This window comes from Prinia subflava, chromosome 2 (genome assembly GCF_021018805.1).
Source record: "Prinia subflava isolate CZ2003 ecotype Zambia chromosome 2, Cam_Psub_1.2, whole genome shotgun sequence".
Lineage (NCBI taxonomy): Eukaryota > Metazoa > Chordata > Aves > Passeriformes > Cisticolidae > Prinia > Prinia subflava.
This window is the reverse complement of record NC_086248.1, coordinates 1,042,017-1,112,306: the sequence shown is the minus strand read 5'-3', so window position 1 is coordinate 1,112,306 and position 70,290 is coordinate 1,042,017. Positions and strand designations below refer to the sequence as shown.

Below are 70,290 nucleotides of genomic sequence, written 5' to 3'. Positions count from 1 at the left end.
AGCTCTTCATCTGGCGGTCTATGAGAGGACAGCTAAAGACATTGCTGAGGACATGCAGGGCAAATTCCCAGATTTCCAGGGCAACAGAGCCAATCTGGAAGTTTACATACTGAGACACCTGGCAGAACAAGAAAATTTTGAGGATTTCAAGCAGTACCTTAAGTTTCCAAAAGAGTTTTTTCAGAGTTACATTGAGACCCGAGTGAAGAGTTACTGTTTAGATGAGAGCAAGAGGCTGCAGAAATTTTTAGATTCTTCCCTTAATCTTCTCTATCGAAACATCCTGTCAGCAGTTTCTTTATCAACCCAAATTGTCAAAGACAGACAAGACAGAGAGGACAAAGTCTCTCTTTGGCTGGATGAGTTTTGCAGGAAACTGACAGAGGTGATCAGCTTGCCCAGAAGTGACCTGAAGGGCCTTGAGCACCAGGAGGTCACAGACATTGAGTTCCTGAGCAGTGTCATGGCAAAAGCTCTGAATGACCTGAGGGACAGGCTCAAGAAAGAATTTCCTAACGCTGACCTGAGCTCGTTTTCAAGGCAGCCTCACACCATCCTGGCAGAGCATTTTTCAGGGTGCTGGGCAAAGTGTCCATTTTGTGGTTCAGTCTGCACAAACACCATGCAGGAACATGATGGAGACCATCAGGTGATTTTCCATCGCCCACAAGGTGTGACGGGATGGAAGTGGCGTGGGACAGACCACCTGATCATTGATATTTGTTCCAGCCTTGTTGCAAGTGACTGCATTTTCTCTTTTGATGATAGCAAATGGTTCCCCTACAAGACGTACCGTAATGCTGGACCTCCTCTTTCCACTTGGAAAATTCTTCCTGATTCCTCCATGCAGGCGTACTGGAAATGGTTTGTGTCTCATTTCAGGACACAGCTGGAAGCTTTGTACAACAAGAAATTTCAGGGAAGAGGAGAAATCCCTGAGGCGTGGCAGAGAATCACCAAGCAGGAAGCACTGTCCGAGCTGGACAAGCATTAGGCCACATCCATGGGAAGGAAGAACCACAAAAGCTTTGCAGTTTAGAAGAACTTTTTTTAAGACTCTCCACAAAATGCAGTTCCAATGATGATGCTCTCAAGCCCAGTGAAGACAATGGTATCCAATTGCTCCCAAATTTGGTGAAATCAGGCACATTACTGCAGCCATTGCTCAGCAACTCCCTCGCTTCATGACAAAGCCAGAATCCTCTTGCCTTCTTGCTATAAACATTTCCCTCTGCTTTGTCCTAGAGCCAAACCAAACCCCCTCCTTGGGGTGATCGGCTTTGTGGCCAAGCCTGAGCCCAAGAGCCAGGGCAAGGGCAAAGACAGCACTCCAAGCACCCCTTGCATCAGCTGCTGTGAGACAAGAAGGGACAGTGCCCCAAAGGCAGTTTATCCTGCAGCAAGGAGGTGTCCTGCTCAGAGAAAGGGCTGTGGGACCTGAGGCCAGCTCCATGCTGGCTGCAAGCTGTTCTGCTTGGCTTTTGGGTGTCATCCTTCCCTCCCTGACTGCAGCCTCCTGGATCAACAGAGGCCGTTCTCCCAGCAGGAGCTGTTGTGCCTCTGGGGTCAGGAAAGCAGTGACACAACCACCCCAGGGCTCAGGCACTGCTTTCACTCCCTGTCTCTGAGGTGCTGTGTCTCTGTCCAGGGCAGCTGCCCCTGCTCAGGTGCCTGGGGCTGCTGCCCTTCCCTCCAGCCCTCAGCCCCTGCAGGAGTTGCTCCTGCCCTTGGCCTTGCTGCTGAGCAAAAGCCTTTGGAATGCCCCATGTGGAGAATCCTGTCTGCCAGCACCTTCTGCAGCAGCCCTGGGGCAGTGCTGGTGCTGTCCAGGCAGGCTGGTGGCACCGGAGCCGTGCTCTGGAGAAGGTGGCACCAGCTCACTCTGCCCCAGGGAGCTGTGGGGGCTTTTGCTGTGCAGGTGCTGCAACCCCGCTGGCGATGCGAGGGCCAAGCCCTCCTGGAGAGCTGGCTGAAGGGCTGCTCCAGCCTCATCCCCTGCAGGCTCTGCTAATAAAGGAGTTGATTTGGACAGTGCTGCTCTGTGTCTCCTTTGTGTTCAGGGGAGCCACAGCTGGGGGTGACTCGAGCTCTGTGTGCTGCAGACAGGCAGGGGACAGAGGGGTGCCACTGGTGAATTCCTTAGGCCTCAAAAACAGGCCCTGCCTGAGGCCTGAACATTAGGCCCTGAGCCAGAGTTGACCTGCAGATGAACCTTCCAACCAAATGTTATATGTATCTGCTAATTATGGAAGTACTGTTAGTCATATTATAAATGCATCAGCTCATTATTGAAGCATCATTAGCCATATGATCTATGAATGTACTCATTAGTGAAACATGCATTTACCTCTCCCTCTTTAGAAATCAGACAAGACCATGAAATCTGACATCTGGCCTTGTTTGAGACTGTAGGATCGAAGACAACTCTCTTAGTTCCTTTTTTGGGATCTTTGGGAGGAACCCAAGAGGAGCCAGAGCTTGTCTGTGGTAGTGTGTGCTGCAAATGCTGAGTACCAGGGACTGGGTTCAGCTGGGCTGAGAGGGGATTTGGGTGGGGAATGTCCCAGTGCAGCTCCTGGCGTGAGTGGGGGAGACCCAGTGCCTCAAATGGGTGCAGTGGAGAGGACCCAGTGCAGCAAGGGTGGGTGGCCTCAGGCCTGGGCTGGGGTATCAGGAGGGTGCAGGGTCCCTCACCTGCTACCCTCACCTGTGCCAGCTGTCCCAGCTCCCTCTCCAGTACAGCCAGACTGTTCCCTGCACCTTTCCCTGTCTCTGCCAGGACCCTTGGCCAAAGTCTCCCTCAGTGCGATCGTCTGGCACCACCTTCCTTGCCGGCCCTGATGTGGGGAGGAGCACAAGCAGCTTAAAGGTCTTTTCCAACCCCAACAATTCTTGGATGTGGTTCCTTTTAGTGTCACTGGGATGCAGCAGCTCTCCCAGGCTGCAGCAACTGGGACTAAGGGTGAAGTGACCCTCTGAAACACCCCAGAACATTTACATGTAAGGGGTTAAACTGAGCTTCCTTTACTCTGCGTTGGCACACACGAGAAATACTGAGCAGATATTCTCAAGAGGTCAAAATGACACAGCACTTTGGTGGCTAAAGACAGAAAATCAAGGAAGTTGGTCAACAATTTCCAGTCTCTGACACCCTGCAGGGTCCCAAGGAGAGCTGCCCCCATGGAGCTCAGGACTGCCATGCTCCTGCCCCATGGGTGCTCTATGTCATTCCCATCTCCTCGTACCAAGCTGTGTCTTGTCCAAAGTGTTGGGAAATTTGGAACGAACTGCTGGTAGTGCCAACGGGCCCTCATCTGGCATTTAAATCCCCAGGGGCTGATTTTGGGCCAAAGTAGGTGACATCCTAAGCACGGTGGAACACTGGATTCTCTGTTTATGTGGACAGCAGAGTGTTTCCATATTTGTATCATTTCCCACACCAACAGTGAAGTAGAAAGCCTTCACCTACCCTACTTTTATTTGTACTTGTTGTGAGACCCCTCAGGTGGGCCCACGTTCCAGTTGTCCTACCAGGCTGGCTCATGGGGTGTCACTTAAGAGTGTGGGACCATCAGGACAAGTCTGAGGCCTTCAGGGAGCAAAGCTCCTCCTGGATTTCTTCGTTGGGGCCAGGGTGGCCAGGGCTTGCTCAGTCTCCTCTTGCATCCTGGTGACATGGAGCGAAATGGACTTGGGAGGGTGACTTGGAATGATGTGTCAGAGTACACAATATTCCCTGTGGAAGGCTGGCTGTGTGGGGTTTCATCAGGAAAAATTCTGCCTGTTTAGAAAGCCCGCGAATGGCTGTGGGTTTGTGTGGGTGCTGGATGTTATAAACAAGTGTTCTCTGAATAATTCCAGTTCTGTCTACTTAGTTGTTAAGATCCCATTGGAACTGTTAGTATCCGTTCCAGCCTGCTAAGTTTGAAAAGTTCACCTGGTTTAGTACCTTTGTCTATGGTCACTCACCCCATCCAATTGTTCGTGTCCATCCCTGTTTGTAAGTTGTTAGCTCATCCTGTCAGTCATTTCTACCCATTTACCCCTTTACCTGTATATCCCTGTCCCACTTGTCCGGTATAGTCCCTGCTGCTTCCTGAATAGTGGCCGATATGCAACTAGAAGAGACACTGGAATTCTGGGTACTACTCAAAGAGCAAAAGACTCTAAAAACAAGAAGCCAGAGCAGAGCCCAGACCTGAGAGTGGGGTTCTTGAACTGGCGCAACAGCAAGGACACCACCAAAGGCAACTTCGTCTGGTCAATGTACCTTAGACCGTTCTCTGTCGGCAAGACAGCCCTCAACAACGAGCCCAAATTGACTTCCTGGGTACACCCATGAAGGCTGAAGCCCCAGCCTTGCTGTGAAGGGAAACTGATTGCACCTCCTCCTCAGCATTGCTGAAGGGAGCAGCAGTGGCACGTGTGGCCCCTCGAGCTCCCACCCAGAGCTGATTTCTCTAACAAAGGCATAAAAAGGATTTGATGTCCTGCCCTGTTTTTCTCACTAGTGAAAGGCAATCAAAACACTCATCTGTGAGCCAGGCTCTTAAAAGGACTGTCTTAGTCTGAAAGATAGGTATCTTCTAGGAAGGGGGAAGGACCATCCTAGAGATGGAGAATTCAAATCCCCTCCCTCCAAATTATTCTCATTTAGATAATTATAGGGGCTTTCATGCAGAGGTACGGGGATAGGAATAACAGTTCTTTACTATGACAAAACAACAAACAAACAACAACTACAGCATTAATAATAAACAGAACCAGGAACCTTGAGGGCTTTCTTTCACAAAAGCCCGGGGGCAGTTTGATCTCGGTGCCCATGCAGGACTCCAAGAGGCCAAGCTGGAAGGGTGGAAAGTCCCCTGCTAGTGGATGAGATGAGGAGCTGTGCGCTGGTTGCTGGAGCGGCAGGGGTGTCCCAGCAGAGCTGAGCAGTGCAGGGCTACAGAGCAGCAGGAAAACCTCAAAGCTCTGAAGAATCAGCAGTGGTGGGGGGAGTGCCGTAGAAAGCAAGCTCAGGATTCCTGGGTACATGAGCAGATGATGGTAGATTTCCCAGGATGAGGCAGAGTGATGGCCGTGAACTCTTCCTGCAGCGAGGGGCAGCTTGACTGCCCTTCTCAATGCTGAGAGCAAGAGTGAGCAACTGCCCCCCCAGCTCTGTCTTTTACCTTTCCCAAAGCTCGTGTTATCTCCCCTCTGAGGGAAACTCCCAGAGACTCAAAAACAATAGGTGTAGCCTTGTGCTGCATGTCCTTCAACTACTCCCTTTGTTCTGACTAAGTACTCTCTTAAGGTTTCTTAGCAACTTATGGGAAAAAACTCTGTAAGTGAAAAAGAGGCAAATCTGACCCCCAACAGGGAATGGTTTGGTGCCCACAAAGACAATTCTTTTGCTCCAAGACGCAGACTGTTGGATGTTCAGCCTGATTTATGTCATGCTGGAGGGATTGGTGGGGTTGCCATCCTTATCAGCACCTATGCAGGGACAAGGGGGGCTCCAGCTTCAATGCCCTTCTGGATTGTGTGGCAGGGACCACACAAAAGTGTTGCCAGGTTATATCCTGAAGACACCTCTGACAGAAATGCTGCTGCAGTTAAATCTGGGAGCAGCACACTGAAAGGCACCAGGGTCGAGGAGGAAGGCCCCACACAGCACAAAAAGCAACAGTGGCTCACCGTCCCCAGTTAGGCACTGGGGGGGTGTTCCTGGCTGTGGTTTGGGGCCACAGGGCTGGAATGTGAGAGCAGAGCTGTGATGAAGCTGTGTCCCGAGGACAGGAGGAGCTTTGCCCCAGAGCCTGTGATTTTATTGTCTCACTAGAGGCTTTCACAGGAATGGGTGGGTTCACTTAGTGATCCAGGAGCACCATCCGTGCCCCACTCGTGTCTCTGCCCTGTTGCCTTCCTTGCTTTCTCCGTGTCTTCTTTCCTTGGGGAGCTTTGTTCCTGGCTATTTTAGTTTTGGGAAAGTGGCTGATCCAGCACAAATCTCGGTACTGGGTCACGTATTCCAACCTTGATTTAGGCATTGAGGCTTGGTGTGCTCTGCCCTTTGCAGCTTCCAAAGCTGGGTTAGCTTGTCACATTCACAAATGGGGCTGGAAGGGACCTTAAAGCTCATCCAGGGCCACCCCCTGCCATGGGTTGGGACACCTTCCACTATCCCAGGTTGCTCCAAGCCCAGTCCAACCTGGCCTGGAACACTTCTGGGGATCCAGGGGCAGCCACAGCTTCTCTGGGCACCCTGTGCCAGGGCCTGGCTGTGCCTCAGCCTTTGATCTGTGCCTGGCAGAAAGTCTCTGGCCGCACACCATGGATTTGGAGAAGAGCAAGTGGATTTGGAGGGATGTGGAGGAGGCAATGAAACCAGGGTCCCTTTATGGAAGCTGGAACAGAGCAACTCACGATACGACCAATATGGTTATAACACATGTTCTCCTCTTTATTCCCAAAATGGCTGGTTTTATACAGTGCAGAATAATTTACAGTTGCAGGTGCATTCTTATTGGCATTCAGCATGAACACGTATGTAAACTATTTCAGTCTAAGGCAGCTACTGAGTCTTCACTCTAATTCTCCTATACAGTCTATGCACAAAACTTAACCTAATTTCTAACTGTGCCACAAAACTTATCTACTTCTACACAGGCCTAAATCTGAGGCCTAGCAGGCCCAAATCTGAGGTCTAGTTTGGGATAGCTCAAATCTCATTCCACAGCACATCATGCCAACAATGTCTAAGAAATTCGGTTACAGTTCCCTCTTTTTCTTTTTGAGCTACCCAAACCGATTCTAAGGCATGCCTGGCTAATTTTTGCATACATCATATCAAGAAAGGCACGATAGTTAAGATGACTATAATAACAATGTGTATCACTATACTAAAATGGATCAAATCCTTGATCCACCCAGTAAAACCCCATGATCCAAGCCATTTGTCAAACGGAGTGTCTACAACTACAAGTTTTTTCATGTTATCTTTTAACTGTGACAGCTGCTTGTAAATTGATTGCAAATGGTCTGATAAATTCATGCAGCACATGCCCTCAAATTCTCCACATCCATGCCCTTGTGCTAAAAGGAGGAAATCCACTGTGGCTCTGTTTTGAAGAACATCATGACAAATATCATTAACATCTTTGGCAAGCTCACTTAGTAGATTGGATATTATATTAATTTGTTTTCCTGTCCAGCAGGCTAAATTTTCTATTGCCTGAGGGCTTGTGCTGAAGCAACTCCTGGGGCTCAAAATGGTGCTGAATTTACAGCTGCAGGTTGCCATAATTCAACTCGATCTTTACACCTGGGGCTTAGTTGAGACACACTGCGTTTGACTCAGCGGGTCTTTTGAGACAACCCTAAAACTTGATGAATGCTGGGAGCAAACAATGTCACATTGCCAAAATAACATGGACCTCCTACAGCTTCTTGAGGCATGGCAGACCAGGCTCTATCTCCACAAATGGGAAAGATCCCTGGTGGTAATTTTCTTGCAGAACCTGTTAATGGTGTCACAGACTTAGTCCAGTTGTTACAGTACTCAGTATAGTTATAATACAATGGGGACTGGGGAGATAAACAAGTGTTGCCGTTTTTCAGTTGCTGTTTGTCTACAGTTAGCAAGTTTGAATTCATGATAACATGTCCAAAGATCAAACAGTAATTCCCCCACACAGAACCCAAAAGATAAAGTTCTTGGGGCTCAGTACTAGCAACTTTAAGATTTGCGCAATGGCAACAGCTTGGGTTCCTAAAACACTCTTTGGATTATTTTTGATTTGAGATCAGGTTCTGAACTCTGTCATGGAGTCCACTGGGACTCCAATCAAACAAGTCCGAAAAGGATTTGATGGTGTGGCTAAAGACAAGGAAAAAGAATCTTGTTTACTCCAATCGGCCCAAGTGACCCACATATTTTGTCTTGGCTCAATTTCAAGCATTCCTGATCCTTTTTCTATTAAGACATTAACTAAAATAAACATTCCAACACCTAGCATTCTATTCATCATTTTGGTTGTCTCTCTTAGAAAAGCAAAACAAACAACACTTGCTTATTACCTATTCTTAAATCTTAACAATGACTTATCGCTAAACTTAATCTTATAACTGTAACCGTATGACTATTTTTTCTAATTTAACAATTAATTTTCAGCAGTCTCAGCGTCTTCACAAGGTGCTTCAGGTAAATCACTGCTATCACTGTGGTTATCACTGTTAGTTGGTATCTCTGACTGCGGACATGCATGGGTAAATCGGCTCAGCACCCAAACAGGTCCTGCTTCTCCTGTGGAAACACACGTATAACCACGACCATTAAATAATACAGGACTCGGTCACTGCCATTCTCCCCTTCAAATGTTTTTGTGATATACATAAAGCCCTGGAATTGCTTGTGGTCTTCCTTCTTTCACTGCATGGTGATGGATGACAACCGCAGGCTCTTCTCTTCCTTCTGTTAGGCACAAATAGTTTAAAGTGAACAGTACCTTGGATAATCGACTAGTTATGTCAGTCTCATCACTCTGTTTTTTGCTTTGCTAGATATTCTTTCAGCGTCCGATTAGCCCTTTCTACGATGGCTTGACCAGTGGGGGAGTGAGGAATTTCGGTGGTATGCTTGACTCCCCACTTTTGCATGAATCTAGCAACTCGCTGACCAGCATAGGCTGGACCATTGTCAGTCTTAATTTCTACAGGCACTCCCATCACTACAAAACAAACAGTCAGGCGTCTTTCAACATGCACAGCTCTCTCGCCTGACTGCGCTGTGGCCCAGATAAATTTAGAATAGGTATCAACAGTGACATGGACATATTTCAATCTTCCAAGTTCTGGAATGTGAGTTACATCCATCTGCCACAATTCTAAAGCTTTCATTCCCCTTGGGTTCATGCCCAGGCCAAGGCCAGGCCCATGATGACTACACTGAGGGCAGGCACGCACAATCCCCTATGCATCATTCAGGGAAATTTGGAATTGTCAACGCAGGGCCCTAGCATTTTGATGAAAATTCTCATGGCTGTCGCGAGCCCTCACAAATTTGTTTTCAGGAGGGACATGGGCAACGCAACTGACTGCAGTGTCTGCTCATGCGTTGCCTTCTCCTAAACCGCTGTTGCACTGATGGCTGCGAATGTTCATGGCACAAAAGGCATGCTGACGCTGTTTCAGTACGCTTCTTAATTGCAAAAACAGTTCTCCAAAGCGCTGATTTTGGGTGGTCCTGATGAGTGCATCCTCAATTCTTTGCACAACTCCAACCACATATAAAGAGTCTGAAACAACATTGAGTGGTTCGTTGTTCCAGGTTTGCAAAGCCCAACACACTGCTCTCAGTTCAAGGGTTTGCAGATTGTCTCCCACTTCACTCTTACGTAAATGTTGCATCCATTCTCCTTGCTGTTGCCCTACACCCACAGCCCTTCTTGTTTTTCGACTGGCATCAGTAAAAACTGTTCTGCCTTTAACTGGTGTCAAGCAGCACAAAGGTCTCTCTAGCCACTGATAGTGCGTGATTAGAGTCCACATCGGGCCTTTTGGCTGCTGGTTGTGAACCCCACCTGTAAAACCCAGCAATGCTTCTTGCATTGCAACAGAATGTCTCAGCTTCCACTCTAATCTTCACTTCTCACAGGAACACTGATGTCTGCTGGTTCCTTTCCATCTATCTCTACAATTCTGTCTCTGCCCTTTTTAATCAATGCAGCAAGAGCATCTGTTTTGGTCATAACACGACTCTTTGGTTGCACAGTAAAAACACCCATTCCACCACAGTTGCTGTTGACCTAAACTTAGACAGGTGTTCCCCCTTTTTCTTTTGCCATTGAAAAACAATGGCAAATGGACAGGCATCAGCGTTGGAAAGGAAAAGTGACAGTGGAAGATGCTCTATCCAGCTAGCACTCCAAACACGTTGTAACTTTTCTGATACCTGAATTAAAGATCTTTGTTGTTCAGGGGTAAACTTTTGGGGACTGCTGGCATCACTACCATGAAAAAAATGGTTGTAAATCATCATGGGTGATTCCTACAATGGTATGAACCCACTGTAAATCTCCAAAAAGTCTCTGGGCATCATGCAAGGTGAAAATGCTGGTGTGTAAAGTGATCTTCTGTGGGCAAATTTGTGCTCTTGTGATCAGCCAGCCTAAGTATCTCCAAGGAGCTGATAGATGTATTTTTCTGGGGCTACAGTCAGTCCATGATGTTTCAATTGTGCAATCAACCAGTTTAAATCTGTTTCTGCCAATGGTTGTTTGGGGGCAAAAAAAATGTCATCAACATAATGATGAATCGTTGCACTAGAAAAATGTTGGTGAATGGGTTGCAAGGCCTAATTAACAAATAGCTGACACATTGTCGGTGAGTTCCGGCTCCCCTGGGGTAATACAGTCCATTCATATAGCTGTGCTGGAGCTGCTCTGTTGATGGATGGCACAGTGAAGGCAAAGCGTTGAGTGTCCTGTGGATGACACGGGATGGTGAAGAAGCAGCGATCTTTTAAATCGATGATTACAATGATCCACTTTTGAGGTATCACAGTTGGTGCAGGCAGGCCTGGCTGTAAAGCACCCGTTGCTTGCATTTGTTCATTGACTTTGCGGAGATCATGTAATAATCTCCATTTTCCCGATTTTTTAGGAATAACAAAAATTGGTGTGTTCCATGGACTCACTGAGAGTCGAATGTGACCAGCTTCAAGTTGCTCTTGTATGAATTGCTTAGTAATTTGCAGCCTTTCTTCTGTCATTGGCCGCTGCTCGACCCATACAGGAGTCTCAGTCAACCAGGTGATTTTTAAAATGGGTGGCTGCTCTGCAGTGCCCATCAAGGAAAATGCTGGTCAGTGGTTAGAACCATTCCCAGTTGAGAAAGCACATCTCTGCCTAGCAATCCTGCAAGTTCGTCAGGCAAAGGCATAACGTAGGGCTGAGCCACAATGACCTGATTGTCTTGAAAGATAATACTGAAATGGTCTGTGCTCATTGAGGGCATACTCATGGCTCCCATCCCTACAACGTGGGTGTAGGGAGATTGCAGAAGCCAATCAGGTGGCCAGTGCATTTGATTTATAATGGAAATATCTGCGCCTGTGTCGAGAAGTGGGGATCGGGTGACGATCTGGTTACCATGTTGTAATTTCGCTGTGATGCATGGGCAATCCTTCTGGCTTACTGTAAGAAAGACATTGTGGTTGGTTGATCCAAAGATCCCATCTTCTCTTTTTTGTTCAGTTGGCTCTTTTGGCCGCTGACGATGTGATAAAATATTTGAAAATGAGATAATTTGAGCAATTTCACTCCCTTTTCGAATGGTTACAGGTGGCTGCAAAGCATAAGCCATTATTTTCACTTGTCCAGTGTAATCTGCATCGATGACTCCTGGAACCACGATTACACCTTGTTTGCCTGTGGAGGATCTTCCTAGCAACAAACCTCCAGCTAGAGAGATTGTGCTATACATTGGTCCATATACATTGGTGGGAATCAGGTTTATTTCTTTGTCTTGTAATGTAACTTCTTCTGCTGTTGTTATGTCTACACCAAGGCTTCCCCATGTGGCAGACCTGTTCTTACCTATGAAACTGTTTTTGAGGTCTTGTGGGTCAAGGCATTGATTTGTGTCTTGGCGTGCTGCCTTAGCGCGCTGGCTTTGAAGTTTCCCTGCTTCCTGCAAGCTTCAGTGGCATAGGTGTCTGCATTACATTTGTGACACCACACCGTCTTTTGACAGGCTCGTTTGAAACGGCCTGTATCACAACAGCAGAAGCAAACATTGCCAGATGCTGGTCTTCTGTTGTTGCTGGAATGGCTGATGCTTTTTCCTGTCAATGCAGCTGCGATAATATGTCCCTGTTGTTGCATTGCATTTTGCATAGCTGCTGTGAATGCTGCCGTTTGGTTGTTCTGCTCTGCTCTGGTTGCTCTTACTAACATTTCATCGACCCCACAGCCTTGGGGAAGGGAAGCTAACGCTGTCGTTGTGCGCATGTTGGCATTTTCAAAAGCAAGAGAAGGAAACAGATGTTCTTGCACATCTGTGGGTAAATCTGGGACATCTTTCAAGGCTGCAGATAAGTGATCAATAAACTAGCCATAAGGTTCAGTGGCTCTCTGCTTAATATTTGCATATGATGCAGGCTTTTTCTTATCTGGCACCAATAGTAAAGCTTTGTGGGCCAATGCCTGAGACAGCTGATGGATTTCAATTGGAAATGTCAATTGTACATTAGTAGCCGCGTAAGGACCCTGCCCTGTTAACATATCTGGCTGGATTCCATTAAATGGGTCTCCTACTGTTTGGTGCTTATTATCCTCTTTGGTGGCTAAGCGTCTCCATTCCCTTTCAAAAATAAGAAATTGCGAGGGTGTCAATAGCAGAGATGCATTGCTGGAACAATCTGCTGGACAAAGGAGATCAGCCATAAAAATATATTGTATTATATTTTGGCTGCCTCAGACCTAATACCATGATTTCTGACAGTTTGTTTGGCCGACTGTAAGACCTTGCATTCTTGTGGTTCTCATTTAGCGTTGTTTTGCTCTATGACAACTAGGCAGACAATGGAATTGGCAGCTTTAAAATCACCATCTAAGCATCCTTTAAAACACCAGCCCAGCGTTTTTGAATTGGGTCTGTTTGGGTGGCAGGCAGTGCCATCTGCTGGGCAGCAGGCGGCAATGCCTACTTAGATTGCAGAGAAGGGAAAGCTGGCAGATTATGTATTTTTTGTGGAGAAATCCTGGATGCTGCAATTGTTCGTTGATCTAATTGGCTCTGACAATTAGAAAGCTCAGCGAGTTTAGCTGTTATTTGTTGTAATTCATCCGACCGCTGCATTTTTTCTGGTGGTTGGGGTGTGCAACGAATGTCTGGCTCAGAAACCTCTCCCTCGGAGTCAGATTCTGGCAGAGAGCACTGGGATGCCTGTGGGTGGGTGACGGGCTGCACTGGTGACGGCTGCGGGGGCGCAGGGGCTTGGGATCAGACCGGGTCTGAGTTTCCGGAAGTTGGGATGGGGCCTGCCATGTTTGTTTTGGTCACACGTGCTGGTGATGTCAGGCCCCCTTCCGGTGAAGACAGAGCTGGCACCGCCCCACTCTCGGCACCCCCGAACTCCGTCTCCTTGCTGCATCACTTGCGCACACCCCACTCCACCTTTGGCCCTGCCTTTGGCCCCCCCTGCCTCCTCATCTTTCACCACGACCCTGAGCTCAGCAACTGGGGCATTTCCTGTTTGCTCTCATTCTCTCCGGGAGCTGATGTGAGCACTTCCTGCGATTGGCCCATGTGGCTGTTTGCTGTATCCATAACCTCACGCAGGGAGGAGCACACTGGAGCTGCATTCCCTCTTACGGGATGCGTGGAATTTATACCAAAAAATCTTGCCACTTTAGATGTTTTTTTCATCTTTTTTGGCTCGGAAAGAGACAACCCCAGATCGGAGGGGTGGGAAGGTTGCCCTCTCTAGGGCTAAAACAGCAGCCTGGGCTGCTCTACGTTCCACAGCAAATGTTTGCAAGGTATTTATCACTTTTTTCTGAATCACGCCTAACTCTGAAGCAATCTTTTCTTCTTTTCCTTGTGAAATATCAGAATCTCATAATAATTCAGCTATTTCCTTCCATTCTGTATGGCTAAAAAGAAGCGATGGCTGGTTTAGCTTTCCTTTTTTCTGAGCCCATATGGTTAACTGTTCTCTATCAGTTTCTTTTATCTTTTCACTCTTTTTAGAGGCAATTGTTGCTAAGAGTTGCACTGCTGCATGAAGATCTTTCTCCATCCTTTCAATTTCTTTCTTTCACTCACGCCAGCTGCTTACCTCTTCCTTCTACTGCGTGTCTCTGTTCCCATCCCGGCGAAGCAGAGGAAAACACGCCTTCCAACCCCAGCTCTGTAAGCTCAGAGCTGCTCGTGGCCCGTTTGAATATTCAGTCTGAATTTTGCACACGGAGCAAACCCAAAAGGCAGAGAGTTTCACTTTATCCAAGTGAGATTCATATTCATATGAAAAATTTAAAAATCAGAATAAAATCCGCATTCAAGCGTAATAAAATCAAATAAAATCTGCATTGAAGCAAAAATAAAAAGAGGAAGAGGGGTCCCTGTTTGGGCGCCAGAACGAAACCAGGGTATCTATATGGGGCTGGAAACAAAAGCAACGCACGGTCGAATCAATGTGATTATAACATACATTCTCCTCTTCATTCCCGAAATGGCTGGTTTTATACAGTGTCAGATAGTTTACAGTGGCAGGTGCATTTCTATTGGCATTCAGCGTGAGAAAGAACGCAAACAATCTTAGCTTAAGGCAGCAACTGTGTTTCTACCCTAAGTGTCTTAGCTAAAGCATGCACACACCTTAACTTAATTTCTAACTGCGCCACAGGTTTATCTACTTCTACACGGGCCCAAATCTGAGGCCTTGCAGGCCTAAACTGAGGCCCAGTTTGGGATAGCTCAACCTTCATCCCATAACACATCCTGCTCTTGCTACACTGGTGGGCCGCAGGCATGAGCCCTGGGTGTCTCTCTGGTTTTTCATTCCAGGACAGGTTTAAACAGTTCCAAGAGAAAGGGGGAAAAAAACCAATCTGGGGAACTTCTCTGCCTCAGCTAGCTAAAACATAACTAAAAGCAGAGGAGATCTCTGTCCTGCTGTCTGTCCGTGCTGCAGATAACACAGTCCAGGAGCAGAATGTGGAGGAGTGAGTGCAGTTTCTGCAAACAAACTGCGTTTCTTATTTCCCCTGGGCTGCTGCATGGCTGGTGTTTCCTGCTGGAAAACTGGAAGAAAGAGAAATTTTCCCAGGCTTCTTCTGATTTTTAAGCCTATGTGTTCCCAGAGGAGTGTCATCTTTCTAATTGGTCGATCAAGCTGTCAGTTTCAAAGCCAGTAACTAATTGGTTTTTGCTACTGGTGCTAAACCAGCACAGAAACATCATAAAGTCACCCTAGGGTGGGTAGGGAACTGGGATGGAGCAGCTGGAGACATGCCAGCCCCACCAGATTGAGGCCACAGAACATCCCCAGTGCCTGTCCCCACTGCCAGCACCGTCCCTGCTCCACTCAGAGCTCTGGAGGTCACATTCCCTGGCACAGGGATCTGTCCCATCTCAGCAATGCTGGACACGGTGCCCCAGTAGGCCCTGCAGAGAGCCCTGGGACAGACCCTGCCCTTTCCTCCCACGGCTCCAGCAGGGACTGGGACATGGCCCCTTGTTACGAGTACAGAGAGTGAAACCTTTTCTTTTTACTAATAGTATAAGCATATTAAGTGTATAAGTATGTATCCTATAAGTTTCATTCCAATATGTAATTAAGTATGTTTTCAAGAAGTTCTTGTATCTGTGTGCGGTTACAAATTGTTACTGTTATAATGTTGTGAAAGTGTTTGTTTAATAGTTAGAGTTGATATGTACAGTTGTGAGTAGATATGGAAACGTATGTGAGGTTGTGGTTATGCGGTGTTTCAATAGCAAAGGGCTTGCCAAGAAATTATACCTACGAGAGAGAAGATTGTTTCCTCAAGGAAACTCAGGGATTGAAACTTAGAGCTCTCATTGGTAAATACAACCAACCAATCAAGCTCTAATGGGAAAAAAAGATTGGTATAGAGCGCACGCCAGCAAAGACCAATGAGAGCTGAAGAAAGGGACCAATCACGTGGAGGATCCAAAATAAACCATTCCCTGAGGAGACTGAAACTATAAAAGAGACTGACCACCCTCAGAAAGGAGCTTCTCCCTCATGAACAGACAGCTCGGAGGGGTGGCCCGTATACATGTCAGTGTTTGCTCTGGCTTGCTGTGGGAGGCTGGGACTAGCTCAGCCTCCAGCTCCTGTAGCTGTTTGTATCAATAAATGATTGGCCTTTTTCGTTTTAACACCTTCCGATTTTCAGCCTCATTTCTGATACATTTGCAACACCCTAGTTCAAATGTCTTCCCAAGATCACCCACCCAGAGGTGGCTGTGGCTGGACATCCCCAGGGCTCCCAGGTCCTCTGACACAGTGTGAGCTCCCGGTGTCCTTCTGGATTCTCCATGTATTTTGTTTAGCTTGGTAATTCTTGTGGCTGCAGTCCTTCTGGCCGTGTGTCCTTGGGAAGGGCCCTTTCCTCGGCTCTCCATGATATCCAGCTGCTGCAGAGCCGCCTTTCTCAGCTCCCGGTGTGCAAGACCCCCACTGAAGAACTGACGACATCTCAGAGACGTTTTAATGAGGATATTACTGTTCCAATCAGTCAATAAAATCCAGCTTTCACATCCAGGTTCTCATGGTAGTTAGTGTCATGGTTTAACACTGGCTAAACACCAGGTACCTATGAAAGCTGTTCCTTAAAAAAAAAAATAATAAAAATCAACAAAGGGTTAATGAGCTGAGATGAGGATTGGGAGAAAAACGCTCTAAGGGCAAAACAGGTTCAATTTAAAGGCAGAATGTAAATTTGTTATAAACAGGGTTGTCAAACTGTTAATGGGTTTAGGATCTTAAAAGGCCAAGAGCATTCTCTGGTTATTACAAAGTTGTTCATTATATAAATGCATCAGTCTTGAAGGCAAGAGTTCTAAGTATGTGGTCTTGCTAAAAGTTATAAAGCTTAAAGTCCCAGAGGGGTGTAACAGCAAAATGACAGAGTCCCTACCACAGGGAAGAACAAACTGACAAGGGGTCCCAGCCACAGGGGAAAGACAGATGGACAAGGGGTCCTAGCCACAGGCAGAGGCAGATGGACAAGGGGTCCCAGCTGCAAGGAAAGACAGGTTCGCAGTCCAGAGTTTCGTCGAGCCCAGGGTCCCATTCCCAAGCAGCGCTGCCTGCAGCTGCAGCCAAAACAGCAAAGCCACTGCTGTAGCAGCAGCAGCAGCCACAGCTGCACCCCCCAAGCAGCAGCAACGGAAATGGCAGAAGCACTCCCCAAGCAATACAAGACCTGACAAAGTCCTGGCAACAGCTCCCTCGCCAAAGCTCCCTGGCAAAGCCCCATTCTCTCTTGTTGCAGATGGCAGAAGGAAGGATTGATCGTCAAACAATCAATGAATCAATACCATTGTCCCAAAACCAGGGGATTTTTCTCCATAAACCATAAATGCATATTCATGGCCCTGTCTGTAGGTTGGCCAATCAACTAAGAACACAGTTCTAAAACATTCTCTCTACATGTGATGGTTTGTTGTGTTTAATCTCTTTGCATTCTGTAAGATAGACTTTGGGAGGAAAAGGGTAAAACAGGCCCAGCTTAAAGGTTACAAAAATAGTTTTATTAACACACACTAAAAGAAGAAACAAAAAGGAAAAAAAACAAACCTGAATCCTTCAAAACTTTTCTCGCTTCCCCACAAACTGTTCACTTTCTCACAAACAACACAGAGAGACAAAACAATGATTTTCAGTCAGTTTCACCATTTAAACACAATCTTCCATCACTTTGGGAGAAGACTCTGTCTTGATATCCCATGAATTTTCCCCACTGTTTTCTTGTGGGTCCCAACTCTCACAAAGACAGCCACCCAGGAACCCGCCTTTGTGCAGTCCCTCCCATTAGCAGCTTTCCCAATGCTGCATATGGGCTATGCCTGCTTATTTAGGGTACCATTTCAGGATGCTTCTTCTACCAAAGATTCTCTTCTTCTATTTGCAAAATCATCTTCATCTCAAAACCTAGAGATCTCCTTTTTCCCTAGTGTGAGAGTCTGGGCCAGAAGGTCCCTGGTTTTGCTTCACGACCCTTGGGCAAGGACCCCCATTGAGGAAGGGACTGTGTGCAAGGGGCTGGCGGCCTAAGCCACGGTGCGTGTTTGCCAAGTGCTGAACTGCAGGTGTGTCCACTGGACCAGAGCTGGCTCCCATGGGAACTTGTATGAAGACAACAGACAGCTGGACAGCCTGTGCTACCAGCGACCGGGTCCAGACCTGCTTGTCCCAAACCTGCCTGATCTGAACGGTTGGACCAGGTTCCCAGAGCAACGGGCCTCATCACAATGACTCTCGGGTGCTCCCCCGACGTTGGCCGGGTGCCCCCCACTTCTGAAATTACTACAAGAGCTGCCCTTCTGCGACTCACACTGTGAGATCTCCCCACGGACAGAAGACAGATCCATTGGCCAGATGCCACACCATGAGGACATTGCTCTGTCATTGGTAGCTTTATCCCCCTTGCCCCCCCTTTCCTCCCTCTGTATCCTACTTTTCTCATTCCCTCTATCACAAGTGTTGTTGGCACTCAATAAAGGTGCATTTGTTGTATGTTTAAACTACTGTCCCCTCAAGTAGTTTTTGCACTCTGAGATCATATGACCCTATCACAATTCCTGCTTGGATCGTGACACCTAGGAGTAAAGGGCTTTGTTGGGGGTTAGATTTGCCTCTTTTTCACTTACAGAATTTTTCCCTTAAGTTGCTAAGAAACTTTAATGACAGTGCTTATCCACAACAAAGGGAGTAGCTGAAGTACATGGCAGCACAAGGCTACACCTATTGTTTTTGAGTCTCTGGGAGTTTCCCTCAGAGGGGACAGGTAACGCCAGCTTTGGGAAAGGTAAAAGACAGAGCTAGGGGGCAGTTGCTCACTCTTGCTCTCGGCATCGAGGAGGACGGTCATGCTGCCCCTTGCTGCAGGAAGAGTTCACAGCCATCACTCTGTTTCATCCTGGGAAATCTACCATCATCTGCTCATGTACCCAGGAATCCTGAGCTTGCTTTCTACGGCCCTGCTCCCACCGCCGCTGCACCTTCAGAGCTTTGAGGTTTTTCCTGCTAGTCTGTAGCCCTGCACTGCCCAGCTCTGCCAGGACACCCCGCCTCTCCAGCTACCAGTACAGAGATCCTCATCTCATTCACCAGCCTGGGACTTTCAACCCTTCCAGCTTGGCCTCTTGGAGTCCTTCAGGGGCACCGAGATCAAAGTGCTCCGGTCTTTTGTGAAAGAAAGCCCTGGAGGTCTCTGGTTCTGTTTATTGTTAATGCTGTAGTAGTTGTTTGTTTGTTTGTTTTGTCATATATACTAGTAAAGAACTGTTATTCCTATCCCCATACCTCAGTCTGAAAGCCCCTTTAATTTTCTAAATTAGAATAATTTGGAGGGAGGGGATTTGAATTCTCCATCTCTAGGGAGGTCCTGCCCCTTTCCCAGCAGATATCTGTTTTTCAAACCAAGACAATAAGTATTGGTCCATTTGCATATTGGGGTTAATTGTCCAATTACAGCTTCAGGTTATGAAGTCTCATGCTTCTTGTTTTCTTTCTTCATGAAGACTACCATTGTTTATGCTTTTGGGCCTGAAAACTTGTAACAGTTGTCCCACTGGCACTGACAAGTGTGATGGAGCCATCACTTATCTCCCCTTGCTGGGTATTTAATACTGAATAACAGCTCCTGGATCTACCAGAAAGTCTCAGTTTTCATTTCCCAGTGTGGCTGTTAGCAGAGGCTCTGCTGAGGAGGAAGCCTCTGGTCCCCTTCACAAATCCTCTGCAATTGCCAGGAGAGGGATCAGAGAACTCCTGGGTTTTAGCTGAGGACACTCCCACTTTTAATGTCCATCCTTTTTGCAATACGCACCTTTTACCTTCCTCCTGAAGTTTCTCTTAACATTTATTGCTCTCTTATCTGTGGCTGCAGCTGCCCTTCTTAGTTCTACATGCACTGGACTTGCAGCTAAATTGAAACCTTTCTCTTGACAATCTAAATGCTTAGAGCAGACATGTCCCATGCTACACATTGAACAACAACATTTAATCCCTTTCTTCTCATTTTCCTTCTCTATAGCCAAAACCAAAGGGTCCAAAGGTGCAGAATTATCTCTACAACGCCTTGGCTATTCAGGGTGATTTGTCAAAAGGGAAAAACATTTCAGCAAACATCACTTCATCCCATTTTTTGCTCTCAATGCTAGAAAAACATCAGTTTTAATAGAGTCTTACACTTTTTTGTGGCCACTTTTCACACTGGAGAAAATAAGTTTCTCACTCAAGAAAAAAAGTTTCTTTTCAAAGGACTGTTTCACCACTTGAGGGCTGAGGAGCTTAATATCTCAACAAACTGGGAGGAGCACAGAAGATACAGAAGAGAGTCCTGGTTTGGGATAAGAGAGAGATAAAAGAAGGAAGAATGAAAACCTAAGTACCATGGAAGGCAAATGGATCAATGACCAACAGGAAACCAAATACTAAAAACTCTGTAACTTGGGACTGATGAACATTGAACCCATGAATTTCTCTGAGTTTGGACTGTATAAGCATGGGAAAAATCCAGTAAAGAGCTTATGTGGTGGAATGATTTTCTCTGCACAAGCCAGGCAATGTGTGGCTGACAAGATTCCTGTTGCACATCCTGGCCAGAACGGCATCCTGGCCATAATGAAGTCATGCCTTGATTCTCTAACACCAACAAAAAGATGTTGTTGGAGAGGTTTTGTTCCTCCTGCAGTTTTGCTGACAACAGGACACAGGGAAAAGAACCTTTCCTGTTTCTGTGCAGTAGCGTGTGAGCATGATGTGCACCTCAGTGTCTGTGTGTGATTTCACATGTGCACGTGTGTGTGAGTGTGCAAGGGGGAGGGTGTGCCCTGCCCCACTGCTGGCTCCGTGCTCAGAGTGCTGCAATACCTGGGAATATCACCGACACTGAGGGAAAAACAAAAGCTCTCCAACAACATTCTCAGTTTCAGAGCATCAAGCCATGACTTCATTATGGCCAGGATGCTCTTCTGGCCAGGATTTGCAACAGAAATGTTTTCATCCAGACATAGCTTGGCTTGTGCATAAAAAATCATTCCATCACACACGATCTTTAGTAGATTTCTCCCCCCTCCCAACTTTATACAGTCAAAACCCATAGAAATTCATGGGTTCAGTGTTCGTTGGTCCCAAGCTATGCTGGGGCTAATATTTGGATTCCTGTTGCTTACAGATTTCTTTGCCTCCAGTGCTAATTTGGTCCTCATTCCTTGGTTCTCTTGTCACTCTTTTCTGGACCAGGTGTATCTGACCATGGCAGGGGTGATGTGTGGAGTTGATGTTCCCTGCTGGTCCTTATCTTTTGTGTGTCTTCTGTGCTACTGCCAGTTTGTCATCAGGCCTCCAGTGCTAAAACAGTCCTTTGAAAAGCAATTTCATCTCTTTTTCCTGTGGGGCAAAGGTGAACAAAACCCCTGACTGAAGTTACATAATAAGATTTTGTATCATTTCCAACAGGAACACCCCATTCCTGGTGTTCCTTTAATGCCCCCCAACCCCAAACCCTGGGCATTTCCCTCCTGCCCTGTGGCTTCCTGCTCCAGGGGGTCCCACAGCCTTGTGCCAGTGCTGAGGAATAAAACCCCCCCAGAGCATCAGCGTTTCTTCTGTGCCAAAAGGAGAGGGAGATTTTGGGAGCAGCCTGGCCCCATGGCCTGGCACCTCAGATCCTGGGTGCTGGCACCATCTGTGCCCTCTCCTGTGCTGGAAAATGTGATGGGAGCTGCTGGTGGCAACCTCTGAGCCAAGGGACTGGACCTTATTGTCCCCCGGGTGTTATTAATGGATGCTCTGTGGGTTTGGCAGGATGGCTCTGGCTGCAGGAGCTGTGCTGGGGCTCCCTGTTTCCCATCTTCCTTCTTTTGGCCTTGCTCCAGCCCAGGGAATCTCCCCAGCCTGCACGAGCTCAGGGACTGATGGCTTTGCAGGTTGTCTCTGCTGTCCCTGGCTTGTTCAGAGCACAGAGCTGATGTGATGGCACCAAGAAGCATCTTCCCCCATCCCTCCTCTCCTCAGAGCTGGGGGTGCTCACCTGGAGAGGAGAAGGCTCCAGGGAGAGCTCAGAGCCCCTGCCAGGACCTAAAGGGGCTCCAGGAGAGCTGGAGAGGGACTGGGGACAAGGGCTGGAGGGACAGGACACAGGGAATGGCTTCCACTGCCACAGGGCAGAGATGGATGGGATATTGGGAAGAAGTTCCTCCCTGTAGGGGAGGATTCAATTCAGTTCTGGGATTCCATGATCCAGGCTAAGGGGAGCAGGGTGGGTGGTCTTCAGCCAGGAGCCCCAGGCTCTGCCCAGCTCCTGCTGCCTTTCATGGAGTCATAGAATCCTTAAGGTTGGAAAAGACCTCCAACATCCTTGACTTCACCTCTCACCAAAAAAAAATTTCACCCCAAACCAGGCAGCAGCAGTTTCATTTCCACACTGCTGTGGGAAAACACATGATTTACAGGAAAGCAGTGGGTGGTCCCCCACTGCCCCATGAAAGATAAAACAGCTCCTCCCAAAGAGCCAGTGCTGGGTGATCTCGGCTGGACTTCGCCCATCCCAGGAGCTGTGGAGCACGGAGAGATAAGGTCGGGCCCTGGGGATGAGCTGTGGGGCTGGGAAAGGGCTGGTGGCAGCCCACTGTGGTCCCAGGACAGCTCAAAAGGGTCTCCTTCTGGACTGCTGTTTATTGTGATGCCTTGGGAAGGCTGACCTGGAACAGAGACTGGACAGAGCTGGAGAATAAAGTAGATATTTATTGAAAAACCTTTAAGGGTACACTGTGGGCAGTAAAAGAGCCCGACCAGGCACACGAGGTGGACCCAAAATGGTCACAAAATGGACCCCCAGACCATGAGGTGTCATACTTTTTAAGTTTTGATCCATTTGCATATTGGGGTTTAATTGTCCAATTACAGCTTCAGATTATGAAGTCCTATCTTTCTTGTTTCCTCTCTTCAGTCCACTGTTGCTTGTGCTTTTGGGCCTGAAAACTTGTAACTCTTGTCTTTGGTCTCCAGCAAGAAAAGGATTTTTTGTCTCTCTGCCCTGTGAAGAGAGCTGAGTGACACTTGATAGGAAGCTCAGAAGCACACACCTAGGCAGCACAGAATCTGAAAAAAATGAAAACTAAAACTTAAGCATCAATAGTATCTCAAGAGAGCAGGCTTCAGTCATAACAATGTTTCATCCTGGCCAGAGTTTGGCTTGGCACTTTCTCTAAAAGTGTGAGAACAGGGATGCTTTGCCATTCAGGCCAGAGCAATATTTCCCAAGCCTGGTCATAAGAAAAGCAGGAGCTTGTTAGCAGTTCCTGGGAACAGACAGTGTTTCTGAAAATCTCAGGAAGAGCTGAGCCCAGGTGCTGCTCTCAAGGCCTAACAAGCATTTCCTCAGCTCACACTGCAGCCTGGAAAGGAGGGAGGTGGGGGAATGCACCACCACAATCACACTACCATTTTATCACTGCTGAAGCAAACTTGTACATGATGGAGCAGTAAAGAAACTTGTGGAAGATGAGTTTCTGCATAAATATACCAATAACAATGTTGCAGTGCTCCCTGTTCTCCTTTTCCTGATGGAGCAGCAGCCCCAGGAAGGGCTGAGAGCCTCACCTGCCCTCCAGGTACCAGCACAGCAGTTTAAAAGGTCAAAGGTCTGTGCAAAGAGCTGAGAGTTGTCTGTGAGTGAACTCAGACCACGGCTGGGGAGGAAATTTGGGCTCTAGTTCAGATAAACTGGCCCCGAAAGTCTGGTTTCACTTTCACACAGTGCTGCATTAAAAAGCCTGATTTACGGGAATTACTTCGCTGCCCCTATTAAAGGGGAAACCGCACCCACCAGAGAGTCAGGGCTACATAAAGAGGGGCTGTGCTGGGCTTCTCCCATCCCAGGAGCTGCGGGACACCAAGGAAGAAGGTAGGGCCCTGGGGATGAGCTGCGGGGCCGGCAGCAGCAGCGAGCGGGATCTTGTCGCTCTCCTGCCTCCTGTTGCCGCTGTTTTGGCACGGCTGGGGAGATGGCAGGGCAGGAGAAGAGGGGTCTGAGGGCAGGGGAGGGCAGTGTCTGCTCCTCCGTGGGCTGCAGGAAGCCGCCTTTGCTGGCAGCCGCTTTGGGGGAGCTCGGGGGAGCCGTGTGCGCTGCGGGGGCTGAGCTGGGAGAGGGGGCCGGGGTCAGAGGGGTGGGAGCGGAGCGGCGAGGGAAGGAGGAGGGATGCGGGGGCATGGAGGGGCAGAGCGAAGTCTGCAGAGGCGCAGAGCCTGTCCCGAGAGCTGGCGGCGGGGCTGGCCGGGCACAGATCCCTTGCGGAGCCCCTTCCCTGCCGCCAGCCCGTGCCCGGCCGGGAAACGCTCCCGCAGGCGGGCCCTGCCCTGCCCGGCCCGGGCACCCCCAGCCCCGCGGCGGGGCCGGATGGCTGCGCTCCCCGGAAGGCAGGAGCGATGGGGGATCATTGCTTTTCCTCCCCATTCAGGGAGGGTGAAATTCAACTCTCTTACAGTCTCAACGTCAGCACTCAGAGCGCTCTGGTTCCTGGGACAGTCTCTCAAAGGCACCAGCGCCCTCAGAGCCCCATTCTCTGGGGCAGGGCTGGGGAAAACATTCTCGGCGGGCTGTTCCCATGAAATGGGGTGCAGGCATTCCCATGGCAGGTCCTGCTACCCGCCTTGTTGCTTCCCTCGTTTGATTGCCAGGAGGAACTCGATCCCGAGTTATGCCCTGAATGTGCTTAGTGCCTCTCTGCGGGCACTGACACAGTCACATGGGGCTTTTTCCCTATTCCTGAGGAAAATGGGAAGCCGTGCAGGGACTGCCAAGGGTGCCTGGGGTCAGGTTCAGGGTGTGGCTGGGCTGGAGTTCATGTTGTCCAGGGCAGCCCCTGACTCCTGAGACTGAATCAGTGCTGGCAGTGCTCCAGTGGGAGAGAATTTGGGAGGGGACAGGGCTGGGACAAGTGGCTCAGGTGGACAAGCTGCAGCAGTGACCCTGAGCCAGCAGTTCCCTTCCTGAGCAGCCATCCTGCACTGGGGCTCTGCTGGTCTGGGAGCAGCTGGACATGTGCCCAAAGAAAACAATTGGTGTCTGAAGTCCCTCCTGTGCTCTGCCAGCACGCCCAGCTTTCCTTTGCTGCTGACCTGCCCTTATCTCAAACCAGTGGCTTTTCCTGCTTTTGTCTTCCCTAGTGGAGGAGGAGAGTTGGCCTCCAGTGCATCCTGGAATGAATCCTTGCTGCTCATGTGTTGCCTTCTCCTGACTGTCTTCTCTTCTCTTCTCCTTTAGCATTTTGGGCCTTTCCTTCCTGGTGCTCTTCCTCCTGAGTTCTTGAGGTGTTTCCCATCTTCTTCTCCACATCCTGCTGTGTGCCCCAGGCCTGCCACTGCCGCTGTGCTGTGTCCCCTGAGCTGGGGCCCTCGGCTGCCGGTGTCTGCTGGAAATCCAAGGCTGGGAGCAACAGGAGCATCTGCTGTCAGGTGGGTGAGGGGAATCAGAGCCCTTGCTCAGATTGCCCAAATCTGCAGGGATTCCCGAGGGAAAGCTGCCCCTGAAGGCTCTGGAAGGGTGCAGGAGCCCTCGCATCTATACCTGAGTCCAAGTCCCTGTGCTGGTAAGAGTGTTGTGGCCTTGATGGGGTGGAAGCTGAATGCTCAGAAGGATTTTTTGCAAGGAATAAATCTCTGCAGCATCCAAGTGAACTGAGACTGGGACAACTTTCAGGGTTGTGTGACAGTGTCAAAAATCTCAAAGGTTTCAAGGCAGTATCCAGTGAAAGCACCAGGTCCATTAGAATGGGAATCATGGAACGATGGAATGGCCTGAGTTGGAAAGGATATACCCATGTCCTGGGAGAGTCAGGATCAAAAGCTTTCCTGAAATCCAAAAAGCTCACATTAACTGGTTGTCCTTGATCAGCTCCATGGTTTAATGTGTTGTGGAAGGAAATTTTGGGTGACAAGCAGGACTTTCCCTCTTGAGTCTGTAGTGGCTGTGACCCATGACTGCCTTGTCCTTCTGGGGTTCTTCAGTTAAACGTGACCATCAGTGATGGCTCTGTACAGATTTAAAAGACAGGTGTCCACCAGGGAGGTGGGAAGCTTCCTGGAATGGAGCATATGACCCCCTTCTCTCCATATTATTATGACTTTGAAACTATGGGTCTTTCAGGCAATGATACAGGAAAAGGAATAACTGGCATTAACTAGAAAATATATATTTACTAGAAGAAACAAACAACAGCAGCAATAGTAACAAACAAAGCCAGAAACCCAATCCCAGCCTTGTCTCACCTGTCAGGCACCGCCCTTTGGTGCACTTCTGGGCACAGCCAGCAGGGGCGCCGGTGGCTCTCAGCCAGATAGGGTGGGTGCAATGTTATAAAAGTTAACATTATAATACACAGGACATATCCTCTATGTTAATATTTTGCAAAAGCTTAAACTAGAATATATATTTATCACACTATTATATAGAATCTACACAGGGATTAGGGTATTAACTATAAAAAAATGAAAAATTATATCATATCAAAAGCAGTTAAAGAGAGATTACCAACTGTATTATATCAAAATAATTTACAGAAGTCAATAATAGCGAAAGAAAATAACTACAAAGTTATTTATAACAACAGCTCACTGGCAATGGCTGGGCCTGAGGTGGGGGCTGGTGGGGGTGGGGGTGCTCCCAGGTCTCAGCACAGCACGCACCAGCTCTGGGCTCCCAAGCAGCAGAAGAGCAGAGAAGCAAGTTGGCAAGCCCTGGTCTCAGTGCTGAAGCAGGAAAAAAGTGGAAGGGTAAAAAGGAAAAAAACCATAGAGCAGCAGGATCTCAGGTTAGACCCACTGTGCTGCATGGCCCCTGTGTTGCTCACCCCTGCTGGAAGAAAGAGCAGCTCCTGGCCCCCAACCCCACACAGAATCCTGGGCCACCCTTCACCCATCGTGATATTCCTGAGTCAGGGTGGGAGGGAACTGTGGCAACTCCAGACACAAACCAAACCCAAACCAAAACTGGCTCTGGGATAAGAGCCATCCCCAAGACAGGACCCCAGCACCTTCCAGAGGTATTTCCCAGGGGCTCTCTGTAACTTGTCCTGAGCAGCTTGAAATCTGCTTCCCTCAAGGCCAGGGCTGAAGGTTTGCTGACACTTTTCCTCCTGTCACCAGAGATTTTAATCTCAGTGGCTCTGTGGTAGCAGTGCCTGAGATGGCCACCAATGGGCACTTGGCTGATGAGACCCTCTGTGCTAACGAGGAGCAGGTCACAGAGGACACTGCTCTGACTGGGCTCCCAAAGTCTGCAGTCACTCCTGATGGGCTCCCAGGATGCCCCAGGCACAGCTATGGGGAGGGACAAGGTGGGACAAGTGAGGGGCTGTGCTGGCAGCTGGAGCAGGAGCACAGCTCAGAGCCCGTGTGGCCGTGCTGGGCATGGGGGGAGTGTGTCTGAAAAGTGTGGGGTGCCCATGGGGAGAGTGTGAGCGCTGCCTCCGGGTGCTGGGAGCAGCAGGCTGGGTCAGGCAGCGACCAGGGCAGGCGTGGGGCTGTGCAGGGGGTGCAGGATGCAGGCAGGGCTGTTGGATGGGCACCGGGGCTGTGTCAGTGCTCCAGGGAGCCAGGAATGCCCCTGGCTGTCTGCACTTGTGAATTGAGGAGTTCTGCTGGGAGGATGTGGGTGGTGGTGAAGGCAGGACCATGTCCAGGGCAGGCTGTGTCACTGAGTGAGTCTGTGTGTGTCTGTCTGTGTTAGTGTGTGTTCATGTTTGTGTGTCCACATGTATCTCTGTGTGATACACAGAAAAACTCTACAACTCGTGAAAGTTTTAAAGTAGGTGTGTTTTTATTCAGTGCTGAGATGCATGGGGGATAGCTCCTCCTAAGTCTGCGTGCTTCTAGCAATACTTACCTTCTATTTATTCTCTAAAGTATTACACATACATTAAGTTTTACAATTTGCCTACACATATTCATTACCTAGCTCTGCCTAGCTTTGCTTCATACTATAATGAGCTTTAAAGTCCTTCTGCGCTTGTGCAGGGCTCTCTGGTGGTTGTCTGGTGGTTGTGTGGTGGATGAAATAAGAAGTCTTCTTCAGGTCTGAGCTCTTCACCTTGCCTCTTCACGCACGGTCTCTGGTCTCATGGCCTCAGTCCAAGACTCAAGGCTGGTCTTGGCTGGTTTAAGGGTCCTAGCAGTCTTCCTTATCACAGCCTTGCATTCTCTCATCCTGCTTCTGCAAGAAGTTTCTTTCTTATCAGTGACAGCCATGCATTTTTTTCGTTCTGCTTTAGCAGGCACAGTAAAAGTTAAGCAAGATACGTTGTCTAGACTGCTACTCCTAATCAACCACCCCTTAATTCATAACCCTCTTGCCGCATGTGTGTGTCTGTGTGTGCCACTTCGTCTGTGTGCATGTGTCTGCGTGTGTCTGTGTTTGTGTCTCTGTGTCTATCTGTGTGTCTGTGTTTGTGTCTCTGTGTGTCTGTGCTGTCTCTGGGATACACCCTCAGCTTCAGGGTTGATCCTCCAAACAGGAAAGCAACAGGAAAATCCAGAGTGCTGGAAGGAGACCCTGGCTCTTGTGCCATCCCAGGCTGGGCTCCACCAGTGGGGTAGGAGCAACCCCCGGGGTTGCAGCTGCTGCAGAGCCTCTGCCAGGAGGCTGGGGCCTCTGACAGCACCTCAGGGAAAGTCTCTTCTCTTCCTCCACAGACATGGCTTTGCAGCAGGACACACAAGAGGGGGATACAAAGGCACAGCTCCTGGCAGAGGAATTAGAGAAGGAAGGACTGGATGCTGCATACTGGCTGCCCAAGGTGATGCAGATCGTGGGAATCAAGTGCAGAGAAGCCCTGCAACATCTGGAATATAAAGACTACATCAGGCTGGAGTGTGAGGTACAGCACCCCTGGGAGAAAAAGGCACTCCAGAAACTCATGAAAATAACAAATGACAAAATGTGTGAGGAGCTGCAAAAGAAAAACTCGGAGAAGACAAAGCAAAGACAAGAAGTGGCCAAACAAGCCCTGAATGATCTGACAGAAATGCTCAACAGCCACAGTCACAGCCAGGATGCTGTGAGGGAGAAAGCAGAGACTCTGTGGCAAGCCATGGAGATTCCCAAAGAGTTCTGGCCACCACCAAAGAAACCCTTGGCAGATATGCTGGAGAGCATCCAGAAGCAGCTGGAGCAGCAGGAGTTGTCAGCAGTCACGATGGAGAGCATCCCTGACACAGAGCTGCTGCAGCGGGCATCGGGGGGACTGGCCCTGCAGGGCATCTACAGAAGCAGCAGACCTGAAGATGTGCTGGCAAAGCGAGAGCAGCTCCTCAGGGTTCCTGAGGGATTCCAGCTCACCGGTCTGGAGCAGGGATCGCTGCTTGAGAGGAAGGAGTTCTCCTCCTCTGCAGCAGAATCCACTTTCACCAAGTCCATGGAGCAGCTGGGCTTCAGTGTGAGTGTTTCTGCCAAAGCCTCATTCTGGTGTGTTCATCTGGGAGCAGGTGTAGACTACAGCAGCTCCTCACAATCACAGGACACCCACCAATCCTGCTCTGAGCAGAGCTATTTTTGCACCAGCATGTACCAGTACATCCCTCTGGCCTCCTGCTACTTCCAAAGGCATCAGCTTCGCCTCTCGGATGCGGCTCTGCAGGAGCTGCAAGACATGGAGCAGCTTTTGAGCGTCACTCAGGAAGACAAGGCCCCTCTGCTGAATAGGTGTGAGAGGTTCTTCAGCAGGTTTGGGTCCCACATAAACGAGGGTCCGCTCCACTTTGGGGGAATATTCTGGTGGAAGGCGTCGACAGAAGGATTCCGAGCCGAGCACAGGGAAGAGATGAAGCAACAAACGTCTGAAGCACTGAACGTTTTTGTAGGGGCCAGCTGGGGTGGCTTTGGGGTCAGTGCTGGGGCTGACCTGGATGTTTCTAAATCCAGCTCACAGGCTTCTGTCCTGGGGAGAGCTGGAGAGAGTTCCCATACAGCAATTCGGCTCAACGTGGTAAACACAGGGGGCCCACCAGACTCAGCTTCTTTTCATCAGTGGAAAATGGGGCTCATGTCAGATAACAGAACGTGGTGCCTTATTGACCGTGGCTTTGAGCTGATCCCAGTGTGGGATGTCATCCTGTACAATCACAGTGGGGATTTTAAGTCTGTCGGTCAGATGAGCAGAGCACTCAGGGCTGCATACAAAGAGCTGACCTGTCAGTGCATTGGCACCATTTTTGGGAAGGAAATAGAAAGTGCAGTGCAAGAGGCCAGAGATTTCCTGGGGATTGTGAAGACCTGGGAGGTGACGGTGGATGAAAGGAAGCTGCTCATGCTGATGGAGGTAAAAGATGATCTGAATGCAAAAACCAGGAACCCCAGTGTGTGGATCAACGTGTGCCTGTCAGACAAAGCCCTGCAGGACTTCCTGGTGAACACCGTGCGGAGCTGCCAGGAGTCACCTCCAGAAAACAACAGCTGTATCAAGGTCATGTTGAGAAGCCTCCTGGATCCTCATATCTACTCTGTCAAGGACTTCCCCGAGGCTTCCTTCATTATGCAATGGATCTTCCAGACTGGGCACCCACTTCCCAGATCTCCCAAAGTCTCAGAGCTTGGAGAGCTCATCAAAACCCTGCAGCAAATGAAGGAGCACATCCATGCTGTCACCTACGCACCAGGAAGCTCTGCTTCTGCCATTCATGAAGCAAAGATAGAAGCCACCATGACCAGCAGCCTCACCATTTATTCCTTACTCCAGTCTCTCCAGGAACAGGGTCAGAAGGAGATGGAACTGTTGGTGCTCTTGATTGCAACCAGCACAGGGTACCAGGTGGAAAGCAGCACTTTCCAGCACCTCCTTGGACACCCAGAAATTCAGTACATGGCCAAGGAAATGGAAGCGGCACATGAGGAGTACGTGAACCTGAAGGAGCAAGATGCCAACAGAGCTGAGGCCTCCCTTCTGCTGACGGGTCTGACTGTGACACCAGAAAGTCAAGAGCTGTCCCCTGAGCAGAAGAGGGAGCGTTTAGTTTTCATGGAAGATCACATGAAGTGTTCGTGGTCCACACGGATAAAGAATCTGCTTCAAAAGCACAGAGGAGACGAAGACTGGGAGAAGCTGGAACATAACTTGCATTCCTTGATCAGTGGGTGTTTGAATGACAAATGGGATGAAGAGAGGATGCAGAACATACTCAGAGACATGGAAGACACTTTTCCAACACCTGAGCTGCCCAGTCAGTCCCAATCAAAGTTAGATAGTAGCCAGTCAAATGCAAATGAAACCACTGAAAAGAAGGAGTTCCTCCAGTTGCTCAAGCGCCTGGGACTAGAAAGTCGCTATCCAAGAAAAATGGGGATGGGAGATTTCCACACCATCTGCAAGACATCTCTGCAGGACAGCCAGCCCATCCAGGACACAGAACTGCCGTTATACTTCTTGCAAAAGTTGTTAACCCTCGATTATGGGTTGAGGTACCTGACTTGCTGGGATGAGAACAGCCCAGGCCTTGCACCCATGTCAGAAACTGCAGAGCAAAAGGATGAGCCATCAGACTTCTTTGAAAACTTTCTTGATAATCTGAAGGAAGCAGCCACTGAACTTGGAGGCACGGATGGCCATGTGCACCCCATGGACCTGCAGATGGCCATTTTCCATTGTGCTGATGACTTCCTGAGACAGACCCTTGCAACCAAGTTGGCGTTCTGCCAACTGGCCCTGCCTCTGCTGGTGCCCAACCCGTGCACTTCACACATTGAGTTCCCGCTCTACGCCCTCAGCCAAATCCAAAGGAGCTGGAAAGAGGTGCAGAAGTCAGGAAAGCAGGCCGGAGGAAAAACTTATAACAACATACTCATCGTTCAGGCACAGACACCCATCGTGTCCTTCTTCCGCATTGGCAGCTCGGCCTCCTCTTCCAAGTCTCAGCTCCTGAACGCTCTGCTGAGCAGACGCAAACACGACACTTTCTTCCACCGCCACTGCAGAGGCAGCACCAGGGAGCGTTTGCTGATGGAAGGGGTGGTGGAGATCGCCTGGTACTGCCCCCGTGGAAGCCCTGATGACACCTTTGAGTGCTGCGTGGCTTTCTGTAACCTGCATGGAGACGCCAGGGATCACGGAGCACAGCTGCAGTTCCTGCAGGAGATATCTTCTGTCAATGTGGCTCTTGTGTCCAATTTAGAACACATTGACAGTAGGGGGAAAAAGCTTCTGCAAGACCTGTGGCAATCACAAAGGCCTTTGGTTTGTCTTCTCACAGAAAAAGAGAACATTGCAGCTGGACAAGCCAGTAAAAATACAACAATAGGGATCAAGAATAGAAATGAAGCAGAATTGATGGAACAGCTGACCAAGACAATTGGGAATCTCCTGAAAGGGTCTAATACACGTTTCAGCCTGGATGCCTGCATGGACAAAGCTCGCCAGCATGGATTCGTAGTGGATGCAGATCAACCGGCGTGTGTGACAGCCAAAGCAAAGGCAAAGGAGCTGGTGGACCTTCTGAAGAAAGAGAAGCTGTCTGAGATCAAATCCCAGCTGCTGCCGCTTCAAGGAAAACTGTGGTACCAGTGGTGCAAAAAGGACAAAGAACTCACTCGCTTGCAGGAGAAGAGGAACAAGAGCATTGAGCACCATCGCAGCCAAATTGAAAACGAGAAGGCAGAACTAAGAAGAAAGCAACTTGAGCAAGCTTTCCCCCTCAACTCACTGATGAAATCATTCCTTGTTTTTCTCCAAACCCAGCCAGCAGATACCAAGAAATATTTCCTGCAGTGGATGAAGGTCTTTATGAGTGACCTGTCCTGCGGTCGAGTTGAAGAACTGAGGAGAGACTATCACAGCTTGTGGTCTGAAATCCTGGCAAGAAAGAAAAGCCAGGAAAAAACCAGTAAAAATGCTCAGCTGCTGAGTCGCTTGGATGCCCTCTCTGATGAAATCAATGATTCATCCATCAGCCTGGAGCACCTTCTGAGAGAGGTAGGGCAGATTTATGAAGCTCTGGAATTAATGAAGACAAAGAATTACAGTTTTGTCAAACTGCCAGAAATTGCAGCAGAGCTCATGGTTATGGGATATCCTGTGGAGCTGATGGATGGGGATGCTTCTTACCTGCCCTTGCGCTGGGTGGGAGCAATCTTTGACAGCTTAATTGAGAGGCTGGGGGACAAACGAGTGTTTGTGCTCTCTGTGCTCGGCATCCAGAGCACGGGCAAGTCCACCCTGCTGAATGCCATGTTTGGTCTGCAGTTCAACGTCAGCGCGGGGAGATGCACCCGTGGAGCCTTTATGCAGCTCATCCCAGTGGGCGAGGAGCTGCAGCAAGACCTGGGCTTTGATTTTGTGCTGGTGGTTGACACAGAGGGACTTCGTGCAATTGAGGTGGCCAATAAACAGTCCCTGAACCATGACAACGAGCTGGCCACCTTTGTCATTGGTGTTGGCAACTTGACTGTGATCAATATCTTTGGAGAAAATCCATCTGAAATGCAAGATGTTCTCCAGATCTCTGTGCAGGCTTTCCTGAGGATGAAGAAAGTCAATCTTTCCCCAAGCTGTCTCTTTGTCCACCAAAACGTGGGAGAAATTACTGCCAAGGAGAAGAACATGGAAGGACGAAGGCGTTTGCAGGAAAAGCTGGATGAAATGACCGTGGTAGCTGCTCAGCAGGAATTCTGTGACGTCTCCTCCTTCAGCGATGTCATTGGCTTTGACGTGAACACCCACATTCACTACTTTGCTCACTTGTGGGAAGGAAACCCCCCTATGGCACCACCCAACCCCACCTACAGCCAGAATGTCCAGCAACTCAAGAGCAAAATCTTCCAGGCTACCCAAAAGGAGTCAAAGCGCAGCATTTTGAGGCTGTCGAGCCTGAAAGATCGTGTTGGCGACCTCTGGAATGCTTTGCTGAATGAAAACTTTGTTTTCAGCTTCAAGAATTCCCTGGAGATTGCTGCCTACAGGAAACTGGAAAGTGCCTTTAGTCAGTGGACCTGGAGGCTGAGGAGTCACATCTTAGACATTCAGAGGAGACTTGACAACAAAATTCGGAATGGGGACTTGCAGACCGTCCCCCGAGAAGAGCTTGAAGGGCTGGTGCAAGAGACAAGTGATGCCATTGAGAAAGAAGTGGAAAAGTATTTCAGGGAAGACAAAGACTGTGAGACATTGGTGCAGTGGAAATTAAGCACAGAGCTGAAGCTGAAAGAACTAAAAGAGACTCTTCTTCTTGAAACAAAAAAGAAATGTGAGAATCTGATTGAGCTACAGAAGGAGCAGAGGAAACTGGATGCAAGGAAGTTGGAATATGAAGATGAGCTCCTGAGAAGGAGTAGGGAGGTGGCTGTGACTCTGAAAGGGAAGAGCCTCAGTGAGGGAGAACTGGAGGACAACTTTACTCTTGTCTGGAACCAGTGGATTGCCGAAGTCTCCCGTGATGCTCGTCCACCAGAACAGGTGGATATCGATACAGAAATTGAAGATGTCCTTCTAGAGCACTTTAAGGAGCCAGGTTTCCATGAACGGATCAGGTCATTTCCCAAAGAGAGAGGATTTTCTTTTGACAAAGAGAAACACATCACAAAGAAAAAGTATTTTGGCTTAATCTCAGATCCCAGGAGCATTGCCAATGATGGTGTGAGCAAGTTGCAGGACATCACAGAAAACATCATAGCGACTGTGAGGGCAAACATTGATAAAAAAGAACAGGAGAAACGCGATTACAGTCGAAGTTTTATTCATGAAATACTCAATGAAGTAAGAAAAGGTGTGAACTCTGTCCCCAGCAATGCAAAATGTACTTTTAACAGGGAGTACAGCACAGATTTGTCTCTGTATCTGTGCAAAATGGCAGCAGAAAGGTTTAAAGCCATGCATGAAGCATTCCAAAAGGCAAATGACCCAGTTGTGTACCTGAGGAGCAAGAGAGAAGATTTCTTCCAATGTTTCCAGATTTCTTGCCAAGGAGCCACTTCAATCACATCTTTTGCTGGTTTCCTTTGTAACAAGATTGAACTGGCTCTTCGCCGGGCGATCTATGAGAGGACATCTAAAGACATTGCTGAGGATATGCAGGGCAAATTCCCAGATTTCAGAGGCAACAGAGCCAATCTGGAAGTTTCCATACTGAGACACCTGGCAGAACAAGAAAATTTTGAATATTTCAAGCAGTATCTTAAGTTTCCAAAAGATTTTTTTCAGAAATACATTGAGACAAGAGTGAAGAGTTACTGTTTAGATGACAGCAGGAGGTTGCAGAAATTTTTAGAGTCCTCCCTTAATCTTCTCTATCGAAACATCCTGTCAGCAGTTTCTTTATCAACCCAAATTGTCAAAGACAGAAAAGACAGAGAAGACAAAGTCTCTCTTTGGTTGGATGAGTTTTGCAGGAAACTGACAGAGGTGATCAGCTTGCCCAGAAGTGACCTGAAGGGCCTTGAGCACCAGGAGGTCACAGACATTGAGTTCCTGAGCAGCGTCATAGCAAAAGCTCTGGATGAGCTGAGGGACAGGCTCAAGAAAGAATTTGCTGATGCTGACCTGAGCTCATTTTCAAGGCAGCCTCACACCATCCTGGCAGAGCATTTTTCAGGGTGCTGGGAACAGTGTCCCTTTTGTGGGGCTGTCTGCACAAACACCATGCAGGGACATGATGGGGACCATCAGGTGATTTTCCATCGCCCACAAGGTGTGACAGGATGGAAGTGGTATGGGACAGACCAGCTGAGCACTGGTATTTGTTCCAGCCGTGTTGCAAGTGACTGCACTTTCACTTTTGATGGTAGCCAATGGTTCCCCTACAAGACGTACCGTAATGCTGGACCTCCTCTTTCCACTTGGAAAATTCTTCCTGATTCCTCCACGCAGGCGTACTGGAAATGGTTTGTGTCTCATTTCAGGACACAGCTGGAAGCTTTGTACAACAAGAAATTTCAGGGAAGAGGAGAAATCCCTGAGGCGTGGCAGAGAATTACCAAGCAGGAAGCACTGTCCGAGCTGGACAAGCGTTAGGCCGCATCCATGGGAAGGAAGAACCACAAAAGCTTTGCAGTTTAGAAGAACTTTTTTTAAGACTCTCCACAAAATGCAGTTCCAATGATGATACTCTCAAGCCCAATGATGACAATGGTATCCAATTGCTCCCAAATTTGGTGAAATCAGGCACATTACTTCAGCCATCCCTCAGCAACTTCCTCACTTCATGACAAAGCCAGAATCCTCTTGCCTTCTTGCTATAAACATTTCACTCTGCTTTGTCCTAGACCCAAACCAAACCCCCTCCTTGGAGTGATCAGCCTTGTGGCCAAGCCTGAGCCCAAGGGCCAGGGAAAGAGCAAAGACAGCACTCCAAGCACCCCTTGCATCAGCTGCTGTGAGACAAGAAGGGACAGTGCCCCAAAGACAGTTTATCCTGCAGCAAGGAGGTGTCCTGCTCAGAGAAAGGGCTGTGGGACCTGAGGCCAGCTCCATGCTGGCTGCAAGCTGTTCTGCTTGGCTTTTGGGTGTCATCGTTCCCTCCCTGATTGCAGCCTCCTGGATCAGGTGGGGCTGTTCTCCCAGCAGGAGCTGTTGTGCCTCTGGGCTCAGGAAAGCAGTGACACAACCACCCCAGGGCTCAGGCACTGCTTTCACTCCCTGTCTCTCAGGTGCTGTGTCTCTGTCCAGGGCAGCTGCTCCTGCTCAGGTGCCTGGGGCTGCTGCCCTTCCCTCCAGCCCTCAGCCCCAGCAGAAGCTGCTCCTGCCTTGGCCTCACTGCTGAGTAAAAGCCTTTGGAATGCCCCATGTGGAGAATCCTGTCTGCCAGCACCTTCTGCAGCAGCTAATAAAATTGATTTGGACCTCACTGCTCTGTGTCTCCTTTGTGTTCAGGGGAGCCACAGCTGGGGGTGACTCAAGCTCTGTGTGCTGCAGACAGGCAGGGGACAGGGGGTGGCTCTGGGGCAGGGGCTGTGGCAGCAGAGGCTCTGCTGCATTCAGGGTCTCTGCTCCAGGAGCAGCTTCACTGTCTGCAGGGACAGCAGAGAGGGCAGGAAGCCCCAAACCACAACATCCAGGGAAACCAATGTCAGTGCCAGGTGCCAAAGGAGGCAGCACTGGGAACCAAGGCTGGCCTGTCACACACACAGAGGGCTGAGAAGGTTGATCTCAGGGAGGTTCTGTGCTCTGCTCAGCTGGGAACGTGTGGGAGAAAAGGGGATTGGGCCCAAACTCTGCCCAGCCCAGCCCTGGCCAAGCAGACCCAGAGCCAGTGACAGGAGCCAGAGCTGGGCTGTGTGAGCGTGTGCTGCAAGGGGTGAGTGCCAGGGACTGGGGACAGCTGGGCTGGGAGGGCATTTGTGCTGGCTCCTGGAGACAGACTGGGAGTGGAGGTGCCCCTGGCCATGGTGTCACTTCCTGGGCTGCATGGGGAATGTCCCAGTGGAGCTCCTGGAGTGAGTGGGGGAGATCCAGTGCCACAAATGGGTGCAGTGGAGAGGACCCAGTGCAGCAAGGGTGGGTGGTCTCAGGCCTGGGCTGGGGTATCAGGAGGGTGCAGGGTCCCTCACCTGCTACACTCACCTGTGCCACCTGTCCCAGCTCCCTCTGCAGTATGGCCAGACTGTTCCCTGCACCTTTCCCTGTCTCTGCCAGGACCCCTTGGCCAAAGTCTCCCTCAGTGGGATTGTCTGGAACCTCCTTCCTTGCAGGCCCTGCTGTAGGGAGAAGCACAAACAGCTTGAAGGTCTTTCCCAACCTCAACAGTTCGTGGATGCGGTGCCTTCCAGTGTCACTGGGATGCAGCAGCTCTCCCAGGCTGCAGCAATCGGGACTAAGGGTGGAGTGACCCTGTGTAACACCCCAGAACATTTACATATAAGGGGCTAAACTGAGCTTTCTTTACTCGGGGTTGGCATGAGAAATACTGAGCAGGCATTCTCAAGATTTCAAAATTACACAGCACTTTGGTGGCTAAAGATAGAAAACGAAGGACTTTGATCAACTTGTTCCAGTCTCTGACACTCTGCAGGGGTCCCGAGGAGCGCTGCTGGTGTTGGGGTGTGACTGTAAAGCACAGCACAAACTGTCCAGTGGGGTCGGTCTGCTGCACACTCTGGGGCTGGTGAAGGAGGGGGACAGGTCTGAGGTGCCTGGCTGGGAGTAGCTGGGGTGGGGATGGAAGGGCAGGTGGGGAGGTCTGAGAAGACCAATTTTTCTCTTAGTTTCCCTTCCTCCATTTGCTCTCTTCTTCCTCCCCTTCTTCTTCATCCCTCTGCTCTAGACACAGGCTGGGAGAGCTTGTCATGTTCACCTGGAGAAGGATCCAGGGAGACCTCAGAGTTTCTTCCAGTGCCTCTCCCATGTCCCCAGCTCCGTGCATGGTGCTGTTGCATTAGGGGTGGCTGAATGAGCGACAGACTAAAATCATCTTAGAAGGCATATAGCACGGTTTATTAGAAAGCACAGTTTTATAGAATGTTTTGATACAGCTGGACATCATTGGTCCTTTAATTAACATCCTTCACCATCATTGGCTAATTATAAATGGCACCCCTTTGTCAACCTTTTGCAAATCAACACCAGGTGCAAAGACTGTTTTGAATTCTTTCACTGAGCTTTCTCACAGCTCCCCAGACCAGTGCCTGGGAAAGTTGATTTGACTTTCTATCTCACAGGCCTTGCTGTTGTCTGATACTTGAAAATTTCTCTCTAACCACCTGCACAACCTTCCCAGCTCCATGTTCTTCTCCTCCCCATGACCTCTGGACAGCCCTGGGGGCATCTCCTCCCTACTCCTGATGCTGCTTCTTGGTCTCCTCTTTGCATTCCTTTCTTTGGGCCCCATTCAGCCTTTAGTCCCAGGGAACTGGGAACAGGAGCACAGCACAGATCCCCACACTCTGCATCCCACACCGGCGCTGGGACAGGTGCCCAGCTGCCTCCTGGGGGAGTCTCCGAGGCCTCTGCCTGTTTGGGTCATGGCTGATGCCTTCCTGGGAATCAGGGGAAGGAGACGGGGGCTGTGGCTGCATCACTGGAGCTGTGGCAGTGCTGCAGAAAGGCTCCTTAGAGGAATGTTCCGATTCCAGGATGGAGCAGTGTCCTGGTTTAGGGCAAATTTGGGAAGAAAGCTCCAAATGCAGTCCCTCTGGGAAGCAAACCCAAACTGCCAGAAGCCCCACTTGGTCCAGGAAAAAGTATCCTTAGAAAAAAGTGGAAAAACCCTATTTATTTAACAAACAAAATGCCACAAGCATAAAAAATGAATAATATGGAACAATAAAACCTCTTGCTGTTCTGAAGGGAGATGGCAAAATTGAGACAGTCCTTGCTGTGGGTGTAGCTCAGCTCGCTCCATCTCTTATCAGTCCCTCTGGCACTGGAAAATGCCTGGGTCCAGGCCCCGGTGTGAAACCAGGGTCTCTATATGGGGCTGGAAACAAAAGCAACGTACGGTCGAATCAATGTGATTATAACATACGTTCTCCTCTTCATTCCCGAAATGGCTGGTTTTATACAGTGTCAGATAGTTTACAGTGGCAGGTATATTTCTATTGGCATTCAGCGTGAGAAAGAACGCAAACAATCTTAGCTTAAGGCAGCAACCGTGTTTCTACCCTAAGTGTCTTAGCTAAAGCACGCACACACCTTAATTTAATTTCTAACTGCGCCACCGGTTTATCTACTTCTACACAGGCCCAAATCTGAGGCCTTGCAGGCCCAAATCTGAGGCCCAGTTTGGGATAGCTCAACCTTCACTCCATAACACATCCTGCTCTTGCTACAAATTGCCCTTTTATTTTTCTTTTGAGCTATCCAAACTGGGTCTGTGGCACGGCTGGCTACTTTTTGCATACACTGTTACAAGCAAAGCACAATTTGATTCCCTCAGAAAAACCCCAAGATTCCAGCTATTAAAAGCAAAAAGATAAAAGCACAGGATTCGGTCCCTGCCATTCACCATACACAGGTTCTGAATATAAAGTCCCAAAATCGTCTGCGGTCTCTTCTTCTTCTTCACTGCCTGGTGATGTATCATGACTGCTGGCTTCTCTGTTGCTGCTGGGATGGCTGACGTTGCCTCCTGTCAATGCAGCTGCAATGATGTGTCCCCGTTGCTCCATCGCATCTTGCATGGCTGCTGTGAATGCTGCTGTCTCATTGTCTTGTTCAGCTCTGGCAGCTTTTACTAGCATCTCATCGACTCCACAGCCTTGGGGAAGGGAAGCTAAAACAGTCCTGGTATGTGAGTTGGCATTCTCAAAGGCAAGGGAGCAAAATAGATGTTCTTGCAATTCTGCAGGTAAATCTGGGGCATCTTTCAAAGCTGCAGATAAGCGATCAATGAAGTGGCCGTATGGTTCAATGGCCCCTTGTTTAATATTAGCACGACGCGGTCTTGTTCTTGTCTGGCATCAGTAGCAGAGCTTTGTGGGCCAATGCCTGAGACAGCTGATGGATTTCAATCGGAAATGTGAGTTGCACATTGGTCGTTGCGTAAGGACCCCGCCTTATCAGCATAACTGCTTGCATACCATAAAATGGGTCTCCTAGTGTTTGGTGCTTATTTGTGTAATGAATGAGCATGGTTCGTGCTAAATTGTAACAATATACACTTAATATTACTAAGTATCAATAGGTTAGTTAAAATTGTAACTGTACACTTAATCAATATTAGAAACATTAGTGAAACTAACTATAGATAAAGCCCTAGTGTTAGAAACTTTTTTTTTCCTTGGCAAAATACTATGAGAACAGGACATGAGACCAAGGACAGTTAGGGAGTAGTGTCCTTGAAGATTCTAAAAAGGGATTGAGAAGAGTCCAGGAACATTGAGATAAGCCCAAATGTCCAGATGTTCATTTCGCTTTTTGTTATAATGGTACTTAACTATTTAGGTACACATATATAACTAGCAAGGTCATACAAAGGACATACAAGGAAGAGGAGTAGCCTTCATCACCTGCGACCACCACAAGGAGTCAAAGACCCTCAAAAACAACTGGAGCATGCACGATGAAGAAAGTGACGCAAACTTCAAGAATGGAAACTGGGAGGAGACAATCAAAGATGGGAAGAGATGGGGTGTTGGCTACAGTATAAAAGTAGAGATGAAATAGGCTTTGATTCGTACATGGGGTAGGGTCCTGAATCCTGCACAGGTACCCGGGCCTGGCCAGCCAGCCTTTTGCTCATGCTTTATTGATACCAGGTCCATTCACTGTTAAATTACTTTTATAAAGAATGTAATACATTTTTATTTGAATGTAATTTTTTATTTAATTATATTCATCTTAATTAAAATTGGTGCTAAATTTTAATTTGGATTTTTTGGGACCTCTTCATTTATAACATTTGCCTCTTCAGTAGTGAGACGTCTCCATTCTCTTTCGAAAATAAGAAATTGCAAAGGCGTTAATAGCAGAATTGCAATGCTAGAACAGTCTGCTGGGCAAAGGAGATCAGCTGTAAAAATGTATTGTATGATGTTTTTAGATGCCTCGGATCTAATTCCATGATTTATTACAGTTTGTGTGGCAGACTGTAAAACTTTCCATTTGTGTGGTTGCCATTTGGCTTGATTTTGCTCAGTTAAAACTGGGCAAGCAATAGAATTTGCAGCTGTAAAATCCCCATCCAAACTTGAGTCTCATAGAACGCCAGCCCAGCGTTTCTGAATTGGGTCTGTTTGGCTGGCAGGCAGCGCCATCTGCTGGGCAGCAGGCGGCACTGCCTGCTTAGATTGCAGAGAAGGGAAAGCTGGCAGATTATGTATTTTTTGTGGAGAAATCCTGGATGCTGCAATTGTTCGTTGCTCTAATTGGCTCTGACGATTAGAAAGCTCAGCGAGTTTAGCTGTTATTTGTTGTAATTAATCTGACCGTTGCATTTTTCCTGGTGGTCGGGGTGTGCAACGAGCATTGGGCTCAGAAACCTCTCCCTCGGAGTCAGATTCTGGCAGAGAGCACTGGGATGCCTGTGGGTGGGTGACGGGCTGTGCTGGTGACGGCTGCGGGGGCGCAGGGGCGTGGGATCAGAGCGGGTCCGAGTTTCCGGAAGTTGGGATGGGGCCTGCCATGTTTGTTTTGGTCACACGTGCTGGTGACGTCAGGCCCCCTTCCGGTGAAGACAGAGCTGGCACCGCCCCACTCTCTGCACCCCCCTTAACTCCGTCTCCTTGCTGCATCACTTGCGCACACCCCACTCCACCTTTGGCCCTGCCTTTGGCCCCCCCTGCCTCCTCATCTTTCACCACGACCATGAGCTCGGCAACTGGGGCGTTTCCTGTTTGCTCTCATTCTCTCCAGGAGCCGATGGGAGCACTTCCTGAGATCGGCCCATGTGGCTGTTTGCTGTATCCATAACCTCACGCAGGGAGGAGCACACTGGAGCTGCATTCCCTCTTACGGGATGCGTGGAATTTATACCAAAAAATCTTGCCACTTTAGATGTTTTTTTCATCTTTTTTGGCTCGGAAAGAGACACCCCCAGATCAGAGGGGTGGGAAGGTTGCCCTCTCTAGGGCTAAAACAGCAGCCTGGGCTGCTCTACGTTCCACAGCAAATGTTTGCAAGGTATTTATCACTTTTTTCCGAATCACGCCTAACTCTGAAGCAATCTTTGCTTCTTTTCCTTGTGAAATATCAGAATCTCATAATAATTCAGCTATTTCCTTCCATTCTGTATGGCTAAAAAGAAGCGATGGCTGGTTTAGCTTTCCTTTTTTCTGAGCCCATATGGTTAACTGTTCTCTATCAGTTTCTTTTATCTTTTCACTCTTTTTAGAGGCAATTGTTGCTAAGAGTTGCACTGCTGCATGAAGATCTTTCTCCATCCTTTCAATTCCTTTCTTTCACTCATGCCAGCTGCTTACCTCTTCCTTCTACTGCGTGTCTCTGTTCCCATCCCGGCGAAGCAGAGGAAAACACGCCTTCCAACCCCAGCTCTGTAAGCTCAGAGCTGCTCGTGGCCCGTTTGAATATTCAGTCTGAATTTTGCACACGGAGCAAACCCAAAAGGCAGAGAGTTTCACTTTATCCAAGTGAGATTCATATTCATATGAAAAATTTAAAAATCAGAATAAAATCCGCATTCAAGTGTAATAAAATCAAATAAAATCTGCATTAAAGCAAAAATAAAAAGAGGAAGAGGGGTCCCTGTTTGGGGGCCAGAACGAAACCAGGGTATCTATATGGGGCTGGAAACAAAAGCAACGTACGGTCGAATCAATGTGATTGTAACACACGTTCTCCTCTTTATTCCCGAAATGGCTGGTTTTATACCGTGTCAGATAGTTTACAGTGGCAGGTGCATTTCTATTGGCATTCAGCATGAGAAAGAATGCAAACACTCTTAGCTTAAGGCAGCAACCGTGTTTCTACCCTAAGTGTCCTAGCTAAAGCATGCACACACCTTAATTTCTAACTGCGCCACCGGTTTATCTACTTCTACACGGGCCTAAATCTGAGGCCTTGCAGGCCCAAATCTGAGGCCCAGTTTGGGATAGATCAACCTTCATTCCATAACACATCCTGCTCTTGCTACACCTGTGGGCCACAGGCATGAGCCCTGGGTGTCTCTCTGGTTTTTCATTCCAGGACAGGTTTAAACAGTTCCAAGAAAAAGGGAAAAAAAAACCAATCTGGGGAGCTTATCTTCCTCGGCTAGCTAAAACATAACTAAAAGCAGAGGACATCTCAGTCCTGCTGTCTGTCCGTGCTGCAGATAACACAGTCCAGGAGCAGAATGTGGAGGAGTGAGTGCAGTTTCTGCAAAGAAACTGCGTTTCTTATTTCCCCTGGGCTGCTGCATGGCTGGTGTTTCCTGCTGGAAAACTGGAAGGAAGAGAAATTTTCCCAGGCTTCTTCTGATTTTTAAGCCTGTGTGTTCCCAGAGGAGTGTCATCTTTCTAATTGGTCAATCAAGCTGTCAGTTTCAAAGCCAGTAACTAATTGGTTTTTGCTACTGGTGCTAAACCAGCACAGAAACATCATAAAGTCACCCTAGGGTGGGTAGGGAACTGGGATGGAGCAGCTGGAGACATGCCAGCCCCACCAGATGGAGGGCACAGAACATCCCCAGTGCCTGTCCCCACTGCCAGCACTGTCCCTGCTCCACTCAGAGCTCTGGAGGTCACATTCCCTGGCACAGGGATCTGTCCCATCTCAGGAATGCTGGACACGGTGCACCAGTAGGCCCTGCAGAGAGCCCTGGGACAGACCCTGCCCTTTCCTCCCACGGCTCCAGCAGGGACTGGGACATGGCCCCTTCTTACGAGTACAGAGAGTAAAACCTTTTTGTTTTACTAAGAGTATAAGTATATTAAGTGTATAAGTATGTATCCTATAAGTTTCATTCCAATATGTAATTAAGTATGTTTTCAAGAAGTTCTTGTATCTGTGTGCGGTTACAAATTGTTACTGTTATAATGTTGTGAAAGTGTTTGTTTAATAGTTAGAGTTGATATGTATAGTTGTGAGTAGATATGGAAACGTATGTGAGGTTGTGGTTATGTGGTGTTTCAATAGCAAAGGGCTTGCCAAGAAATTATACCTACGAGAGAGAAGATTGTTTCCTCAAGGAAACTCAGGGATTGAAATTTATAGCTCTCATTGGTAAATACAACCAACCAATCAAGCTTTAGTGGGAAAAAAATGATTGGTATAGACCACACGCCAGCAAAGACCAATGAGAGCTGAAGAAAGGGACCAATCACGTGGAGGATCCAAAATGAACCAATCTCTGGGGAGACTGAAACTATAAAAGAGACTGACCACCCTCAGAAAGGCGCTTCTCCCTTATGAACAGACAGCTCGGAGGGGTGGCCAGTATCCATGTCAGTATTTGCTCTGGCTTGCTGTGGGAGGCTGGGACTAGCTCAGCCTCCAGATCCTGTAGCCGTTTGTATCAATAAATGATTTGCCTTTTTCATTTTAAAACCCTTTTGATATTTGGCCTGCTTTTTGATACATTTGTAACACCATTGTTCAAGGCCAAGAGCATTCTCTGGTTATTACAAAGTTGTTTATTATATAAATGCATCAGTCTTGAAGGCAAGAGTTCTAAACATGCGGTCTTACTAAATGTTACAAAGCCTAAAGTCCCAGTGGGGTGTAACAGCAAATTGATAGAAAGTCCTGACCATGGGGGAAGAACAAACTGACAAAGGGTCCCAGCCATAGGGGAAAGACAGATGGACAAGGGGTACCGGCCACAGGGAGAGGCAGATGGACAAGGGGTCCCAGCTGCAAGGAAAGACAGGTTCGCAGTCCACAGTTTCGTCGAGCCCAGAGTCCCATTCCCGAGCAGCGCTCCCTGCAGCTGCAGCCAAAACAGCAAAGCCACTGCTGTAGCAGCAGCAGCAGCCACAGCTGCACCCCCCAAGCAGCAGCAACAGAAATGGCAGAAGCACCCCCCAAGCAATACAAGACCTGACAAAGTCCTGGCAACAGCTCCCTCGCCAAAGCTCCCTGGCAAAGCCCCATTCTCTCTTGTTGTAGATGGCAGAAGGAAGGATCGATCGTCAAACAATCAATGAATCAATACCATTGTCCCAAAACCAGGGGATTTTTCTCCATAAACCATAAATGCATATTCATGGCCCTGTCTGTAGGTTGGCCAATCAACTAAGAACACAGTTCTAAAACATTCTCTCTACATGTGATGGTTTGTTGTGTTTAATCTCTTTGCTTTCTGTAAGATAGACTTTGGGAGGAAAAGGGTAAAACAGGCCCAGCTTAAAGGTTACAAAGATAGTTTTATTAACACACACTAAAAGAAGAAACAAAAAGGAAAAAAAACAAACCTGAATCCTTCAAAACTTTTCTCGCTTGCCCACAAACTGTTCACTTTCTCACAAACAACACAGAGAGACAAAACAATGATTTTCAGTCAGTTTCACCATTTAAACACAATCTTCCATCACTTTGGGAGAAGACTCTGTCTTGATATCCCATGAATTTTCCCCACTGTTTTCTTGTGGGTGCCAACTCTCACAAAGACAGCCACCCAGGAACACACCTTTGTGCAGTCCCTTCCATTAGCAGCTTTCCCAACGCTGCATATGGGCTATGCCTGTTTATTTAGGGTACCATTTCAGGATGCTTCTTCTACCAAAGATTCTCTTCTTCTATCTGCAAAATCATCTTCATCTCAAAAACTAGAGATCTCCTTTTTCCCTAGTGTGAGAGTCTGGGCCAGAAGGTCCCTGGTTTTGCTTCACGACCCTTGGGCAAGGACCCCCATTGAGGAAGGGACTGTATGCAAGGGGCTGGGGGCTAAGCCACGGTGTGTGTTTGCCAAGTGCTGAACTGCAGGTGTGTCCACCGGACCGGAGCTGGCTCCCATGGGAACTTGTACAAAGACAACAGACAGCTGGACAGCCTGTGCTACCAGCGACCGGGCCCAGACCTGCTTGTCCCAAACCTGCCTGATGTGAACGGTTGCACCAGGTTCCCAGAGCAACGGGCCTCATCACAATGACTCTTGGGTGTTCCCCCCACCCCCAGGTGCCCCCCACTTCTGAAATGACTACAAAAGCTACACTTCCCCAACTCACACTTTGAGATCTCCCCATGGACAGAAGACAGATCCATTGGCCAGACGCCACACCATGAGGACGTTGCTCTGTCATTGGTAGCTTTATCCCCTTGCCCCCTCCTTTCCTCGCTCTGTATCCTATTTTTCCTTTCTCATTCCCTCTATCGTAAGTGTTGTTGGCACTCAATAAAGGTGCATTTGTTGTATGATTAAACTATTGTACCCTCAAATAGTTTTTGCACTCTGAGATCACACGAACCTATCATGATTCCTGCTTTGATCGTGACAGCAATCAATAAAGGCGCATTTGTTGTGTGATGAAACTATTGTCCCCTCAAGTAGTTTTTGCACTATAAGATCACACGAGCCTATCACAATTCCCGCTTGGATCGTGACACCTAGGAGGAAAGGGCTTTGTTGGGGGTTAGATTTGCCTCTTTTTCACATACAGAAATTTTTCCCATAAAGTGCTAAGAAACTTTAGTGACAGTGCTTAACCAGAACAAAGGGAGTAGCTGAAGGACATGGCAGCACAAGGCTACACCTAGTGTTTTGAGTCTCTGGGAGTTTCCACCAGAGGAGAGATAACATGAACTTTGGGAAAGGTAAAAGACAGAGCTGAAGAGGCAGTTGTTCTCTCTTGCTTTTGGCGTCGAGGAGGACAGTCAAACTGCCGCTCGCTGCAGGAAGAGTTCACGGCCATCACTCTGCCTCATCCTGGGAAATCTACCATCATCTGCTTGTGTACCCAGGAATCCTGAGTTTACTTTCTCTGGCCCTGCTCCCACCACCACTGCTTCTTCAGAGCTTTGATGTTTTTCCTGCTACTCTGTAGCCCTGCACTGCCCAGCCCTGCCGGGACACCCCTGCCACTCCAGCTACCAGCACAGAGCTCCTCATCTCATCCACCAGCCCAGGACTTTCCACCCTTCCAGCTTGGCCTCTTGGAGTCCTGCAGGGGCACTGAGATCAAACTGCCCTGGGCTTTTGTGAAAGAAAGCCCTGGAGGTTCCTGGTTCTGTTTATTATTAAAGCTGTAGTTGCTGTTTGTTTGTTGGTTTTGTCATATATACTAGTAAAGAACTGTTATTCCTATCCCCATACCTCAGTCTGAAAGCCCCTTTTATTTTCTAAATGAGAATAATTTGGAGGGAGGGGATTTGAATTCTCCATCTCTAGGGAGGTCCTGCCCCTTTCCCAGCAGATATCTGTTTTTCAAACCAAGACGATAAGTATTGGTCCATTTGCATATTGGGGTTAATTGTCCAATTACAGCTTCAGGTTATGAAGTCTCATGCTTCTTGTTTTCTCTCTTCAGTCCACCGTTGTTTATGTTTGTGGGCCTGAAAACTTGTAACAGTTGTCCCATTACCACTGACAAGTGTGATGGAGTCAGCCCTTATCTTCCCTTGCTGAGTATTTAGTACTGAATAACAGCTCCTGTGTCTACCAAGAAGTCTCATTGTTCATTTCCCAGTGTGGCTGTTAGCAGAGGCTCTGCTGAGGAGGAAGCCTCTGGTCCCCTTCACAAGTCCTCTGCAATTGCCAGGAGAGGGATCAGAGAACTCCTGGGTTTTAGCTGAGGACACCCACTTTTAATGTCCATCCTTTTTGCAATATGCACCTTTTATCTATCTCCTGAAGTTTCTCTTAACATTTATTGCTCTCTTATCTGTGTCTGCAGCTGCCCTTCTTAGTTTTCCATGCACTGGACTTTCTCTTGACAATCTAAATGCTTAGAGCAGACATGTCCCATGCTACACATTGAACAACAACATTTAATCCCTTTCTTCTCATTTTCCTTCTCTAAAGCCAAAACCAAAGGGTCCAAAGGTGCAGAATTATCTCTACAACGCCTTGGCTATTCAGGGTGATTTGTCAAAAGGGAAAAACATTTCAGCAAACGTCACTTCATCCCATTTTTTGCTCTCAATGTTAGAAAAACATCAGTTTTAATAGAGTCTTACACTTTTTTGTGGCCACTTTTCACACTGGAGAAAATAAGTTTCTCACCGACGAAAAAAAGTTTCTTTTCAAAGGACTGTTTCACCACTTGAGGCCTGAGGAGCTTAATATCTCAACACACTGGGAGGAGCACAGAAGATACAGAAGAGAATCCTGATCTGGGAAAAGAGAGACAAAAGAAGTTAGAATGAGAACCTAAATACCATGGAAGTTGAAGGGATCAATAACCAATAGGAAACTAAATACTAAAAACTCTAACTTGGGACCCAGGAACATTGAACCCATGAATTTCTCTGACTTGACTGAATAAGCATGGGAAAAATCCAGTAAAGACCAAATGTGGTGGAATGATTTTCTCTGCACAAGCCAGGCAAATACGTGGCTGACAAGATTCCTGTTGCACATCCTGGCCAGAACGGCATCTTGGCCATAATGAAGTCATGCCTTGATTCTCTAACACAAACAAAAAGATGTTGTTGGAGAGTTTTTGTTCCTCCTGCAGTTTTGCTGAAAACAGGACACTGGGAAAAGAGCCTTTCCTGTTTCTGTGCAGTAGCGTGTGAGCATGATGTGCACCTCTGTGTCTGTGTGTGATTTCACGTCTGCATGTGTGTGAGTGTGCAAGGGGGAGGGTGTGCCCTGCCCCACTGCTGGCTCCATGCTCAGAGTGCTGCAATACCTGGGAATATCACCGACACTGAGGGAAAAACAAAAGGTCTCCAACAACATTCTCAGTTTCAGAGCATCAAGCCATGACTTTATTATAGCCAGGATGCTCTTCTGGCCAGGATTTGCAACAGAAATATTTTCATCCACACATAGCTTGGCTTGTGCATAAAAAATCATTCCATCACACACGATCTTTAGTAGATTTCTCTCCCTCCCCCCCACAACTTTATACAGTCAAAACCCATAGAAATTCATGGGTTCAGTGTTCGTTGGTCCCAAGTTATGCTGTTGCTAATATTTGGATTCCTGTTGCTTACAGATTTCTTTGCCTCCAATGCTAATTTGGTCCTCATTCCTTGGTTCTCTTATCAATCTTTTCTGGACCAGGTGTATCTGACCATGCCAGGGGTGATGTGTGGAGTTGATGTTCCCTGCTGGTCCTTATCTTTTGTGTGTCTTCTGTGCTACTGCCAGTTTGTCATCAGGCCTCCAGTGCTAAAACAGTCCTTTGAAAAGAAATTTCAGCTCTTTTTCCTGCGGGGCAAAGGTGAACAAAACCCCTGACTGAAGTTACATAATAAGATTTTGTATCATTTCCAACAGGAACACCCCATTCCTGGTGTTCCTTTATTCCCCCCAACACCAAACCCAGGGCATTTCCCTCCTGCCCTGTGGCTTCCTGCTCCAGGGGGTCCCACAGCCTTGTGCCAGTGCTGAGGAAGAAAATCCCCCCAGAGCATCAGCGTTTCTTCTGTGCCAAAAGGAGAGGGAGATTTTGGGAGCAGCCTGGCCCCATGGCCTGGCACCTCAGATCCTGTGTGGTGGCAACATCTGTGCCCTCTTCTGTGCTGGAAAATGTGATGGGAGCTGCTGGTGGCAACCCCTGAGCCAAGGGACTGGACCTTATTGTCCCCCGGGTGTTATTAATGGATGCTCTGTGGGTTTGGCAGGATGGCTCTGGCTGCAGGAGCTGTGCTGGGGCTCCCTGTTTCCCATCTTCCTTCTTTGGGCCCTGCTCCAGCCCAGGGAATCTCCCCAGCCTACACGAGCTCAGGGGCTGATGGCTTTGCAGGTTGTCTCTGCTGTCCCTGGCTTATTCAGAGCACAGAGCTGATGTGATGGCACCAAGAAGCGTCTTCCCCCATCCCTCCTCTCCTCAGAGCTGGGGGTGCTCACCTGGAAGGCTCCAAGGAGAGCTCAGAGCCCCTGCCAGGGCCTAAAGGGGCTCCAGGAGAGCTGGAGAGGGACTGGGGACAAGGGCTGGAGGGACAGGACACAGGGAATGGCTTCCCATTGCCAGAGGGCAGAGATGGATGAGATTTTGGGAAGGAGTTCCTCCCTGTAGAGGAGGATTCAATTCAGTTCTGGGATTCCATGATCCAGGCTAAGGGGAGCAGGGTGGGTGGTCTCCAGCCAGGAGCCCCAGGCTCTGCCCAGCTCCTGCTGCCTTTCATGGAGTCATAGAATCCTTAAGGTTGGAAAAGACCTTCAACATCCTTGACTTCACCTCTCACCAAAAAAAAATTCACCCCAAACCAGGCAGCAGTAGTTTCATTTCCACACTGCTGTGGGAAAACACATGATTTACAGGAAAGCAGTGGGTGGTCCCCCACTGCCCCATGAAAGATAAAACAGCTCCTCCCAAAGAGCCAGGGCTGGGTGAGCTCGGCTGGACTTTGCCCATCCCAGGAGCTGTGGGGCACGGAGGGAGAAGGTCGGACCCTGGGGATGAGCTGTGGGGCTGGGAGCGGGCTGGTGGCAGCCCACTGTGGTTCCAGGACAGCTCAAAAGGGTCTCATTTTGGACTGCTGTTTATTGTGATGCCTTGGGAAGGCTGACCTGGAACAGAGACTGGACAGAGCTGGAGAATAAAGTAGATACTTATTGAAAAGCCTTTAAGGGTACACTGTGGGCAGTAAAAGAGCCTGACCAGGCACCCAAGGTGGACCCAAAATGGTCACAAAATGGACCCCCAGACCATGAGGTCTCACACTTTTTTAGTTTTGATCCATTTGCATATTGAGGTTTAATTGTCCAATTACAGCTTCAGATTATGAAGTCCCACCCTTCTTGTTTTCTCTCTTCAGTCCACCGCTGTTTGTGCTTTTGGGCCTGAAAACTTGTAACTCTTGTCCTTGGTCTCCAGCAAAAAAAGGATTTGTCTCTCTGCTCTGTGAAGAGAGCTGAGTGACACTTGATAGGAAGCTCAGAAGCACACACCTAGGCAGCACAGAATGTGAAAATCATGAAAGCTAAAATTTAAGGCATTAACAGCACCGTGAGAGAGCAGGCTTCAGTCATAACAATGTTTCATCCTGGCCAGAGTTTGGCTTGGCACTTTCTCTAAAAGTGTGAGAACAGGGATGCTTTGCCATTCAGGCCAGAGCAATATTTCCCAAGGCTGGTCATAAGAAAAGCAGGATCTTGTTAGCAGTTCCTGGGAACAGACAGTGTTTCTGAAAAGCTCAGGAAGAGCTGAGCCCAGGTGCTGTTCTCAGTGCCTAGCAAGCATTTCCTCAGCTCACACTGCAGCCTGGAAAGGAGGGAGGTGGGGGAATGCACCACCACAATCACTACCATTTTATCAATGCTGAAGCAAACTTGTACATGATAGAACAGTAAAGAAACTTGTGGAAGATGAATTTCTGCATAAATGTATCAATAACAATGCTGCAGTGCTCCCTGTGCTCCTTTTCCTGATGGAGCAGCAGCCCCAGGAAGGGCTGAGAGCCTCAGCTGCCCTCCAGGTACCAGCACAGCAGTTTAAAAGGTCAAAGGTCTGTGCAAAGAGCTGAGAGTTGTCTGTGAGTGAACTGAGACCATGGCTGCAGAGGAAATTTGGGCTCTAGTTCAGATAAACTGACCCCAAAAGACTGGTTTCATTTCACACTGTGCTGCAGTAAAAAGGCTGATTTACGGGAATTACTTCGCTGCCCCTATCAAAAGGGTAAGCCGCACCCACCGGGGGCATAAAGTGGGGCTGTGCTGGGCTTCTCCCATCCCAGGAGCTGCGGGACACCGAGGGAGAAGGTAGGGCCCTGGGGATGAGCTGCGGGGCCGGCAGCAGCAGTAGCGAGCGGGATCTTGTCGCTCTCCTGCCTCCTGTTGCCGCTGTTTTGCCACGGCTGGGGAGATGGCAGGGCAGGAGAAGAGGGGTCTGAGGGCAGCGGAGGCGGTGTCTGCTCCTCCGTGGGCTGCAGGAAGCCGCCTTTGCTGGCAGCCGCTTTGGGGGAGCTCGGGGGAGCCGTGTGCGCTGCGGGGCTGAGCTGGGAGAGGGGGCCGGGGTCAGAGGGGTGGGAGCGGAGCGGCGAGGGAAGGAGGAGGGATGCGGGGGCATGGAGGGGCAGAGTGAAGTCTGCAGAGGCGCAAAGCCTGTCCCGAGAGCTGGCGGCGGGGCTGGCCGGGCACAGATCCCTTGCGGAGCCCCTTCCCTGCCGCCAGCCCGTGCCCGGCCGGGAAACGCTCCCCGCAGGCGGGGCCGGCCCTGCCCGGCCCGGGCACCCCCAGCCCCGCGGCGGGGCCGGAGGGCTGCGCTCCCCGGAAGGCAGGAGCCATGGGGGATCATTGCTTTTCCTCCCCATGCAGGGAGGGTGAAATTCAACTCCCTTACAGTCTCAGCGTCAGCACTCAGAGCGCTCTGGTTCCTGGGACAGTCTCTCAAAGGCACCAGCACCCCACAGCCCCTTTCTCTGAGGCAGGGCTGGGGAAAACACTCTGGGGGGCTGTTCCTGTGAATCGGGGTGCAGCCATTCCCATGGCAGGTCCTGCTGCCCGCCTTGCTGCTTCCCTCGTTTGATTCCCAGGAGGAACTGGATCCCGAGTTATGCCCTGAATGTGCTTAGTGCCTCTCTGCGGGCACTGACACAGTCACACGGGGCTTTTTCCCTATTCCTGAGGAAAACGGGAAGCCGTGCCGGGGCTGCCAAGGGTGCCTGGGGGCACGTTCAGGGTGTGGCTGGGCTGGAGTTAATGTTGTGCAGGGCAGCCCCTGACTCCTGAGACTGAAGCAGCGCTGGCAGTGCTCCGGTGGGAGAGAATTTGGGAGGGGACAGGGCTGGGACAAGTGGCTCAGTTGGACAAGCTGCAGCAGTGACCCTGAGGCAGCAGTTCCCTTCCTGAGCAGCCATCCTGCACTGAGGGTCTGGTGCCCAGGGAGCAGATGGACATGTGGCTAAAGAAAACAATTGGTGTCTGAAGTCCCTCCTGTGCTCTGCCAGCACGCCCAGCTTTCCTCTACTGCTGAACTGCCCTTGTCTCGAGTCTGTGACTTTTCCTACTTGTGCTTTCCCCAGTGGTGAAGAAGAGTTGGCCTCCAGTGCTTCCTGGCATGAATCCTCACTGCTCATGGGTTGCCTTCTCCTGACTGTCTGCTCTTCTTCTTTAGGATTTTGGGCCTTCCCTTTCTGGTGCTCTTTCTCCTGAGTTCTGGTGGTGCTTCCCATCTTCTCCACACCCTGCTGTGTGCCCCAGGCCTGCCACTGCTGCTGTGCTGTGTCCCCTGAGCTGGGGCCCTCGGCTGCCGGTGTCTGCTGGAAATCCAAGGCTGGGAGCAACAGGAGCATCTGCTGTCAGGTGGGTGAGGGGAATCAGAGCCCTTGCTCAGATTGCCCAAATCTGCAGGGATTCCCGAGGGAAAGCTGCTCCTGAAGGCTCTGGAAATGTGCAGGAGCCCTTGGATCTATACCTGAGTCCAAGTCCCTGTGCTGGTAAGAGTGTTGTGGGCTTGATGGGGTGGAAGTTGAATGCTCAGAAGGATTTTTTGCAAGGAATAAATCCCTGCAGTATCCAAGTGAACTGAGACTGAACTGAGACTGGGACAACTTTCAGGGTTGTGTGACAGTGTCAAAAATCTCAAAGGTTTCAAGGCAGGTGTCCAGTGAAAGCACCAGGTCCGTTAGGATGGGAATTGTGGAATGATGGAATGGCCTGAGTTACAAAGGATAGACCCACGTCCTGAGAGAGTCAGGATCAAAAGCTTTCCTGAAATCCAAAAAGCTCACATTAACTGCCTGTCCTTGATCAACTCCATGGTTTAATGTGTTGTGGAAGGAAATTTCAGGTGACAAGCAGGACTTTCCCTCTTGAGTCTGTAGTGGCTCTGACCCATGACTGCCTTGTCCTTCTGGGGTTTTTCAATTAAATGTGACCGGCAGTGATGGATCTCTACAGATTTAAAAGACAGATGTCCACCAGGGAGGTGGGAAGCTTCCTGGAATGGAGCATAGGACCCCCTTCTCTCCATATTATTATGACTTTGAAACTATGGGTCTTTCAGGCAAAGATACAGGAAAAGGAATAACTGGCATTAACTAGAAAATATATATCTACTAGAAGAAACAAACAACAGCAGCAATAGTAACAAACAAAGCCAGAAACCCAATCCCAGCCTTGTCTCACCTTCCAGGCACTGCCCCTTTGGTGCAGTTCCAGGCACAGCCAGCAGGGGCACCAGTGGCTCCCAGCCAGGTAGGGTGGGTGCAATGTTATAAAAGTTAATGTTATAATACACAGAATATATCCTCTATGTTAATATTTTGCAAAAGCTTAAACTAGAATATATATTTATCACACTATTATATAGAATCTACACAGGGATTAGGGTATTAACTATAAAAGAGTGACAAATTATATCAAAAGCAGTTAAAGAGAGATTACCAACTGTACTATATCAAAATAATTTAGAGAAGTCAATAATAGCAAAAGAAAATAACTACAAAGTTATTTATAACAACAGCTCACCGGTGATGGCTGGGCCTGAGATGGGGCCTGGTGGGGGTGGGGTGCTCCCAGGTCTCAGCACAGCACGCACCAGCTCTGGGCTCCCAAGCAAGAGAAGAGCAGAGAAGCAAGTTGGAAAGCCCTGGTCTCAGTGCTGAAGCAAGAAAAAACTGGAGGGGCAAAAAGGAAAAAAACCATAGGGCAGCAGGATCTCAAGTCAGACCCACTGCGCTGCATGGCCCCTGTGTTGCTCACCCCTGCTGGAAGGAAGAGCAGCCCCTGGCCCCCAACCCCACACACAATCCTGGGCCACCCTTCACCCATCGTGATATTCCTGAGTTGGGGTGGGAGGGAACTGTGGCAACTCCAGACACAAACCAAACCCAAAGCCAAACTGGCTCTGGGATAAGAACCATCCCCAAGACAGGACCCCAGCACCTTCCAGAGGTGTTTTCCAGGGGCTCTCTGTAACTTGCCCTGAGCAGCCTGAAGTCCACTCCCCTCAAGGCCAGGATTGAAGATTTGCTGGGACTTTTCCTCCTGTCACCAGGGATTTTAATCTCAGTGGCTCCATGGTAGCTGTGGCCGAGATGGCCACCAATGGGCACTTGGCTGATGAGACCCTCTGTGCTAACAAGCAGCAGGTCATGGAGGGCACTGCTTAGAGTGGGCTCCCAAAGTCTGCAGTCACTCCTGATGGGCCACCAGGGTGCCCCAGGCACAGCTGTGGGGAGGGACAAAGTGGATTTTCCCCCTGCACTGGGGTGGGCTCCCTGAGTGTGCCAGGAAGCAGCTCCTGGCAAGAGCCGTGAGTGGGGTGAGGGAGGGGCTGCGCTGGCAGCTGGAGCAGGAGCACAGCTCAGAGCCCGTGTGGCCATGCTGGGCGTGGGGGGAGTGTGTCTGGGGAGTGTGGGGTGCCCATGGGGAGAGTGTGAGCGCTGCCTCCGGGTGCTGGGAGCAGCAGGCTGGGCCAGGCAGCGAGCAGGGCAGGCGTGGGGCTGTGCAGGGGGTGCAGGATGCAGGCAGGGCTGTTGGATGGGCACAGGGGCTGTGTCAGTGCTCCAGGGAGTCAGGAATGGCCCTGGCTATCTGCACTTGTGGATTAAGGAGTTCTGCTGGGAGGATGTGGGTGGTGGTGAAGGCAGGACATTGTCCAGGGCAAGCACTGTCACTGAGTGAGTCTGTGTGTGTCTGTCTGTGTTAGTGTGTGTCCATGTTTGTGTGTCCACATGTGTCTGTGTGTGATACACAGAAAAACTCCACAACTCGTGAAAGTTTTGAAGTAGGTGTGTTTTTATTCAGTGCTGAGACGCATGGGGGATAGCTCCTCCTAAGGTCTGCACGCTTCTAGTGATACTCATCCTTCTATTTATTCTCTAAAGCATTACACATGCATTAAGTTTTACAACATGCCTACACACATTCATTATCTAGCTCTGCCTAGCTTTGCTTCATATTATAATGAGCTTAAAGTCCTTCTGCACTTGTGCAGGGCTCTCTGGCGGTTGTGTGGTGGTTGTGTGGTGGATGAAGTAAGAAGTCTTCTTCAGGTCTGAGCTCTTCACCTTGCCTCTTCACGCACGGTCTCTGGTCTCATGGCCTCAGTCCAAGACTCAAGGCTGGTCTTGGCTGGTTTAAGGGTCCTAGCAGTCTTCCTTATCACAGCCTTGCATTCTCTCATCCTGCTTCTGCAAGAAGTTTCTTTCTTATCAGTGATAGCCATGCATTTTTTTCGTTCTGCTTTAGCAGGCACAGTAAAAGTTAAGCAAGATACGTTGTCTAGACTGCTACTCCTAATCAACCACCCCTTAACTCATAACCTCTTGCCCCATGTGTGTGTCTGCGTGTGTCATTTTGTCTGTGTGCATGTGTCTGAGTGTGTCTGTGTTTGTGTCACTGTGAGTCTCTGCTGTCTCTAGGATACATCCTCAGCTTCAGGGTTGATCCTGCAAACAGGAAAGCAACAGGCACATCCAGAGTGCTGGGAAGGAGACCCTGGCTCTTGTGCCATCCCAGGCTGGGCTCCACCAGCCAGCTGGGACGAATCCCCGGGGCTGCAGCTGCTGCAAAGCCTCTGCCAGGAGGCTGGGGCCTCTGACAGCACCTCAGGGAAAGTCTCTTTTCTTCCTCCTCAGACATGGCTTTGCAGGAAGACACTCAAGAGGGGGATGCAAAGGCACAGCTCCTGGCAGAGGAATTAGAGAAGGAAGGACTGGATGCTGGATACTGGCTGCCCAAGGTGATGCAGATCGTGGGAATCAAGTGCAGAGAAGCCCTGCAACATCTGGAATATACAGACTATCTCAAGCTGGAGTGTGAGGTACGGCACCCCTGGGAGAAGAAGGCCCTCCAGAAACTCCTGAAAATGACAAATGAAAAAACATGTGAGGAGCTGCAAAAGAAAAACTTGGAGAAGACAAAGCAAAGACAAGAAGTGGCCAAACAAGCCCTGAATGATCTGACAGAAATGCTAAACAGCCGTAGCCCCAGCCCTGATGCTGTGAGGAAGAAAGCAGAGACTCTGTGGCAAGCCATGGAGATTCCCAAAGAGTTCTGGCCACCACCAAAGAAACCCTTGGCAGATATGCTGGAGAGCATCCAGAAGCAGCTGGAGCAGCAGGAGTTGTCAGCAGTCAGGATGGAGAGCATCCCTGACACAGAGCTGCTGCAGCGGGCATCGGGGGGACTGGCCCTGCAGGGCATCTACAGAAGCAGCAGACCTGAAGATGTGCTGGCAAAGCGAGAGCAGCTCCTCAGGGTTCCTGAAGGATTCCAGCTCACTGATCCGGAGCAGGGATTGCTGCTTGAGAGGAAGGAGTTCTCCTCCTCTGCAGCAGAATCCACTTTCACCAAGTCCATGGAGCAGCTGGGCTTCAGCATGAGCGTTTCTGCCAAAGCCTTGTTCTGGGGTATTAATGTGGGAGAAAGTGTAGATAAGAGCAGCCCCTCACAGGACACCCACCAATCCTGCTCTGAGCAGAGCTACTTTTGCACCACCATGTACCAGTACATCCCTCTGGCCTCCTGCTACTTCCAAAGGCACCAGCTTCGCCTCTCGGATGCGGCTCTGCAGGAGCTGCAAGACATGGAGCAGCTTTTGAGCGTCACTCAGGAAGACAAGGTGCTCCTGCTGAATAGGTGTGAGAGGTTCTTCAGCAGGTTTGGGTCCCACATAAACCAGGGTCCGCTCCACTTTGGGGGAATATTCTGGTGGAAGGCGTCGACAGAAGGATTCCGAGCCGAGCACAGGGAAGAGGTGAAGCAACAAACGTCTGAAGCACTGAACGTTTTTGTAGGGGCCAGCTGGGGTGGCTTTGGGGTCAGTGCTGGGGGCGACCTGGATGTTTCTAAATCCAGCTCACAGGCTTCTGTCCTGGGGAGAGCCGGAGAGAGTTCCCATACAGCAATTCGGCTCAACGTGGTAAACACAGGGGGCCCACCAGACTCAGCTTCTTTTCATCAGTGGAAAACGGGGCTCATGTCAGATAACAGAACGTGGTGCGTTATTGACCGTGGGTCTGAGCTGATCCCAGTGTGGGATGTCATCCTGTACAATCACAGCGGGGATTTTAAGTCTGTTGGTCAGATGAGCAGAGCACTCATGGCTGCGTACAAAGAGCTGACCTGTCAGTGCATTGGCACCATTTTTGGGAAAGAAATAGAAATTGCAGTACAAGAGGCCAGAGATTTCCTGGGGATTGTGAAGACCTGGGAGGTGACGGTGGATGAAAGGAAGCTGCTGATGCTGATGGACGTAAAAGATGATCTGAATGCAAAAACCGGGAACCCCAGTGTGTGGATCAACGTGTGCCTGTCGCACAAAGCCCTGCAGGCCTTCCTGGTGAACACCGTGCGGAGCTGCCAGGAGTCACCTCCAGAAAACACCAGCTCTATCAAGGTCATGTTGAGAAGCCTCCTGGATCCTCATATCTACTCTGTCAAGGACTTCCCTGAGGCTTCCTACATTATGCAATGGATCTTCCAGAATGAGCAGTCTCTTCCCAGGTCTCCCAAAGTCTCAGAGCTTGGAGAGCTCATCAAAACCCTGCAGCAAATGAAGGAGCACATCCATGATGTCACCTACGCACCAGGAAGCTCTGCTTCTGCCATTCATGAAGCAAAGATAGAAGCCACCATGACCAGCAGCCTCGCCATTTATTCCTTACTCCAATCCCTCCAGGAACAGGGTCAGAAGGAGATGGAACTGTTGGTGCTCTTGATTGTGACCAGCACAGGGTACCAGGTGGAAAGCAGCACTTTCCAGCACCTCCTTGGACACCCAGAAATTCAGTACATGGCCAAGGAAATGGAATCGGCACATGAGGAGTACGTGAACCTGAAGGAGCAAGATGCCGACAGAGCTGAGGCCTCCCTTCTGCTGACGGGTCTGACTGTGACACCAGAAAGTCAAGAGCTGTCCCCTGAGCAGAAGAGGGAGCGTTTAGTTTTCATGGAAGATCACATGAAAGGCTTGTTGTCCACACGCATAAAGAATCTCCTTCAAAATCACAGAGGAGATGAAGACTGGGAGATGCTCGAACGGGACTTGAATTCCTTGATCAATGGGAGCTTGGATGACAAATGGGAGAAAGAGAGGATGCAGAACATACTCAGATGCGTGGAAGAAACTTTTGCAGCACAAGAGCTGCCCAGTCAGTCCCAATCCAAGTCAGACGGCAGCCAATCCAAAGCAAATGAAGCCATTGCAAACCCAGAGTTCCTCCAGTTTCTCAAGAGCCTTGGACTCCACAGTCACTATCCAAGAAAATTGGGGATGGCAGATTTCCACACCATCAACAAGACATCTCTGCAGGACAGCCAGCCCAGCCAGGACACAGAACTGCCAGGTTACTTCTTGCAAAGGCTGTTAACTGTGGATTACAGGGTCAAGTACCTGACTTGCAGGAATGACAGCAACCCAAAACTTGCAAGCCTGCCACAAACCACAGTGAAAAAACACCAACACTCAGACACCTTTGAAGAGTTTTTTGATGATTTGGAGGAAGCAGCCCCTGAATGTGCAAGCAGGGATGGCCATGTGCACCCCATGGACCTGCAGATGGCCATTTTCCATTGCGCTGATGACTTCCTGAGACAGACCCTTGCAACCAAGCTGGCGTTCTGCCAACTGGCCCTGCCTCTGCTGGTGCCCAACCCGTGCACTTCACGCATTGAGTTCCCGCTCTACGCCCTCAGCCAAATCCAAAGGAGCTGGAAGGAGCCGGAGAAGTCAGGAAAGCAGGCTGGAACAAAGATTTACACCAAACTCATCTTTCAGGCACAGACACCCATCGTGTCCTTCTTCCGCATTGGCAGCTCGGCCTCCTCTTCCAAGTCTCAGCTCCTGAACGCTCTGCTGAGCAGACGCAAACACGACACTTTCTTCCACCGCCACTGCAGAGGCAGCACCAGGGAGCGTTTGCTGATGGAAGGGGTGGTGGAGATCGCCTGGTACTGCCCCCGTGGAAGTCCTGATGACACCTTTGAGTGCTGTGTGGCTTTCTGTAACCTGCATGGAGACGCCAGGGATCACGGAGCACAGCTGCAGTTCCTGCAGGAGATATCTGCTGTCAATGTGGCTCTTGTGTCCGATTTACAGCACAGGGACAGCAGGGGGAAAAAGCTTCTGCAGGACCTGTTGCAGTCAGAAAGGCCTTTGATTTGTCTTCTTCCGGAAAAGGAGAATGTTGCAGCTGGACAAGCCAGCAAAAACATAAAAATAGGGATGAAGAACAGAAATGAAGCAGAACTGATGGAACAGCTGACCAACATTATCAGGGATCTCCTAGAAGGCTCTAATGTACATTTCAACCTGGATGCCTGCGTCGTCAAAGCTCGCCAGTGTGGATTCATAGTGGATGCAGATCAACCAGCATGTGTGACAGCCAAAGCAAAGTCAAAGGAGCTGGTGGACCTTCTGAAGAAAGAGAAGCTGTCTGAGATCAAATCCCTGCTCCTGCCACTTCAAGGAAAACTGTGGAATGAGTGGTGCAGAAAGGACAAAGAACTCACTCGCTTGCAGGAGAAAGGGAACAAGAGCATTGAGCATCATCGCAGCCAAATTGAAAACGAGAAGGCAGAACTAAGAAGAAAGCAACTGGAGCAAGCTTTCCCTCTCAACTCACTGATGAAATCATTCCTTGGCTTTCTCCAGACGCAGCCAGCAGATACCAAGAAATACTTCCTGCAATGGATGCAGGTCTTTATGAGTGACCTGTCCCGCGGTCCCCTTGAAGAACTGAGGAGAGACTATCATGAGTTATGGTCTAAAATTGTGAAAGCAAAGAAAAACCAGGAAAAAAACTATGTGAGCAGTAATATGTCGAGTCGCTTGGATGCCCTCTCTGATGAAATCAGCAATTCATCCATCAGCCTGGAGCATCTTTTGCGAGAGGTAGGGCAGATCTATGAAGCTCTGGAATTGGTGGACTTCAAAAAAGACAATTTTGCCAAACTGCCAGAAATTGCAGCAGAGCTGATGGTTTTGGGATATCCCGTGGAGCTGATGGATGGGGATGCTTCTTACCTGCCCTTGCGCTGGGTAGGAGCAATCTTTGACAGCTTAATTGAGAGGCTGGGGGACAAACGAGTGTTTGTGCTCTCCGTGCTCGGCATCCAGAGCACGGGCAAGTCCACCCTGCTGAATGCCATGTTTGGTCTGCAGTTCAACGTCAGCGCGGGGAGATGCACCCGCGGAGCCTTTATGCAGCTCATCCCAGTGGGCGAGGAGCTGCAGCAAGACCTGGGCTTTGATTTTGTGCTGGTGGTTGACACAGAGGGACTTCGTGCCACCGAGATGGCCAATAAACAGTCCCTGAACCATGACAACGAGCTGGCCACCTTTGTCATTGGTGTTGGCAACATGACTGTGATCAATATCTTTGGAGAAAATCCATCAGAAATGCAAGATATTCTCCAGATCGCTGTGCAGGCTTTTCTGAGGATGAAGAAAGTCAATCTTTCCCCAGGCTGCCTCTTTGTCCACCAAAACGTTGGAGATATAACAGCCAAGGAGCAGAACATGGAAGGACGAAGGTGTTTGCAGGAAAAGCTGGATGAAATGACTGTGGTAGCAGCTCAGCAGGAATTCCGTGACATCTCCTCCTTCAGCGATGTCATTGGCTTTGATGTGAACACCCACATTCACTACTTTGCTCACCTGTGGGAAGGAAACCCCCCCATGGCACCACCCAACCCCACCTACAGCCAGAATGTCCAGCAACTCAAGAGCAAAATCCTCCAGGCAGCCAAGAAGCAGTCACAGCACAGCATTTTGAGGCTGTCAAGCCTGAAAGATCGTATTGGTGACCTCTGGAATGCTTTGCTGAATGAAAACTTTGTTTTCAGCTTCAAGAATTCCCTGGAGATTGCTGTGTACAGGAAACTGGAAAGTGCCTTTAGTCAGTGGACCTGGAGGCTGAGGAGTCACATCTTAGACATTCAGATGAGACTGGACAACAAAATTCGGAATGAGGATTTGCAGGATGTCCCCCGAGAAGAGCTTGAAGGGCGGGTGCAAGAGACAAGTGATGCCATTGAGAAAGAAGTGGAAAAGTATTTCAGGGAAGACAAAGACTGTGAGATACTTGTGCAGTGGAAATCAAGCACAGAGCTGAAGCTGAAAGAACTAAAAGAGACTCTTCTTCTTGAAACAAATAAGAAATGTGGGACTCTTATTGAGCTACAGAAGGAGCAGAGGAAACTGAATTCAAGGAAGTTGGAATATGAAGCCGAGCTCCTGGGAAAGAGTAGGGAGCTGGCTATGACTCTGAAAGGGAAGAGCCTCAGTGAGGGAGAACTGGAGGAAGAGTTTACTCTTGTCTGGAACCAGTGGATTGCCGAAGTCTCCCGTGCTGTTCCTCCTCCAGAATGGGTGGATATCGACGCAGAAATTGAAGATGTCCTTCTCGAGCACTTTAAGGAGCCAGGATTCCATGCAAGGATGAAGTCATTTCCCAAAGGCAGGGTATTTTCTTTTGACATAGAGAAACACATCACAAGAAAAAAGGTTTGGGACTTTATCCGACATCCCAGGAGCGTTTCCAATGCTGATGTGATCAACTTTCGGCACATCACAGAAAACATCATAGCGACTGTGAGGGCAAACATTGATAAAAAAGAACAGGAGAAGCGTGATTACAGTCGAAATTTTATCCATGAAATACTCAATGAAGTACAGAAAGGTGTGAACTCTGTCCCCAGTGATGCGAGATATACTTTTAACAGAGAGTACAGCATAGATTTGTCTCTGTATCTGTGCAAAATGGCAGCAGAAAGGTTTAAAGCCATGCATGAAGCTTTCCAAAAGGCAAATCACCCAGTCATGTACCTGAACAGCAAGAGAAAAGATTTCTTCCAGTTGTTCCTGATATCCTACCAAGGAGCCACTTTGATCACAATTTTTGCTCTTTTCCTTTCTGACAAGATTGAACCAGCTCTTCGCCAGGCAGTCTATGAGAGGACATCTAAAGACATTGCTGAGCACATGCAGGGCAAATTCCCAGATTTCCAGGGCAACAGAGCCAATCTGGAAGTTTGCATCCTGAGACGCCTGGCAGAACAAGAAAATTTTGAATATTTCATTCTGTACCTCTATTTTCCAAAAGATTTTTTTCAGAAATACATTGAGGCACGAGTGGAGAGTTACTTTTTAGATGAGAGCAAGAGGCTGGAGAGGTTTTTAGATTCCTCCCTTAATTTTCTGTATGGGAACATCCTGTCAGCTGTTTCTTTATCAACTCAAATTGTCAAAGACAAACAAGACAGAAAAGACAACGTCTCTCTTTGGCTGGATGAATTTTGCAGGGAACTGACAGAGGTGATCAGCTTGCCCAGAAGTGACCTGAAGGGCCTTGAGCACCAGGAGGTCACAGACATTGAGTTCCTGAGCAGTGCTGTGGCAGAAGCTCTGGCTGCCCTGAAGGACAGGCTCACAAAAGAATTTGCTGGTGCTGATATGAGCTCGTTTTCAAAGCAGCCTCACACCATCCTGGCAGAGCATTTTTCAGGGTGCTGGGAACAGTGTCCCTTTTGTGGGGCTGTCTGCACAAACACCATGCAGGGACATGATGGAGACCATCAGGTGATCTTCCATCGCCCAATAGGATTGGAGGGATGGAGGTGGATTCAATCAGATGGCTTGTGCTTTGATATTTGTTCCAGCCTTGTTGCAAGTAATTGCACTTTTGAAGTTGATAAAGAGAAATATATCCCCTACAAGACATACCGTAATGCAGGACCTCCTTATTCCAATTGGAAAATTCTTCCTGATCCATCCATGCAAGCATACTGGAAATGGTTTGTGTCTCATTTCAGGACACAGCTGGAAGCTTTGTACAATAAGAAATTTCAGGGAAGAGGAGAAATCCCTGAGTCATGGCATAGAGTTACCAAGCAGGAAGTACTGTCCGAGCTTGACAGGCATTAGGCCACATCCATGTGGAGGAAGAACCACAGCAGCTTTGCAGTTTAGAAGAACTTTTTTCAAGGCTCTCCAAAAAATGCAGTTGCAATGATGATGCTTTCAAGCCCAATGAAGACAATGGTATCCAATTGCTCCCAAATTTGGTGAAATAAGGCACGTTACTGTGGCCATCCCTCACTAACGTTTTTCTTCATGACAAAGCCAGAATCCTCTTACCTTCTTGTCATAAACCTTTCATTCTGCTTTTCCCTAGAGCCAAACCAAACCCCCTCCTTGAGGCGATCGGAGTTGTGGCCAAGCCTGGTGGTTTGGCTTGGAAAGACAGCTGTCTACTAGAGAGGACAGGGGCCTCCCTAGGAATGTAGAATGCAACCCCCCTCTCTCCAAATTATTATAATTTTTAAATTAAAGACCTCTCAGGCAAATATTTGGGGATAGGAATACCCGTTCTTTACTAGTATGTAAAACAAGGCAAACAAACAACAACTACAGCATTAATAATAAACAGAACCAGGAACCCAGTAACAGCTTCCCTGACCAGAGGCACTTTCCTCTTTTGTGCAGTTCCAGTCACAGCCAGCAGGGGCACTGGTGGCTCCCAGTGTACAGGGCAGGTGCAATGATCCCCACCTGGCTGCAGAGGGCGCTGTGGCTCTGGTTGGGGAGCACACGGTAATGGTGGGTTTGTCCCCGAGGGGAAGGGATGGAAGAGACGGATCAGGAACTCCAGAGCCGAGGCTGACGATGAGGGAGGTGTCAGGAGGCAAGGGTTGAAGGCTACAGAGTAGCGAAAAAACTCAGAGCAGTGTTGAAAGAACAGCAGGAGGGCAGGACAGCAGCAACAAACAAAACGGAGCTGGGCTCCTGCAGCAGCAGTGACTTCCCCAAGCAGCAACTCCATCCTCCTACTCCGAAGAGAAGAGCGAGTGAGTGAGAATTCCCCCTCCCTGCCTTCTCAAGCACATGGCCATCAGTGCTTCTTAGCAACTCAATGGGAAAAACTACAACAGTAACACGGAAAGACAAGGAAAGAAAAACCCAACCCCAAACACCTGGGCCCAAGGGCCAGGGAAAGGGCAAAGGCAGCACTCCAAGCACCCCTTGCATCAGCTGCTGTGAGACAAGAAGGGACAGTGCCCCAAAGGCAGTTTATCCTACAGCAAGGACGTGTCCTGCTCAGAAAAAGGGCTGCGGGACCTGAGGCCAGCTCCATGCTGCCTCATTGCAGCCTCCTGGATCAACTGAGGCCGTTCTCCCAGCAGGAGCTGTTGTGACTCTGGGCTCAGGAAAGCAGTGACACAACCACCCCAGGGCTCAGGCACTGCTTTCACTCCCTGTCTCTGAGGTGCTGTGTCTCTGTCCAGGGCAGCTGCTCCTGCTCAGGTGCCTGGGGCTGCTGCCCTTCCCTCCAGCCCTCAGTCCCAGCAGAAGCTGCTCCTTCCCTTGGCCTGTCTGCTGAGCAAAAGCCTTTGGAATGCCCCATGTAAAGAATCCTGTCTGCCAGCACCTTCTGCAGCAGCCCTGGGGCAATGCTGGTGCTGTCCAGGCAGGCTGGTGGCACCGGAGCCGTGCTCTGGAGAAGGTGGCACCAGCTGGCTCTGCCCCAGGGAGCTGTGGGGGCTTTTGCTGTGCAGGTGCTGCAACCCCGCTGGTGATGCGAGGGCCAAGCCCTCCTGGAGAGCTGGCTGAAGGGCTGCTCCAGCCTTATCCCCTGCAGGCTCTGCTAATAAAGGAGTTGATTTGGACAGTGCTGCTCTGTGTCTCCTTTGTGTTCAGGGGAGCCACAGCTGGGGGTGACTCGAGCTCTGTGTGCTGCAGACAGGCAGGGGACAGAGGGGTGCCACTGGTGAATTCCTAAGGCCTCAACAACAGGCCCTGCCTGAGGCCTGAACATTAGGCCCTGAGCCAAAGTTGACCTGCAGATGAACCTTCCAACCAAATGTTATATGTATCTGCTCATTATGGAAGTACTGTTAGTCATATTATAAATGCATCAGCTCATTATTGAAGCATCATTAGCCATATGACCTAGGAATATGCTCATTAGTGAAACATGCATTTACCTCTCCCTCTTTAGAAATCAGACAAGACCATGAAATCTGACATCTGGCCTTGTTTGGGACTGTAGGATCAAAGACAACTCTCTTGGTTCCTTTTTTGGGGTCTTTGGGAAGAACCCAAGAGGAGCCAGAGTTTGGCTGTGGTAGTGTGTGCTGCAAATGCTGAGTACCAGGGACTGGGTTCAGCTGGGCTGAGAGGGGATTTGGGTGGGGAATGTCCCAGTGCAGCTACTGCAGTGAGTGGGGGAGATCCAGGGCCACAGCTGGGTGCTTTGGAGAGGACCCAGTGCAGCAAGGGAGGGTGGCCTTAGGCCTGGGCTGGGGTATCAGGAGGGTGCAGGGTCCCTCACCTGCTACACTCACCTGTGCCACCTTTCCCAGCTCCCTCTCCAGTACAGCCAGACTGTTCCCTGCACCTTTCCCTGTCTCTGCCACGACCCCTTGGCCAAAGTCTCCCTCAGCTGAATCGTCTGGCACCTCCTTCCTTGCAGGCCCTGATGTGGGGAGGAGCACAAGCAGCTTAAAGGTCTTTTCCAACCCCAACAATTCTTGGATGTGGTGCCTTCCAGTGACACTGGGATGCAGCAGCTCTCCCAGGCTGCAGCAGCTGAGACTAAGGGTGCAGTGACCGACCCTGTGTAACACATGGAACATTTACATGTGAGGGGCTAAACTGAGCTTCCTTTACTCTGGGTTGGCACACACAAGAAATACTGAGCAGATATTCTCAAGAGGTCAAAATTACACAGCACTTTGGTGGCTAAAGATAGAAAATCAAGGAAGTTGGTCAACAATTTCCAGTCTCTGACACCCTGCCTGGGGACCAAGGAAAGCTGCCCCCATGGAGCTCTGGACTGCCATGCTCCTGCCCCATGAGTGCTCTATGTCATTCCCGTCTCCTTGTGCCAAGCTGTGTCTTGTCCAAAGTGTTGGAAATTTTGGAACGAAGTGCTGGAAATGCCAACAGGCCCTGCTCTGGCATTTAAATCCCCAGGGGCTGATTTTGGGCCAAAGTAGGTGACATCCTAAACATGGTGGAACATTGGATTCTCTGTTTATGTGGGGAGCAGGATGTTTCCATATGTGTTTCTTCTCCCACACCAACAGTGAAGTAGAAAGGCTTCATCTCACCTACTTTGATTTACACTTGTTGTGGGACCCATCATGTGGGCCCACATTCCAGTTGTCCTACCAGGGTGGCTCATGGGGTGTCATTTAAGAGTGTGGGACAATCAGGACAAGTCTGAAGCCTTCAGGGAGCAAAGCTCCTCCTGGGTTTGTTCATGCGGGCCAGGGTGGTGTCATGAGCCAAAGGATGGTCGTGATGGTTCGTTTTGATTTCAGAGTGCAAAAAGAGGCAGTGATAACTTAATTCAAGTGAAATCAATTGTATCTTTATTGATACACACAGTTATGCGATAGAAGAGAAGGGGTAAGAAGAAAGAGAGAGAGAAAGGGGGGTAAAGAAAGGGTGATAGCTACCGACTGACAGACGGGAGTCCTCGTGACGCTGATACCAACAGACCACCTTCGCAGTCCTCGTGGCACGCGGGTCAATGGAGCCATCGTCCGAAGGGGAGGCCTCGAAAGCCTGCTCTCCTGGTGGGGTTGTTATAGTTCTTTTCGAAGCGAGAGGCAAGGTGCCAGGAAGGGGGGTCGGCTTCATGGGCATCACAGGTGTTCTCTCACAATAGAGGGAGCAGTGCAGCTCAGGTCTTACCAAGTACGGTCAATACAGGAACATCTCTTTGCAAACATGGCCAGAAACCGTAACAGTCCCCCATTGTTTCATGCACGGGTCCCTGAGGAGGGCGTCTTGGTCCAGTGACAGCAGCTGCAGGGAAAACTTGGCCTGTGCTGTGGCTCAGGGTCCATGGGTCCATGTCTTGGCCTCTGACAGTCGTGAGGCAGAAATGAGGGATTTTCGGACCGACTCTTACAGGTGGCCAGGGCCTTCGCACAGTCCTCTTGCATCCTGGTGATTTGGAGAGAAATGGACTTGGAAGGGTGATTTGGAATGATGTGTCATGGTGCACGAGATTCCCTGTGGAAGGCTGGCTGTGTGGGGATTCATCAGGAAAAATTCTGCCTGTTTAGAAAGGCCGTGAATGGCTGTGGTTTTGTGTGGGTGCTGGATGTTATAAACAAGTATTCTCTGAATAATTCCAGTTCTGTCTGCTTAGTTGTTAAGATCCCATTGGAATTGTTAGTATCCATTCCAGCCTAAGTTTGAAAGCTAAGTTTGAAATATTCACCTGGTTTAGTACCTTTGTCTATGGTCACTCACCCCATCCAATTGTTATTGTCCATCCCTGTTTGTAAGTTGTTAGCTCATCCTGTCAGTCACTTCTACCCATTTACTCCTTTACCTGTATATTCCTGTCTCACTTGTCCGGTATAGTCCCTGTGCCGCCGTGGGGCCTGACAGTAAAAGAGGGACTCCATAGACATTTTCTGAGTTGCGAGCAGATCAGGGCAGGAAGCAGGAACTCCCGAAGTTTATTTACAATGTCACTTATATACATTTCCTATAATGTCCATCTATTGGAGGATGTAATCCCCACCTTCTAATCCTCACTGGTCAAGCTAACCGTCAGTCACCTTTTCTCCTCCCAACTAGAAATATGTAAACAATGAGAGACAGTTAGCAAAACATGGCCAGTGTTTACATTAACAAGCGGGAGAGAAGCTGCATATTCTCTTTCAATATGAGCACTTGACACACAGGAAAAAACCTCATGGCAACATCCCTGCTGCTCCCTGAAATAGTGGCCGATATGCAACTAGAAGAGACACTGGAATTCTGGGTACTACTCAAAGAGCAAAAGACTCTAAAAACAAGAAGCCAGGGCAGAGCCCAGACCTGAGAGTGGGGTTCTTGAACTGGTGCAACAGCAAGGTCACCACCAAAGGCAACTTCGTCTGGTTGCCGTAACATAGACCGTTCTCTATTGGCAAGACATCCCTCAAAAACAAGCCTAAATTGGTTTGCTGGGTACGCCCATGAGGACTGAAGCCCCAGCCTTGCTGTGAAGGGAAACTAATTGCACCTCCTCCTCAGCATTGCTGATGGGAGCAGCAGTAGCACACGCGGCCCCTTGAGCTCCCACGCAGAGCTGATTTCTCTAATAAAGGCCTAAAAAGGATTCGATGTCCTGCCCTGTGTTTCTCACTGCAGAAAGGTAATCAAAACACTCATCTGTGAGCCAGGCCTCCCAAAGGGACTGTCTTAGTTTGAAAGACAGGTATCTGATAGGAAGGGGGCAGGACCTTCCTAGAGATGGAGAATTCAAATCCCCTCCCTCCAAATTATTCCAACCCAGAAAATTATAGGGGCTTTCAGGCAGTGGTATGGAGATAGGAATAACAGTTCTTTACTATGACAAAACAACAAACAAACAACAACTACAGCTTTAATAATAAACAGAACCAGGAACCTTGAGGGCTTTCTTTCACAAAAGCCTGGAGCAGTTTGATCTCGGTGGCCATGCAGGACTCCAAGAGGCCAGGCTGGAAGGGTGGAAAGTCCCAGGCTGGTGGATGAGATCAGATGTACAGCGCTGGTGGCTGGAGTGGCAGGGGTGTCCCAGCAGAGCTGGGCAGTGCAGGGCTACAGAGCAGCAGGAATAACCTCAAAGCTCTGAAGAAGCAGTGGTGGTGGGGGCAGGGCTGGAGAAAGCGAGCTCAGGATTCCTGGGTACATGAGCAGATGATGGTAGATTTCCCAGGACGAGGCAGAGTGATGGCTGTGAACTCTTCCTGCAGCGAGGGGCAGCTTGACTGTCCTCGTGCATGCCGAATAGCAAGAGTGAGTCACTGCCCCCCCAGCTCTGTCTTTTACCTTTCCCAAATCTCGCGTTATCTCTCCCCTCTGAGGAAAACTCCCAAAGACTCAAAAACAATAGGTGGAACCTTGTGCTACCATGACTTTCAGCTACTCCCTTTGTTCTGGCAAAGTACTGTGGTTAAAGTTTCTTAGCACTTTATGGGAAAAAATTCTGTAAGTGAAAAAGAGGCAAATCTAAACCCCAACAGGGACTGGTTTGGCTCCCGCCAAGACCATTCTTTTGCTCCAAGAGGGAGACTGTTGGATGTTCAGCCTTGTTCCTGTCATGCTGGAAGGATTGGTGGGGTTGCTGCCATAACTCTCAGCACCTGTGCAGGACAAGGGGGGCTCCAGCTTCAATACCCTTCTGGATTGTGTGGCA

The 70,290-nt window shown here is 49.2% G+C and overlaps 3 protein-coding genes across 4 annotated transcripts in view; all 3 read left to right on the top strand.

The window, feature by feature from the left end:
* The window catches only part of LOC134564153 (interferon-induced very large GTPase 1-like), an 8,686-nt gene extending 6,305 nt beyond the window's left edge, over positions 1–2,381 (top strand). The window contains exon 1 of the mRNA XM_063422827.1: positions 1–2,381. This exon is cut by the window's left edge and continues 6,305 nt beyond it. Coding sequence (XP_063278897.1) covers positions 1–994 — 994 coding nt within the window. The 3' untranslated portion in view covers positions 995–2,381.
* Positions 2,382–23,534: 21,153 nt separating this feature from the next.
* On the top strand, positions 23,535–37,783 carry LOC134564143 (interferon-induced very large GTPase 1-like). 2 transcript variants are annotated; one of them, XM_063422809.1, is made up of 3 exons: positions 23,535–23,654; positions 25,014–25,204; positions 28,439–37,783. In XM_063422809.1, exon 3 carries the CDS (start codon positions 28,441–28,443, stop codon positions 35,737–35,739), a length of 7,299 nt encoding a protein of 2,432 aa, XP_063278879.1. In that variant the 5' UTR covers positions 23,535–23,654; positions 25,014–25,204; positions 28,439–28,440; the 3' UTR covers positions 35,740–37,783. The 2 variants fall into 2 exon arrangements, with proteins under 2 accessions (XP_063278879.1, XP_063278885.1); XM_063422815.1 differs by lacking the exons at positions 23,535–23,654; positions 25,014–25,204 and adding an exon at positions 25,212–25,338.
* Positions 37,784–51,856: 14,073 nt separating this feature from the next.
* LOC134564119 (interferon-induced very large GTPase 1-like) lies at positions 51,857–66,035 on the top strand. Its single transcript, XM_063422772.1, has 3 exons — positions 51,857–51,910; positions 53,265–53,452; positions 56,734–66,035. Exon 3 carries the CDS (start codon positions 56,736–56,738, stop codon positions 64,023–64,025), a length of 7,290 nt encoding a protein of 2,429 aa, XP_063278842.1. The 5' UTR covers positions 51,857–51,910; positions 53,265–53,452; positions 56,734–56,735; the 3' UTR covers positions 64,026–66,035.
* The last annotated feature ends 4,255 nt before the right edge of the window (positions 66,036–70,290 follow it).

Bases quoted from the DNA above. Each gene is read 5' to 3' on its own strand.
- LOC134564143 (XM_063422809.1), top strand. From the start codon at position 28,441: ATGGCTTTGCAGCAGGACACACAAGAGGGGGATACAAAGGCACAGCTC.
- LOC134564119 (XM_063422772.1), top strand. From the start codon at position 56,736: ATGGCTTTGCAGGAAGACACTCAAGAGGGGGATGCAAAGGCACAGCTC.